This window comes from Sinohyriopsis cumingii, unplaced genomic scaffold (assembly GCF_028554795.1).
Source record: "Sinohyriopsis cumingii isolate HCF-2022 unplaced genomic scaffold, ASM2855479v2 utg002864l, whole genome shotgun sequence".
Taxonomy (NCBI): Eukaryota; Metazoa; Mollusca; class Bivalvia; order Unionida; family Unionidae; genus Sinohyriopsis; species Sinohyriopsis cumingii.
This window is the reverse complement of record NW_028316323.1, coordinates 174093-246181: the sequence shown is the minus strand read 5'-3', so window position 1 is coordinate 246181 and position 72089 is coordinate 174093.

Sequence of the window (72089 nt, the reverse complement as noted above, 5' to 3'; positions counted from 1 at the left end):
TTCTCTCTGTATAAACGCCGACTATTGCGACTTGTTTTAGCAATAGACCGCAAGCGACAGACATTATAAAATTACTCCGTTTCCATTTATGAGAAATTGTGTATCCAGATTCACTATGAACAGTATATATGCCAATTTAATTGATTGTTTATGAGTAGATGGTAAAGCATCTGAAACCCTGTTACTGCAATTTTGTTTCTTGCGAGATATATGAAGTGAAAAGGGATCCGAAAGGATACTAATGTCTGATAATTCTGAAAGTCTTCGTTTATATAATATTATTATATCATATAATTTTGTTCGAAACATTCATGCAAGTCTGGTATGTCCAAAGTATTATTCGATTAGGAAGAAAGTCCTTGAATTTTACATAAGGCAAGCTTCAAAGGTATTAAATGGCATATGGTGTGGTATTAAGACATGAATAGCCTTAACACCATGTTTGATCCCACAAATGGGAGAACTTTCATGCTGATAAGGGCTTATCATCTATCATTCTGCGATTACTGATTTTATAATCAGATTGAATAGCTTTTTTTCTTGAGTGTTTCTGATTTTTTAAGGTTTCTCTATCAGTACACAGTGTGGTGTATTTCCTCGTTGCCTGTGGTCAAGCTATTACATAGTTCTTCAACCGATATTTGTATTTATCTTAAGATATTCGAGTTTCTGTTGCGTATTGTTCAAACATAATATTCGTGATCCTGTACAGCTTTCCGACTTAATGGGGAACCAACATCTAGACTTATTTTATACAAATTTAAAATTTAAAATTAGACATCCTCCATCCTGTTGATGTGAGTATGGTGTTACTCATTCATCAACACAGCATCAGAATTCAACAAGCGTGCTATCTCTGGCCCTTGTGAATAATTGCAAGAACATTGCCTTTCAATTTCATGGAGAATCTTATGGTCTGGATCACCTGATCTAGCGTCCTAACAATGTGGTTAAGGATAGTTTTCAATTTGAGTGTCGATATGGTTCGCAACATTATCTTTCCCATTACTTGATGAATGCTAACATCAACGTTACAGTGCAATAAACAAAAGAAATTATTTGCAAGGCAACAACAATAGACAAAAGGAAAATTATAATGGTTAACTTTGAAACGTTTTACAAGTAAAATCAACAGATAGGTAGTTGATTACAAGTGCGTTTAAGTAAGAAACCGTCAAAATCACTATGCTGATCATGGTTTATATCAATGGCAATGAAATCACAGATAAATATACATAGATTTTTTTAAAGAAAGTATGGAAATATCGGATCGTGGAATTATTCTGCCAAATGCGAAAAGGTACAGAAGAGATGATATCACTGTTTCGTTTGAATGCATCATATAGAGTTATCGAAGAGGCCTAAATATGATTTATGAGTTTTCGATTACAAAGCCCAACCATATTGAGTCAGTTTAGGAATTATCTTGGAATAGGAACGATGTAGGCTTGGCGAATATTATCAGAAATAAATCGGGGAACTCATTCTGCTATATTGTGCAAGAAAAATTAAATGCGCTAACCTAACCTCAAATGCAGGCAATTAAACGAATGATGATAATAATGACATGGACACTGAGATGTCAAGCGAATAAAATAGCAATAGTTAAACAACAATCAAAGGTAAATCAGTGAGATAAATACTTTTTGTGATTAATATAAGGAATCACCAAACTGTTTTAACGTAATTTTTAAAGAAAAGAAGAGTGTAAAATAATGTCGGAAAGACTTTTGTAGAAAGAGATATTCAAATAAAGACACATACACTATGTGGTCAATATACAAGCAGTGTATATCATTTGATATCATTGAATGTCATTGTACAGACCTCGATAATTTACGCGTTGGTGTAATATCGTTTGAGACATTACTGCGCAATCAGTTTGCAATGATTTGGTTACATACCGATTAAAGAAATTTATATCCAGGCACTAACATATTTTATAATAATCCCCAGTTGATGGTGCATTATCAACGAGTTTCGTTAAAACACAATGCCACACATTTGCAGGTAGATATATGACTTGCTATGCCTAACGAGAACCAAGTATGCTAAGAGTTATTGCAATGTCCTTAGAAATTATAGATGTAACAACACTTGTCATTGTGAATATAGCAGATCACATTTGCTGGTGTTACGTGTTGGTTCAGATATTCGATCATGTCTTCAGTGGGTCATCGGAGTCGAGTCATATTATCGTGCATTCCGCCAAAAATAGAACCTATTGTTATAGATATACCTAATGATGTTGACACCGTCCATTAATCAAAATCGACCAACGTCTACAATATCGATGGAATAACAAACCAGGATTGAGGCGACTGAAGTTTCTAATTCTGGGAGAGTAAAATCCGTATCAACGCAATGTTCCACTGGAGAAGCTTTTGCCTTATATTGTAAAATACTGATCGTAATTTAACTAAAATAATATGCGCAACAAAATGGAATATAAGCGAAGAAAGTTGAACAAGATTATGAAAGTCTCTAACAGCTAGGATTACTTGAAGAGTTCAAGAACTGTGTCCATAGTGACATTAACATTTATATTGATGAGCATAAGATCGAAACCTTGGAAAATGCTGCTCGTCCTCCTGATGTGTATTCTTTAACTCATAAAGTGTTTTTGAAAATAAGATTTCTACTCAACAGTCTTCTGGCAGAAAAGTATTTCAGTCTAATACAAGCCGTTCTAAATATCAAACTGGCACAACTTTTGAAAATCAAGCTTCTGATAAGCTTGATCAAAACTCCTTGTCTCTTCTACGCGTACCTATTGCAAGAAGAAATGACACGTTATTTCTGATTCCTGCAAATTGAAAAATAGGCATTAGAATCAAGACAGACCTAATACAAATGCTCGTATTTCTAAGAGGTCAAAGTCAAGGTCGTGTATTGTAAGCAATACATTTGTTGGGTCTAAAAAGCCCCAGTCTGCTTTTATTTTGGAGAATTATGAACCATTCATATCGAAGGATTCTATGTCACTCTTGGGTGATTTTGCGAATCCCATCACAATTAAAATTTTAAGGGACACAGAAGCTTCTCGGAGTCTTTTATTATCCAATATTTTGCCATTTTCTGATAATTATTGTTCTAATGAGAGCGTTCTTATTCAGGGAACAGAGTGTGGCTTTCTTAATGTTTCTCTTCATTGTGTAAATTTAGCGTAAGACTTAGTCTCATGACCCGTGACAGTCGGAATAGTGTAAGTTTTATCCGTTGAGGGCATTCATTTATTACAAGGCAACGACCTTGCTGGAGACAAGGTTGTGCTTAATCCATTTGTAACTTACAAGCCTTGTTTGGATCAGAAAGTCGATCAAATTGAAAAAGAATTCCCTGATTTATACCCAGCTTGTACAGTTATCAGGGCTATGGCAAAGAAAGCTCATGAGACTGATGTTGATAAGGAAAGTTTTCCTTTAGCTGACACATATATTGGTCAGGATTTTGATGGGGTCACTTTTACTCCTTGTTTGGGTGAATCAAAAGGTATTGATCACAGCAATCCTCTTTTAACGGCTCGTTCTCTTTATTCTAGTCAGCGTGACAAACGACAATCACTTGTCATCTAACAGGAAAAAGATCCTGAGATCTCCTATTTGTTTCAATGGGCCATTAATGAAATTGAAGCCACAGAAGTACCTGTTTGTTAGTTCATTACAAATGGGATTCTTGACTCACATTTGTTGGCGAAAAATCAAAAATTACGTTTGTAAATACTGTAGATCTTGTCATACTTGTCAAATGTTAGGAAAACCGAATCAGGAGATACATAAGCCTCATCTGCAAGCTATTCCTCCACTTGACGAACAATTTAGTAGAATTATTGTAGATTGTGTTGGTCGCTTACCTAAGACCAAGTCAGGTAACCAATGCTTGTTGACCATGATGTGTGCGTCGACAAGGTTTCCAGAGGCAATTCTTTTGAGAAAAATTAAAACATTGAGAATTTTTTAAAATTCATTTTGGCCTCCCCAAATCCTTCCAAGGGCCAATTTTAGTACATTCCATTCAATTCTGCTTGAATTTGGCATTCAGCAATTCACGTTAAAAGTGAAATTATGGTTTGACAGAACTACCATGCAGAGAAGGTTTGACTCTAGTAATAGACTTATGTCTCTCTAACTCATTCTTCAAACTTTTCTTCAGTTCCGATATTACGGCCATTACAAGGTTAAGAAGAAAATGAATCATGTTTAACGTTGACATTCAAGGTATTATTATCACGCTGAAGATCGATGATCAGAAAATATAAACATGCATATCTGGTCGTCAATGCAATTTGTGGAATTGCTGTTGCAACAATCTTTGTTCCTATTGTGGCAGGAAACACATAACAATCAACGATCATTGGTACATCAATTTTAATTATCATTAGTGCTATATCAATAATAAATGGTATGGTGCTGGTAAAATTATTTCATTACATTTACGAATGAATATTTATTTTGAACTGTTAGCAGCAGCACAAAGTAGACTCAATACGATCCAAAGAATGTATACGGTGGCTATCGAGGTTAAAATAATTCGCATGACCGAGTACGAGACAAAGTTAACGGAAAACTGAAAATCAACAACAACTCCGGGAGCAAAAATAAGGAAAACCGGTCTAGTTGCTGATTGAAAGAAAATACAAGTCAAATAATTTCCTTAAAACAAAAGCTATGAATGCCATAACAACACAAATATTACAATGAGGACCTTGTTTGTCGGTGATTTTTACACACTAGTGATCAGCTAGGTATCCGCTGATTTTTACTGCATAAAATGCATCCTTGCAAACGAGTATAATTCGACTATTGCTTATTTTTTATGTTGTCTGAAAATTGTTGTTATTGCTTATTACTCTATGGTTCATACACACGCGTGTGACGGAGGCATGAATAATCATCGTGCCATTGGGGATTGAAGGCCATCACACACACACACACACACACACATATATATATATATATATACATGCATACATACATACATACATACATACATACATACATACATACATACTTACATACATACATACATACATACATACATACATAAATACATACATACATACATACATACATGCATGCATGCATGCATACATACATACATACAAAGAGCCCACACTATCTGATCCTACATCTGACAGAAGCAGACGTATACGCATCGTGGGAACCTCGATTACCATGGCTATTGAGCTTATAGTGACCAAATAAAAAATCTCGACTGGCATTTTGAGTCATTTCTTGGTCTAATGCATTGTACCTTGATCCTCTTAATACCTCGAGCTAATAAGTGAACTTGCCAAAGCTGAATCATTAAATTCACAATAAGCCGAACCGGGTACCCAAAGGAGACACGTTTCTTTTCGTGCTTGAATACTTTGGAATGTTTACCACAAATTGGGTCGTGCTTGAACAATCTCCTTTTGGAAAGATTTGGCACACACTGTATTCTGTTGCCTTCAATTTATCCAGGCAATCAAACCTAAACTCTATTACTGGATAATCCTTGAACAAAGTAATTGGCATAAATATATTGTATTATAGAAATGTTTGCGTTTAATCTGGTTCTGTTTTGCTCCCCCCGCCCCCCCCCCCAAAAAAAAGAAACAACAAAAGAATTCCCCAAAACATCCCGGACAACCAGCCTCCTCCGAAATGGTCTGAGTATTTATAATTTGTTGAACGGATCAGGATACCAGAATATTTAATGTAAATTATGAAATTACTATTTTTTTTAAAATTTATGCTACTCCACTTGAGGAAGCATACAGACAAAGTAACATTCAAATATACGTTCCTTTCCCCAAATTAGGAATAGCCAAACGTTGAATATGCATATCAAAAGTCAGTGATTGTAAATGATATTTATTATCTATAAAACCAGAGTATTTATATGAAACCTCTGATTATCAGCACAAAAGTAAACTTTCCTTCAAGCGATAGTTAAAGGACATGACAATAAAAATTCATTCTACCTAAGCCCAAAACATCCATCCCCTTCATACACCATCCAATCCCAACTTACGAAAATCACTTATGTATCTAGTGCTGAGTTTGGTCCCGCTAAAGCATATAAGATACCCAGTAACAGTAATACAATTATGTGTATTGTTTGCCATGAATTATTTCTATCCCTACAAAAAGCTAGTACCTATTGGATATCGGATAATATAGTTAGGGAAAACATTTTCATATATACATGTCCTGAACACATAGTCGTATCGACTTGTTTCTCTGACGAAGACCTGGTTTTAAGGATATTAATCAGTGGATCTATTTATTCGGCTGTATTCCTTCCCTCCCGTTGGATCATAAATATAAAAACAGACAAGTAGGAATATTTAAAAAAATAATGCTTAGATGCATAACACCATCATTTATGCACACACACACACAAAAACATACGTACATACATACATACAGACACACAAATATATGTGTATATATATATATATATATATATATATATATATATATATATATATATATATATATATATATATATATATATATATATATATCCGATTCATTTAATTAGAATAAAAGAGACAAGCATTTTGGTGGAGACGTGTTATCTTGTTGGAGATGTACTTTTGCAGCATTATGAATGGTATCATTCATCTCGTCAGTCCCTATACAACTAGACATGTGACCTACTAGGTATATACTTGCAGAGTAGAAAGTGAATCATTTTATATTTATACATGCATTTTGTTATTAAACTGAAATTATTTGAGTCGCATTCACTGGCACCATATAATATATATATATATATATATATATATATATATATATATAGACACCTGACAGAACGGAATATGCTATCCCTGGGTTCTATAGGAGAATGCTTGATAATTGTAGGCATAATTAATATTTCATACAAATAATAATAGCTTTTCATTTTAAAGAATTTTGAATTCGTACTCTACGGAGATTCGAACACAGGTTCGCTGTTAGACGGCACCCATTACCTTGCCTGCATACACCAGTCCATATTCCATCACGGCTAAGCACACATCACCAAACAATGACGTAACCAACTCAGTTCTGCTAGCAGAAGATTGTTTGCAAAGGTATTATCCTGATTAGAAGTCTCCCCGTTGACACATCATGGTTTAGTTATCGATGCGATTTTTTGTAAATGTTTGATGATTCAGCGTGGATTTAATCCGCGGTATGATGAAAGTTTACCATTTTTAAGATCAAATCGCGATATTAATAATATCATTTTTCACTGAGGATAAAATGATAATACCGACTGATTTAGGATCGTCAGACGATGTTAATATTTTAAAACTATTATCGTCTAATTTGAATGCCGAGTTATCAGATTTTACGATGGAAACATCCAGACGAGCACATGGTTGCAATATTGCCATTCAAGTTATTCGCTGCTGAGTTTCCCAAGTAGAAAGGATTTTTGCACATTAATGTTATCGACCAGTCTGAAACTAAGGTTCGCAATTTGATGCGTTATGTTAGACAGGAGAGGTCAGATGGTATCACCTATAATGATGGCTCAGTAGAGGACTCATCCGGTATTTAGTAATTATGAAAGCGATGAGTATGGTAATGTAAGGTATAAGGATCGAAAAAGATTATTACCACCGTTCATCAGAATTGTAGGTTATTCCTTGATAACGGTGTATGGGAAGGATATCATAAACTAGTACTCGTCACAGGCTTGTATTCAAATCTCACAAATCATATCCGGTAATCGCGATCAACATTGTGGCGGGTGAGCAAGCGGAGTTTTCATCGATAAAATAAGCATCTAAGGACTTAATTATTCATTTGATGACAATTAGGAATATCCTCAATGGAAAGCAGAGAACATCGTTATCAGACGCTGATAACGTCAGGTTTACTTTCAGACATAAATTTTAATCTCGAGATTTCTTTTCGTGAGCCTATTGTTATCTTACCACAGACATTGGTGATAACTCGTTTATCTTGTCGTAGATGATCTTTAACTCATTAAACCGTTGATGCATGACAAAATCAGTGCCCCTGAAGTAATACCGGATTTTACTGAAAATGTTTAAATAAAGTCACGAACGCGTATATTAGCATATAGAATACAATGATCGTACTATCTCAGACATTTCGTTGATTTTCACTAAATTTTCTAGCGTATCAGATTGGTTTGCAAATTGATCTATCCCAAATAATTATAGGCCATAATGGCATTGTCGTAATATGTCTCACTTGTTTCTCACGTGTCGTTAAGGTGAAAAAATGATGCGGAAATTTGTTCAATGAGCAGATGAGTTTTTTCTTATTTATTGAGCCCTTTTCAAACGCGTCTCTTATTTAACTAAAATCAAGCCATGTCTTTTATATTTATATCTACGGTTAGTAAAGTCTTGCTGTAGTATAAATTCTGCTCCCCGAGGTTTAACAAAGTTTCCCATTGGAAAATCATCTAACTTGTCAACATACCTCAACATCATAATTAAATCAAGATCCTGTAGTTTTAACACCTCCTGGTAAGTATACGCCATCTTAACCAAATCAGAATAAAAATTTTCATACTCTATGCACACTATGATTTAAAAAAATGCCTTCATTATTCGATTATTATCAAAATCATCACTGGGTTAGTGTTATTCCTGGGTAGTATCGTGATTTACTTTCTTGTCAGGCAGAGATATGATTTCCGTGATTGAGTCAATGTCTTCATAACAAATCACAGTCTCCTAAAATAACATTGTTTGGGTTCTTTATTTCTCAACCCACGACGATTTTTGTTTCTTTCTTCGCAATTGATTTTTCATGCACTCGTTTTCACATTGTGTTTTTTTATCCTCAACGACTTTCACTCAGCATCGTTGTATTTATTTGTTTACCTCAATTCCTGATCTAGTTCACAAACTATCAGGTTTAGGATGTCTCCTGGTCAACATATTTGATTCCCTATCGCTACCGGACGTTGCAAGAATATTCCATTTATCGATGGCATCTTGTAATTCCCGTAGTCTCATTTCCGCCACCTACACAAACGTTTTGACAACCTCAATGTAATCAGGACTAGTATAATTGTCAGGAATGTTTCTATATCGACACGGGTTTGTATTTAATTTCGCGATGGTATTATACGATGGTTTAACCTTGTTGTTGTTAGACGCATCAGGCGCAAATAAGAATTTAACGCGATGGTGAACGATACAAACGATTCCGGTCATCTTGCTATAAACACTGTGTTGATTAAATCATCAGACGCTTATCAATATTTACATGAGAACATCCACCGTAAAAGCTACTACTGAGTCTTTGATTTGTTGGTTCTGCCGCTATGATGTTTAACATAACAAGGCTATAATTCATAACCTTGCTAGTAAATGACGTTGTCCACGTGGATTCTGATAACTCTGCTGGTGATTCTGCCGATGTTACCAAAACGTCCTTGCAGATGAAATATTCATTTGCTGAATTTCAGTGCTCACACCGATGCACTGAGTTGACGATGCCCATTCACTCGTCCTTAATAGCAGCGTAAACGAGCACAATATAACAAATTATGTGGTTTATTCCGATGATTATATAGCTATAAATCCTTATCGAGTTTCACGTGTTGGACATCATCGATAGTTTTACGCCAACGTTATTTTTAATTTGACGAGCATCTACGTACACTTTATTAGTCACATCAAGACTATAACTGGGCTTCGACCTCATATAAACTTTATTGTAATCCATGTTGAGATTACCTGACATTGATCTGCCAGATTTTGCCAGGGCATAGTCAATAGCTGTTTTAATTAGACACGTAGTCTTCCTGAAGTGCCGATGTGGTGTTTGATCCGGTGGTCGAACGTCCATCCATGTTGAGTTTACCCGTCATCATGTTGCCAGATATTTTAAAAGCATACTCGATCACATGCTTGTAACTCGGGACTTGATCGTCCACAACTCCAAAGTAGCATTGACTCAGGCTACTAAATGAACGTCGATGGTGAAATTACCCTCCATGTCATGCCCGGATTTATTTAACCCGTAATCTTTGACCTGCATGTAATGCTATTGTTCGGTGTACTGAAATAATGCGGTGAACTGTACCCAATCCAAGCACGAAAATGCCATCCGGGTCGAAATGAGAAGTAGAACCTATCTTTCGCACTGAGGGTTCTGCGCTGATATCCCCAATGTTGAGGTTTTTACCCTCGGTTAAATCGCAGCTCGTAGTCGTTTTCACACTCACGGACAGGTGGCATAACTCAGCAGGTTTTCAAGCTTTCTCTCACGGCATAAGATGTAACAGCCCCGTTTGTTAAAGTGTCGGTCGGTAACACGAGTAGGATATTTTTCACCATGTTCAGGTTACCTGTCAGCGTTCAACCTCCATAACTCAACTTAATGTCAACATAGGATTTTACTCGAGACCAGATCGGGACAACGTTACTGTCCATGTTAAGATTACTATCGCAAGGGTTTCAACTGTTTTTTGGTAGCTGATGTTAAGGTTTCAGGTCATCATTCCACCGGACAGCGATATTTTTTCTTAATTTGTTTCAGCGTGGATGAGCATGTTTTTCATCGACGCTGTCTAATGGGAACACGTTAACGGTTCGTTGTACGCTCATGTTAAGTTCACCAGTCATAATATATCTGGTTTTATCGACCTTGTTGCTAGCAACCCGATATATTCGGTAACGGTTTCATCGCTGTAAGAATAAATAAAAATCTACTTTGACTTTCTCACGTCAACGATGTAATGTGTTAATATGACATGAGCATAATCAACTTTGAATCGGAGAACGTGACTAAACCAAGACAAGGGTTTTTAACGCCTGAAAGGCACTAAACATAGGGCCAACCGGTCGTTGTAAGACTGACTTATTCATGAACATGCTGATAAACTGCGTATTAAAATGCGAGACGGTAACGGTTTATAAGAAGAACCCTGGTCAGGATAAGAACAGAACGTTATTGGATTTCGAGGAGACCTTTAAATCCTATTCGGGATCAATACAACCGACTCTATCGAGATCATTCCGTTGGAACTACTCAAGGATGATCATGATCAGGTTGTCTTTTTGTGATATTATTGTTTCGTGCTCTTCTCCTGGCTGGACAATCGAAATATCGATTCTATAGCCATGTCAGGATTTAAACAGGCTTACCGCGAAGGGATTCCAACCAAGCATGATTTTCTCGTGATTCATCGAGACGCGTTGAACATTTCAGAAATGTATCGACATGGTTTTAGATAGTTTTTATCTTCCGAATGCATAACGCACCAGGTGGAGGAAATGGTAAATACGTCATGATGTGTTTGTTGATGATGAATAGTATTTCATGCCGTTCGTCAATTTCACTTCGCCTTAGGAACGGGATGATGTCATGAGGCAGTTTATAGGTGAGGTGGATTATTGGAAGAAAATGACTGGTCAAGATGCATTGAATATGTTGGACACTGACACTTTAATGCGTGAACGCTGCAGCACAGAAAAAAATGCTGGATACGTACTCTAAGAAAGTCAATCCGGAAACACAAAGAATTACTGAAGGTACAAAGAATGATTAGGAGTATTACGCGAGTGCTTACCAACTTCAGTAAAATACCGACCTTGGAGAAAATGGGGACTGCCACAGACGCGTAAATAGGCAGCGGTTGGAACCGGTAGAAGACTTACCAACAAAATGAAGCAGAGACTGTTTTTCATGAGATTGAGAACAGGTATCAAACACAACAAAATTTAATTGGATTTATTACAGCGATTAACATTACTGGCAGCTAACAAACAAGCAGGAAACGCTTTGAGGACAGGGGTTTATGAGCTATGAGCAAATTCAGTATAGTCTTCATGTGAGTGTTTGTCTCACCAGCATAATAGAGCAAGAACATCATATTCGCAGACTGGACTTGCACTGAGCAAATTTCAACGCACCAGCGAGGCTGCGGAAGGTAAGTTAAGATGCCCAATTATAATATTGTTAAGTAAACCGCAGTTAGATTCAAAACGATAACGTCATGGTTACCAAACAGCAACATAATACAATTATGAAACACCTGCGAATAGAATTGGCGCCATATTAAAATGTGCACGATTCAGACAGAGAGCGGAGGTTTTCTTCCGCTTTTGCCGTTGTTGGCTGGAGCGGTTGGCAAGATGCTACAGAGGTTATTCGGAAAACTATTTGGCCGTGGTACCCGAGGAAGGAACAAGAAGCAGGGTCAGGGAAGATGCAGAAGATTTTTCTTCCTGGGACGTTGTTCAGCTAAATAATTTTGATATCGATAAGTTGTTGTCGGATATAAAAGGTTTGATGGAATATTGTTTAAAGGATCAGTTACCAGGTACGACGATGGGATGGAGTTGATTCGTCAACATCGATAATTTGTTTGATGTATTAGGAACTCATTGGGTCTGTGTATATCACGACAAGAATTCACCCGAAACAGATTATTTTTTACTCTTTTTGGTTGCCTCTGGACGATACAATGAGCGAGTTCAAACGCGGTGACTGTGACCTCTCTTTCATGTATATTTCCATTCAAATCAGAACATCGACAGTAATGCATGTAGATTTTATTGTGGTTTTGATATCCGGTCGCACGCCAGTGGTGTTCATCCACTTGTCACATTACTATTGTTTAAGTAGCATCCACCATTGGAAAATATCATTACAGTACAACACGCGTTAGCGTCCCTACGCTGAAAATGAATGTTAAATTAAACAAACCTAATGCTTGATGTAAACAATGACATAGCAAAAATGAGCGAAAGTGAGTTTTAAAATATGATTACAATATTCAGATAAACAACGGACCAAACTAGTAAACGATTGCATTAAAAAGAAGAGACTTGTGTGAATTGTAGTGAAAGAAATCAAAATGTATGCCTAAAGTAAAATATAGATGCCCACTGAATCAAATCGTAGTCGTCGATAATTAAACGGCGTAAGAAAAATAATTAAATCTAATGTATGGGTTAGCTCGGCGGTGTCCACGACGTCTCGGACGAGCAGTGGACGTTCACTCGGTCAAATGAATATTGCCTCCATCACGTGGCGGTTGTACGCTACCCGGACATAAGTACACATGTCCTTATAACCCTCCAGACAGGCAGCTTGAAGCGAATGATCAACCACTGCCAGGACAATAACCTTATATCAAGTTGACGTCACCGTGATGAGAAAAGATATCTGCTACCACAATCATCCTTAGGGCAAATCAGGTTATGAACGCATTATGTTAGACGAACACGAGGCTATTAAGTCAACTGGAATGCGATAGCCTATTGGTAAAACTATTTCCATGCAATTATTGGCGTTAAACATACATTTGGCCTTGGCACACGCCGATTCCTATTTAAATTCTGCAACAAATATTGGTCAGACACAATCTCCAGTGTGAACTTCTATAAAAAAACGGGATTAAACAAGATCAAATGGCTCGGACATGAAATGAGGATGCTTCAAAAACGGATACCCAAGGTAGCCTTCAGATGGACACCAGGTGGTAAGCGTAAATGTGGACGGCCAAAGATAACCAGGCGAAGGACAGTGATGACCGAGCTAAAAGAGATGGAACTTTCCTGGGGCGAGGCACAATCTATTGATCAAGGCCGACCTAGATGGCGGAACATAGTTGCAGCCTTTGTCACAGGCGGGATGAAGAGGACTATCTGTAGGCCGAATCCGGGTTTATAAAAACGTACTCGTGTAATCAAACCAATGAAAGTAAACACACTCCTTTGACGAAAAGGAATACAATCACCATGGTAAAAAATTATAACCAAACATTATCGGATGAAATGCACTCAAGAGCAAGAATACATTTTCCGAGTCTCAAAGTCATCACAAATTGGGTCAATGATATTCACGCTGATGATCTTGTCGACATTAATAAGTTTTCAAATAACAATGATTGATATATATATTTGCTAAACATCGTAGACATGTACAGCAAATACGCGTAGAGTATTCATCTCAAGTATAAAACAGAAACATCGAAACAGTAGAGATTAAACCGAATAAACTCCGAGTGGCTAACGCAGGATAATTTTATAAAGAAGCATACGATAAAACATTGCACGACTGGCTATCCTATCACGGGATACATTGGCACTAGACGCATAACGAGGATAAATCTGTGATTGTCGAGAGATTCAACAGAACTTTGTAAGCTAAAATACGGAAACATTTTGCAGCGAGAGGCAAAACGAGGTACATAGCTATTCTACCTGGGCTCGTATACAAGTACAATAATACAGTATTAAAATGATTTCGACTTAAGCAAGGGACACAAAAATAACGACTAAGTAGCAAACGCATTTATCGCCGAAGAAAATTTCAGTCTAGGATCATGTTAGGAATTTTAAAGTAAAACAAAATGTCAAAAAAGGATTCATCCTGAATTGAACTGAAGAGGTTTTCAAGGTCAGTAAAATGTTAAACACTATCCCTTTAACCTATGCAATCACCGATCAGCGCGAATATTAGGGTCGTATTACGAACAGTAATTATCAAAGACCACCCAAGATGTTTACAGAAAAGGTGTTAAAACAACGTGGTAAACAATCACTGGTCAAATGAGTAGGTATGCTGATGAATTTTAGTCATGTATACCAATCGCTGATATTTAGCGAAAATCTCGTTGTAGATCCGTTCGTATTCTGCCAATATTTACACGTTCCAGCGCAATCATGTAACCCCCATCGCGTCAAATACTTTTTGAAAATCAAAGTCGTAAATGTTTCTCTGCCAGGAATCTATCTTCCAAGGAAAATTATGAACATGTCGTCGAATCTCACTCTGTTGTAGTGGAACAAGTTAAATTTGGTGTGTTTATTTCCTATGTGGTATTGTTGTTTATAGTTGTCGGTGTTTGCAATTCAGGAGTTCACGTTCGACTTGATGCTGGTGCTCTTTATCGGCAGACATAATCCCATCATCATTAAACATCATTTTATATTATTTGTGTAGCCGTAAGTTCTGTTTAAATCTTTTTTGTTTGTTTTGTCATTATAATAAGAGAGAATGAGCGACGACATGGTTTATGTATGTCTCTGCGACGCTGTAAATGTTGACGAGGTTGAAGATGAAGTTGTTTACTCCCATTTGTTTCTTGACTGAAACATCATCGTCTGAGTGAGAATCAGAGACGCTGGAAAAATGACAATATTACTGACTGAACAGCAACGGCGGTACATAGACACAGTAGGTGCGCCTTTTTACGTAGAATATTCCAAAGAAATGTTAATACGACAGAACGCATGAGCTTGCAACGGTTGATCGAATGAGTAACAGTCCATCAAAAAAGAGCTTTAGCAAAGAGTAGCACCCTAGAGAAAATTTCAAACAATAGCAATAAAAAAATTATCAGTTAAACAAAAACTGTTATTATGTGCATATGTATAATGGCAATAATACGTTATGTACCCCAAAAAGAAGGCTCTTATAGGCTATGATCATAGTTACGACGCTGATGTGGACGATATGACTATGCTTCATCAGCTTGCGAGACGATTAGAAAACAGTGTTAGAGGCATTAACGATGCTGCTTTAGGGGCGCATCATGATATCAAGTATACGTTTGCTAATACTTTCGAGCACACAGTGATAGAGGGTAAAGAGTAAACACCGATGCTTGTGACTATGTTGAAAAGGATCACAAAAATGATTATACAACATGCGGGGAATAACTGAATCACTGCAACAGAGAAAGATGATAATACCAGAGTAAGATATGTTTGGGTGCTAAATGGTATCATCAGTGCCGATCGTAACGTTTCTAGGTACAATCCGTTACGGGGAAAATCTTACATGGAGGTACCATCGTGGACAAAGCTGCGCAAACGTAAGGAACAAAGATAATAAATAATCAATTAAAAAACCGAGAACCATAACCTGGTTGGTAATAACAAGCGTTACCAAGACATGTTAAATTTCACCGGGATTGACTTTAGTGCAGTTGGATAAGATATTCGTGTTTGAACAACTCAGTAATATTTTGTTAACATTTTTGGTGTGGATGAAAAATACAAAGCCGTCTATCTCTTACTCATATCAAAATACACACCGTCAGATAACAAGTTTGAGATAGACCTGCTGTACATTGGACAGGATAATGACCAAGGACACTACTGTTTGATCAAAATGTTTTCTGGTTTACTTCGTCATGAAAATCGAACAAAGCATGAAAATGTTAATGCACAGAAAATAAATATCGAGTGGTAATTAATAAAACTTCGACCGTACTCAGGGCATTCTTTGGAAGACGCCTGAGCGGGAAAAAAGTATCACCTCTCATCCGACAGTGATTTGCGCTGATTTTGAGTCGTTGTTGATAATGATATTTGGAAGCCGTGAACAAAGGAATTGAACAGAATAAAGGAACTATCAAACAAAAAAACGATAGGAACACGTAACAGAAAACAAAGGAGAGACTTCTAGCGGAGGAGCAGACTGGTTAGGACAAAAACAAAGATAAGTCATCATTCAATGCTATACGTAATTTAAGTAGAAGAATGCAAACTAGGTCCAAACAAATGGCTCTATTAAATCCAAACACACGAACACATAAACCACCAAACAACCCTATCAATAAATCAGTAAAAATATTGGATGTATCACAACTCCAAACAGCACCAATAAAGCATGTAAAACAAGCAAGATTAACGCAAGTAGTACCAACCACATCAAACTCGAATTCAGCCAGCAACACACTGGGACCCCAAATTCTGTCTCAAACACAGACCAAACAAACCACAAACCAGCAGACATAAACACACCCCCACCCCACCAGCAGAAACTACTAGAAATACAAAACTACACTCCAGGGAACAATATAAATACAATGCCAATACTATCGCCAATCCTCTTCAAGGAAGCGGAAAAACCAGACACAAATGAAAATATAGACACCACTATTCCAAGCCTAACAAATGAATTTGACAGTAACCTACATACCTTAAACTCCTCACAATTAGACCACATAACCATAAACAGCACCCCAAAATTCACCAAAAATGACATAACCAATTCTAGAAACATGCAAACAAACCAACAACAGGAAATCAAGCAAACAACAGTAAATCAAAACATTAGGAAAGACACTAGACACTCAAGCCAAACTCCTGGACCATCTGGGATAATAACAGCAAGGGAACCACCAACCTATGGGAACAAATCCAATGAATTAGACACTACAAAACGATCCAGCAACATCACTAATATGGCAACCCAAAGACCCCAAACAACCCAAAACACATACCTAGGTAATGTCAAGGGCCCGCTAAAACCCAAAACAACCAAAAAAAACTCACAAGTAAGGTTAACTCAAAACAGGAAATAAAACAACAACATAACCCCCAAAACAAAATGTACAATTATCATTCCATCGAACACACCATATACATAAGCAGCAGGTGCAACAGAATTACTAGTCTAAGTACCAATAGTATTATGACAGCACTGGCCAAAATTCACACTGGACAATTCAAACTGAAAAGACCAAGGCGAAACTACCTGATTATCCAATGCAGCACAAGTCAACAGGTGGAAAAATTCTTCCAAATTGAAACTATAGGCCCAATAAAGATCAAAGTAGAGAGACACCATAGCACTCAGAGGGAACCACGAGTCACTTCGAACTCCAAACAGAGTGAAACCACAACTAATCTGGCTGAACCCACTAAAACCACTATCTTTAAAAAAGTAATAGCACTAAACGGATACAACAAGGACATAAGCAATGAACTCCTACTTCATAAACTCACAGCAAATGGAACACAGACCACCAAAGTATATCGTCTTAAAAATCACAAGGGACAAGGAACAAACAAAGCAGTTATAGAGGCTACCGAGCCAATACCCTCAATAATAAAACTAGGACAGTCAGGAGTGTGCCATAAGCTGGAAAACTACATAAATAGGCCAAGATTTTGCACCACATGCCTGCACTGGGGACACTATGCCCTCAGATGTAGATTCAAACCAAGATGTAAGTACTGCGGAGGTCAACACAAAGGAGAATGCCACACAATTAAACAAAAATGTGCTAACTGTAAAAAAACCATTTTCCTAGATCGGCAGAATGCAGATTTGCAATAAAAGAGAAACAAATAGTGGACTTAATGAACGAAAAACACCTCACCTACCATTCTGCCACAAAACTTATTTGTAAAAACAACCCCAACAGACCAAAATCTACCTCTGAAACAATCAATGTGCACCAAAACTATCCACGCAGAATCAGAAGGGAAAACATTGCACCACAAAACATACCCTCGAATCAGTAAACAAAAGAACAAAAAACTACAACCCACATTGTAACAAACCATGACCACCCTGATAACATTGCAGATGCAAACAAAACTGTCGCCCCAAACATCCCCAAACCTAACACACACCCCAACACAGAATTAATACAGGAAGTAATGAACCTAACAACAGGAACCCTAATGCAAGATCTCAGTAGCATAATCAGAACCCTCAAAACCATTTTCACCATACTAGCTGATTGGACCACAAGACTAACAGATAAAGACAACGTCAAAAATGAATAGTACAAAAAATAATAAAATCACCACCTGGCAATGGAACTGCAGAGGAATCTTTAAAAACCTATCAGAACTGCAGAACAAACTGAATAATACGGCCATAAAACCAGACGTAATCTGCCTACAGGAAACCCTCATAACACAAGAACACAAACGCCTGCCCAGACTACAAGGCTATACCCAGGGAATCTTTAAAAACAGACCCATGTGACAGAAAGGGGGTGGACTAGCAATTTTTTTAATAGATACACTAATCTACTATGAAGTAATAGAAGTACCCCCAACCTAAACATCAATAATAGCATAGAAATAATGTCAGTAATGATAAATATAGGAACCACAAACATTCAAATAATAAATGCATACGACCCAGGGGGTACCTTCTGCCCTACCAACCTAATCTCACTAAAGGCAATCACTAATAACAACAACAACAATCTAATGATCTGTGGCGAATTCAACGCACACAGTGAATTATGGAGAGGTAAAAAGAAAGATCAAAGAGGAAAAATGGTTGAAAAATGGATAACTGAGAACAATCAGGTCATCTTAAATGACGGGTCGAACACTAGATTAAACCCTGAGGATGGCACTCTCTCAGCCATAGACCTAACCATCACTACCCCAAAATTGGCTCAAATCACAAATTGGTGGGTGGATCAGGAAGATACGTTAGGAAGTGACCATTTTCCCATCACAATCAATATCCAAACAAAAACTCAACACATTCCTAACGAAATCCCACCTAAATGGAGGTACCAACAGGCAGACTGGGACCAATTCCAATTATTACTAGCTAGAGTTAATCCAGATAACTTAGAAAGCCCAAGTATTGACATATATTATGATAACATAACAGACACAATTATAGAAGCAGCTAACCGATGCATACCAAAGACAAGTAATATCCAAAATAAAAACCCTGTACCATGGTGGACTAAAGAGTGCACTATAGCACATACAGACAAAAAAGGGCCTTAAATAAATATAAACGCACCAAAAATTATATATACTTCCAGCAATATAAAGATAAAGAAAAAGCACAAAAACAAACTATAAAAGCTGCTAAAATTAATCTATGGCAAACCTTTTGCTCTAAAATGAGTCTAAAATCAAACTCAAAACAAATATGGGACAAGATAAAAGCCATAAAAATGGAAAGCAACTACCTCAGCCCCAAAAATTAAAAATGCCATAACAAATAAAGATAAGGCAGACCTCCTAGCGAAGCATTTTTCGAACATGAGTAGCAACAATAATCACACCAGAAACTTTCAAGAACACAAAAAACTAATGGAGGGAACCCAACCTCAAATGTTTCAAGACCAAGGAACAAAAGAATCTCACCTAAATAGCGACATCACAGTACATGAATGGAAGATAGCACTACGATCCAAAAACGAAACATCCCCTAGTAAGGATCAGTTAGGTTACATTATCTACAACAAACTACCTATCAATATAACAATAGCCATAATCAAACTCTTTAATAGGATATGGGATAAAGGCCAACTACCCACCAAATGGAAACAGGCCATAGTAATACCCATCCCCAAGCTATGTAAAGATCCCAACAACATAAATTCGTACCGACCCATCTCCCTTACAAACAATATTTGCAAAATAATGGAGACAATAATCGCAAATAGGTTAAAACAACACCTAGAAACCGATAACCTACTCTCATAAATCAATGTGGCTTTCGGAACAAACGGTCCACCACTGACCAACTTCTCAGATTGGAAACAGACATCAAACTCGCTTTTAACGCACATAGGAAAACCCATCGCAACCTCATAGCGGTTTTTTGGACCTAGAAAAAGCGTTCGACCTAGTATGGACCAATGGACTAATGGCCAAATTAAACCAATTTGGAATAACTGGACGCTTGTTCAACTGGATTGGCGATTTCCTCACAGGCCGGAAAATTACCACAAGAATAGGCAACACCCATTCGGAAGAATTTTCACTTGAAAATGGAACACCGCAAGGCAGTGTAATAAGTCCGTTACTATTTAACCTAATGGTAAACGACCTTGACCTCAATGTAGCCTCCACGAAAATAAACTTGTCACAATTTGCAGATGATAGTGGCATATGGAGGAATTGAAATCCTGCCAATAACACAGTAGTTAAAGAAATCCAGCTGAGCCTAGACAACATAGGGAGATGGGCGGACAAATGGGGTTTCAAAATATCACATGAAAAAACTGTGGCAATCATATTCACCCCCAAACGAAATAACAACCTAGTCTATCCAAACTTCTGTATACAAAATCAATTAATCAAATACGTAACAGTAGTAATATTCCTAGGAATGTTCTTTGACAACCACCTCACATGGAAACAGCACATTGAACAACTCACCCAGAATTGTAAAAAAAATCTCAATTTACTCAGGAATATCACAGGCACTGACTGGGGATCTAACCAGGAAACCCTCCTCACGATATATAAAATCCTAACTAGATTAAAACTGGATTACGGTTGCCAAGCATATAACTCGGCTAAGCAGCCTGTACTACAAAAACTTGACACTATCCAGAGAAAAGCCTTACTATTATGCACAGGAACACTCTCCTCAACATCATTAGGAAAACTACAAACACTAACAGGAGAACTACCCTTAAAATTACGTAGGTAAGAACTGTTCCTCCGACAGTCCATTCGGTTAGATACCCACCCAGACAACCATCCCACCAAAATAGCTATAAATAAGTGTAAAGTTGTCTTCAAACCCAAAATCATACCTATCACACCAAGTGGCAAAGTAATCCTTGAACTAAGAGAAAAGATACCACTACTGAAACAGGTAACAAACAATACAGACCAGAACAAATCACCATGGTTACAAAAACCACCAAGGATTAACATTGAAGCTACCAAATTAGGCAATAAAGAGGGACAAGGAAACTTACTAAAACCTGTACTGGTAAACGAAATCAACCAAAAATACCCGGACTATGTTAAAATATATACCGATGGATCAAAAACAAACAATCCACCAAGAACAGGAGCAGCAATAGTCATCCCTGAATTCAATATATAAACGGGATCCAGATTACCTGACTATTGCTCCATTTACACCACTGAATTCTGGGCTATACTTGAATCACTACAATGGATCAAAGACAACCAAATACCTAAAGCAGTCATTATAAGCGATTCCCTAAGCGTTATCAAATCGATCCAAAATCGCAATACACACTCTAGGGAACAATTCCTCGACAGAGTATGCCACTTAATCGACGATATCACCACAGCACATCAATTAGTCGAGCTCATGTGGATACCGTCGCACATTGGAATCTCTGGCAACGAAACAGCAGACAAAGTTGCAAAAACCAAACTAGGAGATCAAAACCCTATCAAGCTTAACTATAGCTCTACAGAAGCAATAAGCTTCGCACAAACAGATATAGACCAAACATGGCAAGTTTTTTGGAACTCATCCACAAAAGGTGAAAAGCACCATGAAACCCCAAAAAACGTAGATAGGAACATACAGCTACCTAAGGGTACCTATTTAGAACAGAACACCATAAACAGGATAATAACTGGAAAAACTAAACTAGCAAGCAGTTTTCGAAGGTTTATAGGACCCAAACCAGCAACCATTAACTGCTTTAGCTGCCACACCACCGAAGATCTACACCACGTATTCAATATATGCCCAAAATATCAACCCGCTCGGAAAATATTTGTCAAAAACCAAAAAGAGATTGGATCACCACACACATACCCAGAGTTACTTATGGACTCTAATGAAAATAAACAATCAGCATATAAAAATATAAATCAATTCATAGACTCAGCAGGACTTAGGAACAAAATATAATTACTATCCCCACAAAACCAAAAGACTCAGTAACTAGCTAAATAAATTTAGAAGCCACCACATAAAAACCCATAACATATCATTCAATTTTATAAAAGTATTAATAAATAATTCACTTACGAAGTACCTATAAAAAACTAAGGAAACCGCAAAATCGGATGTCCTAAATGTCCTTAACGAACCGAGTAATCAGCTAGGATTCCGGTCCTAGATGTCCTTAACGAACCGTGTAAGCGGCTACGAATCCGGTCTCTTGCTAAATAAAGTATAAATAACATTCAATCTCTAAAAACATCAATCAATAAATAACTTAAAGAGGTAATATCTAAAAACTTATATATAACATAACGTAGGAAACACACCCTAAACACCTCCACTAGCAATACCATAATAACCTTGAAAATCTCTCTTCATACATGATATCTACTAAGAACCTCTATAAACAGCATAGAACATCCCATCTCCTTTTAGAACATTTTGAAGAAGAAAAAAAAAAGATTAAAAAAAGCGGGAAAAAAGAAAAAAAAAAAAAACGCCAAGAAACAGCAGGCAAATGCAACAAGAAACCAGCGATGTAAAGCAAGCAGGACCGTTTCCGAGCTGTCCTTCCCACTAATGACAGCCAAACATTCAACTGTAGGGACTTTTATGGACCCACAGATTGAGGCCAAACTATCAAGATTCCTTGAATCCATAAAAGCCTGGGGGAGGTGGCACCATCCCCTTCCCCAGGAACAACTAGCAGGCTGCGGTGCAGTCAGAAAAAAGTGGCACATGCACAATTGTGTGCACGCCACTATAATTAAACTCATCAACAACAAGAAATGTTGAAAATGATCCTGATAAGCCACTAACGAGAAAATAGCAGAAGCACTTTCCCTGTGTTTCAGGTTACAATGTCGTCCAAGTTAACCCCGTGTATTCTAAACTGCTGGTGTTGTATCGTTAACCTGATTGAGTTACCAAATTTACCGAACGAAATTAAAACCCTTGACACGGTTAGTAATGATATGGTGATGACGGATGTGGACATTGGATTTTGACAACGCGGTTGATTGCCACGTTTGCAGATTCCATTTAGACGGCTAGAAACAAAGACGTGTGCGAGATAACTCTACGGGAAACTGCAGAGGAGTTTCACAAGATTACTGCAATATACACGACCGTATTTTATTCAGGTGGTGTTGCGCAATCGGCGTCATTATGAATCAAATCTGATCATCCAATGCTACCGAAAGTATCATCAATATATTACTTACGTTCCGAATAATATGGAAACGTATATGCCGTTCTGACTGGGTCAGTTGAGGCTCATAGACAGTGTACAATTCACGAGTCTACACGAATAAGTTAAGAAAAATATACGTTGAATCATACGCGAGAATTGTTTCAGGATGATCTCAATTTACTTTCACGCAGGGGAATTTATCCTTATGGCTAATTATCTGATTGGGACAAGTTCGCAGACACGTCAATGCCTGATAAAGGAGTCTTCTATCAGTAATTTGACAGGTGGGATTGCCTGATAAGGAGTTTTTTTTATCAGTACTTTGACACGCTCATACTCATCAGATTTGGAATCATTTCGTGTTAAAAACTTCTTGGCGTGTATCATGACTTGCATTTGACTAAGGATGCATTATAGTAAGCTGATGTATTCGAAAATATCAGCGAAACGTGCGAACACTAATATATACTCAACCCGGCATGATATTATTCTTCTCCTGTACTGTCATGGGATGCCTTGCTGAAGATTAGCAAGATAACTCTAAAGTTATTGACCGATGTGGACAAGTTTAACGTTATCGAAAAAGGGAATTCTCGGCGGTAGGTCAGCTATCAGGCATAAACATTCTCGCGCGAACAACAAATACATGATCGGTTATAATCTCAATGATTAGTCAAAGGACATATTTACCTGAACACAAATAATATTTATCATTTAGTGATGTCACAGAACATGCCGGCAGGAGAATTCACGTAGATGAGTCCGGAACATTTCAAGTCGAGGTGGACTTGGAATATCCGACAAAACGCCACGCGGATCATAACGACTATCGATTAGCACTGAGAATATTACATTACGTGATGACATGCTGAGTCCAAACGAATATACGTTTAAAGGAATAAACAGGTCTCGGGGTGAAATATTGTACGGATTTAGGTATGCAGGAAACTTTGATTCAGCATGTGCTAAATTTTATACAGCGAACATAACTTTAAACTTACATTGATTTTAATACCGCTAGACAAACATAAACCAAATCAGATTTCGAAAAGATTTCTGCAAGCTGATAAACCACAGCTTATTTGGTAAGACTATACAAAAAATACACACGAAAGGTGTCAAAGTTGAGTTGATCAATGTTCTTACCAGGCGATATAAATTATTAGTTTCACCATGCTTTATGAGTATGAACATATTTGATGATAATTAGTGGCAATCCATTGTAAGCGGATCAAACTTGATTAACAGATCCATTCTGGAGCTATCTAAGTTGAATTTCACTACGGGTTTATCCAAAAACAGGAGATCAAAATTATTGTTCACCGACACGGATCGTCCCTGTTATTAGCTCAAGACGGAAAATGTGTACGTGGGTATATATGACGAGCTAGAACTATTTCATTTTTCGGATTATCCTCAGAATCGTGAATACTATGATCTGGATAATAAGAAGGATATTGAAAAGTTTAACGAGGAGACGACATCCATACCCATCGCAGAATTTGTAAGATTAAGGAGCAAAATATATATGGAAAAAATTGCCTATGGAAGCATAAAAAGAGCAAAGATAAAAAAAAATATCGCCAAGAAGCAAGTAACACGTGATGATTACTTAACAGCGTTACAAGGTGGGTTACAAAGATTATCCATGAACATTATAAGTTTAATGAATCACACAGTGTATACGTGTGGGCTAAACAACACTGGGAGGAGTTGCTATTAAGATAAACCTTACATTCTAGGTGACGGTATCATTGTGCCTTAGCTTTCATATCGGTTTTGTTTACTTGAAACATTACGATTCTTGCCATAACATCCGAAGCGGAATCTTTATAATGCTGTGTTCAAATTTAATTTTAATTTAAATTATTCACTGGAATTAGAATGTGCTCAATGATATTATTTTGATCAAAACATTTCTTTGGAATTATAGTTAATTCAGTCACTGACATTTTGGATTGAATTATTGTGATACGTTAGACAATGTTAACACTTTATGACATTCCAGGACATTAGCACGTTCGATACTACAGGAATATCAACACATTTAATATTAAAGTTTCATTTTCAAATCACTCGAATTCAATTGAAACTTTATATATTTAGATTTCAGGTATAACATATGTGCTTATATGGGATTTAATTCACAATAATGTAAGTTCTTTTTAAAGTTTCACTGCGTACTCAAGAAAAATACATTATTTGCTGAATTTTGTAAAACATTTTGGTTTTCTCTCTTTTGTCTTATTTAGTTTAATGCTATCAGAAAACTGGGTGCTCTTGACGGGGATACGAAGTTCTTTAAAATATTTCAGTAAACTTTGTTTTTGAAACTTAAATTCACCTTCTTTTACATTTGTCTAGGTCTCGGGTATTTTTATTTCGCAATGTTTAAGAAATCTTTAGTGAAACAAGCTTTCAGAATGCTATCTAAAGGAGAACGTTATTTCAACTGAAAGTGAAAGAGCCCTTGAAGAGGGATGAATATCTCCAGATTGCCAGTCAATGGCAACCACAGCTTCCGCCTTTAAATACCAACCGTGTTCTTGTTCCATAAGGAGGCTATTCTAACTATAAATTACTAAAAATACCAATAGGCTTACTTTGTATTCTTATGTGACGTGTTACTGTTTACACAAGAAAGAGTGAAAACAACAAGCTTTGAAATATTTAAGAAATAATTTATTTTCCTGAATTTTTTTTTATACAAATGAAGAAAAGAAAAAAGAAATTACGGTTTTAAGAATCAAATCCAAAAAGAATCCAAGAACTATCCACGAATATAATTTTAGAAGTTTTAATAATGTAATGGTCTAATGAATTCAAGTTCGAATCCCGACGAAGAATCCAAGATGGAAGGCAATGACGTACATTCTACCTTGTACAGTACTGTTGTCTACAGTTTTAAGAAATATCTTTGTTCAAGAATTCTGTGTGAGAACTAAAATAGATCCAGAGAAACGAATTAATCTATTAAAATCTAAATAATCAGAAGCAAAATTAACATATACCCCGAAGGCTGGCTACAACAAAAGAACGACTTGACATTCAGTGTTTTAAGCCCTGACTGAACGATCTATCTCTAAGCATCACTAGTACAACTAACTAAATAGAGGCCGGGATTAGAGCCAACTTTCTAGAATCCTCCAGAAGCATTCACTCCTAAAAGCCCATAGTCCCAGTATGACCTTTGCAATAACCAATCATTTTATTCTAAGAATAAGATAAAAATGTTGTTTACTTCTCGTAGTGATTTTCTAAACTGAGGTCGGAAACGAGGTCAACATATGATACAATGTTCGGTGTTTACGATCAAACTCTAAGGTCAAACTAATTTCTGGTAAATGTCAAATTCTTAGTAGACTTAACTAGATTATTTCAACATATAATGAAATTAAAAATAAAAAGATTTAAAAACTGACAAACAATTAAATTAAATAAAATATAAAGTAAGTCAAATATTCATAACAATATATAGAGATGAGACAAGATGATTGGAGTCTAAATGTAATCCAGAATAACACTGAAACGAATATTAAAAGGCCTGAGAAGTGATTAGAGGAAACAATATGACAATTATATCAATTTGTGTGGTCCGTTTACTATAAGCAAAGGCCAGACGTTCACCATGTATGCGTATGAGTCGCTGAAAGGTATTTTGTATATATGTCGCTCAAAAGTTACAATTATGCACTTCCAATGGTCTCATATACTGTGAAAATTCGCTATTATGAACATAAAAGGAACTAAAAGGAAGTGGTCGCATAAGCGTGGTACTCTAAATATCAGTGTGTCACTTTGGAATCATTCAGGTATTATTTATGTATGTAGGTAGGTAGGTATGGTTTGATGTTTACATGAAGATAGGCAGGTATAATTAGATGCATACATATATGTATGCATGAATCAATACATGTATTTGATAACTAATTTCATCAGAGACAAAGGATGCCTACGAAAGTTGATAAAGACGTATTATTCAACGTAATATAATGTATGTTACTAAAGGAAAATGTAATGAGATCTAATAGCGTTGTAATTTAATTTGATAGTGAGTTTGTATCAGGGTCCAGTTTATTCTGATTAGAGTGAATCAACACTTTCAAATGATCACTTTACGCAATCATACGGTTGCATTAGCTTAGTGTAACATAATTCGTGTATGTCTGTATTGATTTATGTATGTATGTAGGCATGTATGTCTGTAGGTAGATAGGTAGGTATATATATATATATATATATATATATATATATATATATATATATATATATATATATATATATATGTATGTATGTATAGTTAATGTGCATTTGAAACGCAGCATCTTCGAACCTATGCTACTCAGAGAAAGATAAGAATAAGCTGTAATAGTTTTGTTAATTTATCTGGTATTTAATTAATCTGATTTTCGGCATGGGCTAGTATATTCTAATCATTACTTTCAAATCATCAATTTACTCAGTCGTATGTTGGTATTAGCAATAGAAATTGTCAATAGTAATTATCACACGAATCCGAAATATCGGAGTGGTCTTAATGGCATCGTGGGGAGTAGGGGTTGTCAAAGACTGGAGTAAACAAGATAAAACCAGTTTCCTTTAGATTTTTGATCGTTATTATATGGGTTGTCTTAGTAATGGGGTGGTCCTAAGGTGTGGTTTTACTGTCGATATTATTCAACATAGATGTTTTGAGATGTTCCAATATTATTTGGTTTTAATATGTATAGATTTATTTTATATACAGAGTCTATGTCTCATATGTCAAGGGAAAAAACACTGAATTATTTCAGCCAGCATATCTGGTAGCCAATATATCTGATGGAGGAAGAACTCAGAAAACCCCCGAGAAGAACCATCGACCCAGAGCAAGCTATTGCCAAACGTTTTCACAGAACCACGTCGGCCGAGCCTAAGAGTCGAACTCATGCAGACAGGGATAATGTTTCATTTAACTGTAACTTAGACCATTTTGTCAACTGGGGTCGTATCTTTAGCTTTTTTAGTTTTATATAATGTTTTTGAGATTTTATAAAATGATTACATTTATACAGTTTCTAAGTTTCACATGTAACCCTCATCTTGTACAGACTGTTACGGTGAGTGCTATGAATTTCTTTACTGGTAGCAGCAATTTCAGGAATCATTCACATATAAATCCTGAGAGGCATTTAAAACATCATATAAATACTTGAAAATTGAAACATTTGTTTGTTGTTCGTTTGGTTGAAACGTTTCCATCTATAGCTTAATGTGAACGTCCAGTTCGCAATGACTATTAAAACTAGATGCGTTTTTAAACTCTCACAGTTAGTGATATGAAAATAACTCAATATACATGTACTGAAATTATTTTTCTTGAAAGATCTATTGAAATATGCTTGTTGAATATCATTTATGCTACATATTGTCCATTATAAAATGTTTCAATATATGAAAGACATTCTATTGTCACTGAATAATTTGCAGGTATAGACGAGAGACTTTATTCCTTTATTGTATTACTTTTATACTAAATACTTAGGTTAAAAACATCTACCAGTTTCTACACATGGAAAAATGTAAGACCAAAAACATATTAAAGACTACGTCTCACAGGCTAATTATTTTAGAAATCAAAGTCACATTCTTCATTTGCAAAAATGTTTCATAGTGTATTATCTTCTTGAAAGGCATCCATCATTATCATGCTGAAGTGCGTGAAGAAATAAGGATGAATATAACTGCTATCCTGCATTTTTTTTAAAGAAAATGTATTTCTATACACGAATCGTCACATGAACTCATTCACTTTCTTTGGATATATATATATATATATATATATATATATATATATATATATATATATATATATATGTGTGTGTGTGTGTGTGTGTGTGTGTGTTTGTGCGTCTGTGTTTGTGTGTCTCTGTGTGTGAATCAAAGTAGGACAGATGTCAGAGGCTTGGGTACAGATCAGTGTACACTTCAAGTACTTTTGATGTAAGGATTATTATTTTCATAAATTATTCTATATATATGTAGTATGTTGCGACTATATATTGTCCATTCTATATCCATCAATATGGTATACATTAAAAGAGGACAATCAAACTGTTTTCTGAAAATTATAGCACGGTCTCCATGATAGAAAATCATTCATAAAGGTTCTTCTTGAGGTTATCATACATGTATTTAAATTTAATTTCTCTTCCCAAATGTTTTGCTTTCTTGTGCCAAAATAAGTTTGTTTTTCAATGTGGCGGCCTGAAAAGTCTACACCCAGGAGACCCGCACAGTTACACAGAACAGTTACATATTCACATATGAACACATTTCTCTTTGTAGCAATTTTAGTCAAATGGATTCTAACAAACTGACATTGATAGTACTGAAATATGATAGCCTTTATGTATTTTAGTTCAGCAACTGGGGCTCTCATAATACGCAAACTGATATCAGTTTCTCTGGTCATTTCTGAAACTTCACCCTTAGATAAATGAGCCTGTAGGGTAAAATGGAGTGGAAAAGTAAGTGAGAGACAAACAATATTTTTGTTTCCAAAGACTTTCCTGTTTTGATGACAGAAAAGATGATATTATATATATATATATATATATATATATATATATATATATATATATATATATATATATATATGAGCAGTCCGAAAACATATAAACGAATGTATTCAGGGATATGATATTTGAAACGAATAATTTAATAGTTTCTTTTAATTTGTTAGTTAGGTTTTCAGCTTTTGTTAACCTTTATATAAAGTAATTTCCAAAAACAAAATTACAATCAAACAGGTTAATATTAAATTAGTAAATTACTTTCATTTAAATGTGGATGACTATTTTGTTTTTGTTTTTCCAGTTCATATTTATGTCACTTGTTTTTAGTATGAATTTAGAGAGTAGCATTGACTAGCTATATCAATTATGTATAAAAAATGCATTGACCTTCAATGAGCTGCAAATTCTGCTTAAAATAAAAAATGGCGTTATTGGCAGCTGTAATAATGCATTCATGGCATTTTATATGTGAAATTGTTGTATTGTGACATTAGTAACACAAGGAGATGCCAAAGCTTACCTAATACCACTCATTTGTCGCACTTTAGTCTAAAAGTCAAAGAATTTTATTCGAATGATATTCTCCATTTGATCATTATGAAATCCACATAGTTACAAGAGTGGTATTTATCAGTCCCATCTTGGTAGAACATTCATTGAACATGCAATATGAAACACTCGTCCTACGATTTTATTTATATGCATTGAAATATAAGCAAGAACCCTCTGTCATATATGATATGGATATTGGATTTTGGCAGAGAGATTACAAAAGTTACAACTTTAGCAGAAATTGTTCTTAAGTAAATGCCTAGAAAACTGTTGGATTGGTGTTACAAGAGTCATAAATACATTTTCCATCTGGTTACCATGTAAGACAGAAACCAATATGTTTCAAAAATTCTCTTTTTATCCCGATGACTATACATACTCTTTAAAGTTACTCAATCTCGACTTACGTTAAGAATGTATGTTTGTGATTGCTATCAATATCTAAGTTGTTCACTTTTGCCTTTTCTAAAAGACAAAATCCCTAGATGTATTTTTAAAATGTGTTTTAAGGGACCATATAATCTATCCTCTATGCTATGAAGTGAATGTTTCTCAGGAGTCACATGCTTAATTATTTAATCTCCACAGTTGGTATGCATTTTGTTTAACATTAATAGTAAGGAATTAATTTTTATTTTCTATTTAATTCCAGGATAGAGAGGGATCAAGAGTTAGCTCTGGTCGAATACAACAATTTTATTTTATCCGGGCACGTTTTTCTTAAGAAATCACTATTACATTTCGCAAAGCACCAATAGGAAAAGTGCAAACTGAGTATACAACATCAGCAAAATGGCAATGAAGCTTTATACTGAAAAACCCAAAAGATAACAAATATACTTTATCTAGTATGTACATTTTCTGGACGTATTTCAAAATGTAAGGTTTCTGTAAAAATATTAACAAGCTAGCATTTAAAACTTTTCAATCTTTAACACCAAAATTTACAAATCATGACATAATCTGTACAGAAATCATTTTATGTTATCAAGACAGTATTTGGACACCTGTCATAAGTTTCTTCCTTACAAAGATATGGCATGGCATTATTCACAGTAAACCTCACTTGAACACCCCTTGTTTTACTAAACAATGTGAGAAAACGTATCCATCATCGTGCTTTAGTGTAGGGATATAAGGATATCCTAGCCTTGGGAATACTAATTGGCATCAAGCAATCAGCACAACCTTGAATGTGATTTAAAGTCTGAACTTCAGATGGAATTGTCCTATTATACACAAAGTCATAAGGTCGGTTCTATTGTTTCACCAATGAGTGAGGAGATTGGCAATCTTGACTCGGGAAGTTAGTCACAGTCGATAGTCAGGATAGTGACATTGCCATCAAGAAGACATTTGCAAGTGGTAGTATTTTACACTAAATACAAAGCTAAAGTCCTTTCAGAAGAACAACACCGAATTTTATGTTAGGTTCTGGAGACAATGTGAGTCATAGTTGTAGTAATCTTACTACATCAGAATTTTTAATGACAAAATGAATGTTAGACTATTACTATGGAAATAGGGCAATGTTACTAAATGTGTTTTGGAATTAACAATTATTAATACATCAGGCTTTGAACATTGCAAAACTCTGTTACACTGTTACCTGGAAATAGGGTAGTGCTATTACATGAGTTTTGTAATAAACAATATTGTATCGTTACTATTTAGGTTTTGTAGATCACAAAATCAATTTTACACTGTCACCTCGAAATAGGGTATTGCTATTGCATGGGGTTGGGGAATAGCTATGTTCTATTGTTCCTACATCTGATTTTGGAGATAACACAATTAAGAGATGCCTGGAAATATAGTAATTTGAATACATGTGTTTGGGGGATACAAATGTAGTAATGTTGCTACATCAGGGTTTGGAGATCACACAAACAGTGCCTGGAAATTAGGTAATGTTTCTGCATCGATTTGGAGGGATAGCTATGTATTATTCTGGCTACTTGAATTACATAATCAGTGCCTGGATATAGGATAATATTACTACATGGTTTTGGGGGCTTAGCGATCTAATGTTGTTACTACATTATGATTTGGAGATCACAAAATTAGTGCTGGAAAATAGAAAAATGTTACTTCATATGTTTGTGAATTAATAATGTAGTATTGTTGCTTGTTAATTGTCTTAACAAAATGACAAACAAGCAATTCATTTTATATTCTGGAAGCTACTTATTTTAATTTAAATTTCATTATTTTGTAAAAATAATAGCTGCTTGTAAAACAACAATCCTACTTATTATCTACATATATATTAAATTAACATACAAGAAACAATTTTAGTCTTTTGTATTGAACTACCTACGTCGGAAACAGTGGCATGACACTAGTATTCACTGGCCAAAGAATGAATTTACGGTGATGAACAACTGTTAAAGAGACTTAAGTATCTCATTTATCGCTCTTCACGAAACAAAAATTTTCATCATTCCGATTCACCTTGATTTATCAAACCTCCAGATTATATGTGAATCGATGTAAACGAATCGATTCCAATGTTAAACTCCAGGAAAAGTTTACCATTTAGTCATTTTTTTATATTGGCAAGCTAATATGAATGATATGATTCCCCTTCTGACTTAGCTATAAATTCAGCATTGTAGACAACCATTGATCACTGATGACAGTACAAAAAAGACGTTATGTTATTATTTAATCGACCATCAGTGACGCTTAATAAATGTTCAACTTAGTTCACCTACCTCAGTACTTTGTATGAAATCAAAGAACCATGTTTCTGAGGGTTTCCATTTTCCGTTTATGATAATCCACTGACGATTCAATCGAATAAGAATGAATGTTGTCGTCTTGAATAAAATTGCAATATCTGGAATATGAATAAGGCGAAACAAAACAAACATTTACCTGTACACCGAACTAACCTAAATGTCGTTCAATAACTGAAGAAGCTCTCATTTAATTCCCCGGTAAAGTCTTTCAAAGAGGTTCATTCCAATATTTTGTGCTGTATTACCCGAATAACATGCCAATAATAACTTTTTCTTGAGAGGACTCACCAAATGTGTAATGAATATGTATTTATGTGTGTGTGTGTGTGTGTGTGTGTGTGTGTGTGTGTGTGCATTTGTGTGTCGTTCAAATGGTATTAAATCTGACTCACTGAATGGCCGTATACAGAGTGAAAATACGCTGATTCGAACATCAGCGGGACTAAAGAAATTGGTTGTTTAAAAGGTGAATTCTATCAGACGTCCCGCTTTCGGAATGTCTTCGGTGTTGGAATGTATGTATATGATTGAAGATCTCCTACCATAGCATAATCGGACCTTAATGGAATCGACCCATATGAACGTCGACTCATTACACATTTGGCCCACAAACAATTTATTAATTAATCTACCCCATATAAATGTCGGGAATACAACACAATCCTTTCCTTTGATCTTGCATGGCTTCGTAACATTTGTTATCACACTTCGAACGGTTTTTTACATTATTTTATAAACATTTTGGTGATCACAAATCGTCAGTTGCCTTGATGTTTTGAGGAGCTGAACGAGATTATTCCAGGTGTGCCCGAGGTGTACCTTTGAAAAGGTTTCTTATAATACTATCGACAACAAAAACACATAAAATATTTCAAATTTATGTTTTCAAATTGAATAAACGTAGCAAATCCGAACGGTATAGCCATGGAAGACCTTATGTTCCGGTGCTCAGAACCACGCAAGTCGGAAACTTACATTCATATCAAAATAACGTCTTTTTATAGATTATATGATTCTTATTTTGTCGTTCTACAATATTATTATCCGTTTTATAATAAATTCATTCATGTTATACGTGCTTGGAAACCTGTAGACACAGAGGTTCCCAATGCCCTCGTAAATGGTTGTACATTTCATTTTAACTAGCAGCTTGGCGCAAAAGCCTGGAGTTGGACCCGAAACAATATATGATTTGCGTGGTTCTGAGTACCGGAACATAAGGTCTGTCATGGTTATACTGTTCCTTCCAGCAGGAGGCCTGCAAACATTCTTTGACTATTTCAAGCCAAGAGCAAATTCTACTTAACTGCAGCGGATAGTACCATACATACTGACTGATCAACCCTGTATATTACAAACTGACTGATCAATTATATAACTGGATTATTTGCCAACGCAGTATTAAAACAAATTAATGTTGTTGGAGGTAGATAATGTCAATAAACAAGTCAAATTGGATCAAATTAAGAAACGTTATGAGGATACAGTTGCTCACCTGATATAAGTATGTACGCGGATAAGAGTAGTGTATCAACCTCACTAATATAATTACACTTGCTACAATTTATATTGTCATATTTTAAAGCTTAATATCATATTTTAATGTCCTGATTAATGGTATACCGTACTTAACAACATTGCCTTCTGCTTCTTTCTTTATGCTGGCATATTTGTGTCAATAAAGAAACATGGAAAGTCAGCCTGACATTGCAAGTGTTTGTGCCAGCCTTATCGACATTAAACAGAGACTGGTTGGTGACAAACATATACTGAGATATCATCATAGCCGGCATAAAGACACGAAGGGTCGATTTCACAGAACTAGGCGGAACATTTCAAAGAAGAAATAAATGGTTCAAAACTAATTAGGCAGTGTGCTCATATATATGATCATACCAATGACTGTTTTGGTGAAGTTTTGTTCTTGATCACTGAAATACAAAAGTGAAAGTATTGCATATTTTAATTTTGTTGGGAGTTAATTAAGGTGTACGTCAACGTGGTTATGCAAGTGCATTTGCTCAGACTTATTAAATATTACTTGTTGCTCTACAATGTAATACTAATATATATATATATATATATATATATATATATATATATATATATATATATATATATATATATATATATATATATTAAGCAAATCAGTTCACCAAGGTTGATGAATGATTGGCACCTTAAATAGCATCACAAATCATTCAGACGAAAATAGTATTATTTATTATATTAACTCAGTTAACATTGTAGACATATACACTTTGACCATAGAATACAGGAACATATTTACTGTAGATACAAAATGTACGATATACGGATGGGATGTGCGACTGTAATCAAATTCACACGTGTCAATACATGTTTACATCCGCATGTAATGGTGTAGACACGTGCTGCCTTGAACTCAGTTAAAAATTACCATTCAGGCAAATTAGTACTAACGCGATAACTTCTTAATAAATACGTGTTTGTGAATGTAATCATATTGATATTATTTGACCATTACTGTACATGTTGCTGGATACTATCTGTATAGCCCCGACAAGCATTTAATATTTGGTGACTATGATGGATGCTGCGGTTGTGATTCCTGACACACTTGATTCTCTTGTTGATTTCATTTAGCAGTTGCTGTTACATTTCAATTATTTGTTTGAATGTGTAACATTTATGGTCCATACTAGTTCTTCCATAATTAATGTAATTTCTTAAGATACGTATTTGAAAAGGCAGCACATTCCAAACCCATCACATCCAAATGTACCTTTTCGTTACTGGCACAGCTGTCATACAATCATACAAATCTCTGCCAGGCAAATACTTAAATTTGCAGCACTTAATACGTTCTTGTGACCTAGCATTACGATGATTTAGAAATATATTGGATGCGCCCATGCCTGGTGTATTAAACTATTGTTCTCTTTTTGTGCAATAACTGTTGCACTGAAAAGAGTTTCCATTTGAATAACAGTCGAGTTCATTCTTTTCTCAGTTGAGTCAATGTTGATTGAACATATGTTGAAAAAACATGAACAGCTCCATCTTGATTAAACCCATATTTGGCCATTTTGATACATTCGTGTACTTGCAGCTCAAATGGCGATTGTTTCTTGCCATTAATTAATCTATCGAAGTCAATCCTGTTGGTGTACTGTGGTTTAATCGCCGTCAATAGTTTTTATTTCTCGTTCAAAATAAACTTGTCTCTGCCCTTATCTGTTTCGATCGCGGCCAGTCTCTCGATCAGAATTAAACACTGTTTCCGCAGTTGTTTAGCTGCTCTCTACTTGCTCAATATTATGTTATAAGTAAACTACTTGTCTTTAATTTAACTTTCACCAATTAGATGTTATCAAAAATATATAATAATATCATTGGAGTTAAGAATACCTGTAGGTGGCCGAAGGTAGGATCAACAACACTATGTGGAAAATTGACGCGGCGATCGTTGTGGCGTACATTTGGCTGGTGTTTGCCGTGACAGTGCTGGACCAAAACCGTGTTTAAATTGCGGAGTTGTGTCAAGAGAAAAACAGGATGATGTGTATCTTGTGGCTGCAGAAGATGCCAAGCGCTTTAATGTTATTTTGAATTTAATAACATCCGATACATGATAGTTATGAAGCAAACCAAGCTGTTATCAGGAATTGTCGTCTAAAACATCCATCGGCAATGTCAGTAACATGGGTTACCTCATGGTCGCTATTGTAATTTCTGGCATTAAAAAGATGAAAAGCTATTATTAACACCAATGTATTTACAACTGCTTCAACGGTGCGATAGATGATGGTATTGTCATGGACTATATCAACTCAAAATAAAGCACACAATAATCGTTTAGAAAACCTGACATCTATTACTCCTGTAGAAAGCATAAAACGAGGAAAAGTCGGGAAACAAAATTCAAAAACCACTACCCGTTAAATCAATTAACCCTCATACCGGGGAAATAAATAAATTTTCTTTAAAATATTCCGCAGGAAAATATTTTCATATTTGCACATGATCAATACATATAGTAGAAGACTGAATATATCACTCGCTAACATCAAAGCGACTCAACCAAAAAAAATACAATTTCAGTATACACAGTAATGCAATGTATTTTTTTCAGCTACAGTTAACTATGGGGAAAAGGCCACGTTCTGCTCGCAATTTAGGAATTCCCATGACGGATTTCTGAGCTAAAAATATCATATATTAGTATACATGTACACGGCTATAGATCTACTGGTGCATTATGCGATGGCAGATGTAGGTTCATGAGTATTTTGTTTTAATTCACTTATAAAATCCATCAATAACAGCACAGATTAAAAGTCTTATCAGCTGGACAGGGCTTTTCCATCCGTAACACGTTCAACAGACAACATGTACAACAACTGCCTGTTTAACGGATGACATGTACACATTCCCACAGGTATGTTTCAAGGGCGCGGATACTGATATATCGCTTGTTTAAAAATCGCGCAATGTACACAGTACACACCTGCCCAGCAATTTTCCATTGTGGTAAAAAACGGACCAGAATGGGCGTAAATCACGCAATGTATACGTGACACTTATTTCCCATTGTTGTCAAATGGACATCAACCAATGCCAGTAATTTTACATTGAGATCAAAATGGATAGCAACCAATGCCATTAATTTTACATTGAGATCAACATTTACACTAACCAGTGTCATTCATGTACCCTTGAGGACCAAAATGGACAAAGGTGGAAGAACATGAAGCAGTATATACGTGACAATAATGTACAATTCAGGTCGAAACCGACAGTAACCTGTACCAGCAATTTTTGATTGAGTTTATAATGGTGTCCATGCATAAATTAACATTGATCGGTACATATCCTTTTTTCGTTTATATTTCGATTACAAAATGGGTCCATCCTGGGGGGTGGGTGGGTGGGTCCCCCTAAGGTCGACGCCACTTTTGAGAGTAAATTACCCCTCTTCTGCTGCTAGAAAAAAGCTGCCGTGTCCCATCAATACTGGTACAAAATATCATGCTACACACATACTAGATAGCCAAGCTGTAATATGTACTCCACCGACGGAGAGATACGGTATAGGTTGGTTTGACGTCACCTTGTTTCTAAAATAAACATCTGAATGGTAAAGACGTATCTATATGAACAGAACAAAATGGTTATAAAAAACCCAGCTGAATGACTCGGCTTATACTATTTGTATTAGAGCCATGCTGTAATAGGAATGTGGGTGCTTGCAATTACGCCGTGCCATGGATGTAAAACAGGATCAGAAAATTTAACGTACCCAAGTTTATAATGTTAACCCAATAAAACTGCTATGCAAGGATGTAAACAGATTTTGTGATTCTGAAGTCTTTCAGGCTGAACAAATCCACATGGAGAGTCTTATATAGTGTTTTATAATCTTTAGCAAATAGGCATATATAACAATGTTACATTTCCAACCCATTAATGATTATAATTTACATATACTGATTATAAGGTTAAATATTGTAAATATGAATTGTTCATAGATGTCTATAATACTACATAATCACAATATCAGTTGATTACTTTCGATTCGTTGCATACATACATACATACATACATACATACAATATGTATTCTGAATTCAGGATCACAATATACAAACCTCCCCTCATATGAGACCATTTTCTTTTAGTCCCTCTTACGGTCGTAATGGTGAATTTTACCTGTATATGATACCATTTAGACAATTTACATGATCTCCCGTTTCAGCTATATCACATACCATCGTTTCGCATATGATTGTTAGGACTATAATTATAGATGCTCAAACTGACCTTTTGATTCTATAAGTTGAGCTAACGTACATGATTAATGAACCAAACTTTATGGTATGCAGTTCAATAATAAAGCAATGCGATCTGATTAGCACACGTAGTAAGCCATACCAATTTTGTGTATTAGGAAATCATACTATTTAAAAGCGTTAGAGAAAACGCTAGCCTTAGCATGAAAACTGTAAAAGGATCTAACATGAAAAAAAAATCAAAGAATTAATAATACCTCCTAGCAATCTCAAATATCATCCTCGAAGCTAACATGCATCAACACACCTGGTATTCGTGCGGTCAACTCTATCATATTTGGCGACAGTTATAAGCTAACATGCATCAACACACCTGGTATTCGTGCGGTCAACTCTATCATATTTGGCGACAGTTTGGAACCCGCACCATGCCAATGATGTAGACATTCTAGTCATGGGGATGCTTCAAGCAGCTAGGTTCGTCAGTCGAAATCATATCGATCAGGGCTGTATAATTGGGATGTTAGAGAACCTGCTCTACAAAGTATACGTTTTTAAGGAGCTCTCCGGTGGCCTAAGCGGTTAGAACGTCCATCTCGGATCCGGGAGGCTGCGGGTTCGAACCCCGGCCTGGTCATGCCGAAGACTTATACAATGGTACTAGCAGCTGCCTCGCTTGGCCCTATTCATTAAGAGGTAAGCGTTAGGAGTGGTCAGCATGGTGTCAAGATAATGTGCCTTGATGGGATATTATGCCACATGTCTGCGGCATGGTGCCACAGTGCTAGACATCACTATAAACTGCCAGACTGCAGACATCGTACCGATATGACTGCAACATTCTTAATCCTACGTTAGAAATCAAGATCACACACACACACACTATACGCCGTAAAATCAGACTTGTGGCTTTCTATAAGGTTGGAATATTGGCACTAGCTATTGAATACCCTCATGTCAAAGCCTTTACGAAGAACGGTATTATGAAGACTATATAATTCCAAGATAATTAAGTAGAAATATTGTAGAAAATACAGAAGCCGATAATAACAGGGTATTATATCAAGATCAATTTTCGGAGCTCTTTCCTCATTTGAACTACAATAGATTGGTAAAAGATAGAAATAAAATGATGCTTGCATAAATAGTGATATGTTTCAGAGAAGAAATTGTTTATCTTTGATGTGTACCTCTCCGACTCCACCCCTGCATTGTGTCAAACGGCAATGCTTCTCCGAAACATATCACATATGCAATGTATAATGAATAATATGTTGGGTCTAACACTGTATAAACATATTTATTCCTGTTTTCGATTGCTTTGGTTAGAACGGGCCTTCTATGCAGGTTACTGTGTATATTGCGTGGAAATATATAAATGGGTAGGAGTTAATATATGAGCTTAATATATACTGGTAAAGCATGCAATGCATCTGGCAGTGTTTTTGTCGTTAGCTGCAAGTTTAGTACTAGCAAAGCTGCATCCACGTATCATGTTCCAAGATTCTAACATAAATGATAACCTTTCAATAGAACTGAAACACAAAGTTTCATCAAACATCGGCTAAAGCATGAAACGTATGTCAGCTCTTTCTACAATAAGTGTGTAGAAATTGACAAATACGTGAAGATATATACCCTCACCAGGTATCATGATTCAAGGTAGGTTAAAATACATAGTGCATGCCCAAAGCACTTGAGGTCATGAGGCAACATACAACACTTCTCTAGTAAATGATTTAATGTAGGTCAGGATGAGCTTCTTTTGCCGTAAAGGCTTATTACCAACAGAGATACTTATGGTCACTAATTGAACGATTCTTGAACGAATAGTACCTGAGAAATCAGCATCAGATCAAACAATTTACCCAAATCAGCGAGTCGTAAAATAGAGACCATAGTTGAGTACTTCAGCACATTTAGAGAAGTGATGATGACGATTCATTCGTTCACAAGTGTCGTAATTCTAGATAAGATACAGTGTACACAGCATGAACGGAACCTATGTAGTCATGAATGAACTCAAACAGTAATATATTAATTCAAAGAATATAAACTTTTATTAATCATAGTCCTTTTAGTAGTTCAGGTTTGGTACTACCAATGATGTATGCAGTCATAATACGAGTTTTAAAAACAGTTACAATACACAATTTAACCAAAGTCAGTGAACCGTGGTAGTTGGGCCACAGCGGCCGACTTTTGTGATAAGACTGAAGTAGTCATTAAGTTTGCATCCCTTTCTTAAGTTTAATAATTCCAGGTTTAAGTGTAAGTTAATATATATAATCTTCATGTAGGCATGAGCTAAACGCAAACAATTAACCTATGCAAGTAAAATGTGAAACGTAGGTGACAGTGACATTCTTTTATTGCAAGAATGTGGTACTTACAGACATGTATACATTCATCAAATGTATTGAATCTAGAATGAAAAATGATTGAGAAATAAGTTAAAACACGAAATTAAACCAGGCATATGGGTTATAGTGATCTAATTTTGTGATAATCGTTTAGTATACACACACACTGATTCCAGGGTGATAGAGACTTTTTATAAGATGTTGTTTTCTCAAGGGTGAACAAAAATTCCCACTGGAGAGGCCTACAATAAACTGTTCGTTCATAATTTAAATTCAGAAAATGGAGTAGTTATGTTATACCGTTTTGCCCGATTTTGACGATTCACAAGCAAATATTCAACATGCATATACATATTGTAGGTTATATAATAAAAGAAGACAGATGTATAACATTCAAAATCCAGAAACTGAACACCGACAAGCATGCGAAAGATAGATCCGAAAAGATTTCGTTCCCTACAGTTTTCTTCTCGACATAGACACTCTTATTGCCGCTATCTCTCCCCCATCTCTCCTCTCTCTCTCTCTCTCTCTCTCTGTTTATCTCTCAAACACACACACAGGCATGAATGCTCATGAGCGACCCATTCGTACTATTCAACGCATCAAGAGACAGTGGAAAGATAAAAAATGATGAGCTAGATAATGACAAATGTAAAAAAGCAACTGAACAAACAGTATTAGAATAAATGTTAAGCTAGATCAAATCTTTGAATAGACAATACTAGAAAAATAAAGAAAGAAATAGGTGAAGAGAAACAGACTTAACTCAATGATAAAAAAAATAAATAACGTAAAACTTATTTGTACGGATATATCGAAAAATAAAAAGTACGACCACTATGCAATTGTTTTCGAGATGAATGACATTGCGCGTCAGAAAGCAGTAAGAAAAAGTGCCTCTATGTCTAGAACTTTCTAGACTATGAATAATTGCATACACGCTCTCACACATTCACACCATTCCATCACTAGGATATGGGATTTAAGTTTTTCTTGATTTGCTATCTTCGTGTAGTATGTCCTTTTTAGAGATGCTGATGGCCTACGAAAAGGCCGTTGCTTGTTTGTTCCTTAAAGCTCATGAACTGGACATGATGAGATTTAAGTGTATTAAGCCCGTACTATAGTCAAGCATTACTTCTTCTTAATGCCATGCCGTGATTTGAGTGATTGATGAATGTACCCTATTCAAAGAGACTGTCCTGAAATATGCAATAAAAGAAAAACAATTTAAACGTTATTTTGATACGTTATTTGTTATATTATTCAAAGCCACTGTCTAACCGATAAATGTAGAATAACAATAATAACAACTGTATTCTCAGACAACATAAAAGCGAAAGTTGTTCCAGGGTAAAAAAATAACTGCTTGAATGCAAAAGGTGATACACTTCATGTTAAACTTCATATCGATCGCAGTAAATATTAGGATGGACACCTTTCTCCATGTGCCATCTCAAAATAAATCAATTCATTAATTACAAACTCTGTGTCAACATATCAACGTATATATGTGTTTGCTTGGAGGTATAGAAAGATGTGGGTGCGAATTGTCGATCTGTTTATTTCACTCCTTTTAAAATGACACGCACCGTCCGTCAACGACGAATGAAAATCACTCAAATTTCACATTTGAACGACATCACAAAAATAATAAACAAGTTCGTGGAAATCATAATTAAGTAGACACTTGACATATTAGATCCACGTACATAACGATAAAAATAGTGTTCATGGAACGTATATGTCTTTTATGCCTCCCTGTTCCCAGACTTCAAAATAGCCTAATGACCAAACCTAAGCAAAGTGTATTACCAATTGATGGACGAACTGACAAGCCGGAACGGATCAAATACACTGACGTAGCTCAAACGGTAGAGATCCCAACTATAATTATGGAAAGGCCGACTTCAAACCCCGATGCAACCGCAAATGTTCAGCTTATTTGCCTTGTATATACGTGCAATTTCTGTAATCCCCTCCTGAACAAAGATTGTGAGCTTATTTTTTGTTCTATAGTAAATATCAATATGAATGCATACACATATGTGTAGTTCATGAAAGAAACGAATACATAGCTTTCGGACGGTTGATTATAACGCTGTACAAAGACTTTTTTGCTATACAATTTGGAAGAAAAACATATCAAACATTGTTTTGAAGAATCGTATCCCAAACTTATATTATAGTACATTGATAGATGTATTCTTGTACACCATAAGTAAAAAAAAGAATGCAGACTCTGTTAAAAAATTTATCAAACAATTAAAATCATTTCTAATCCCTATCTGAAACTTTTCATTGACATTGTTATGAATGCTATTTGTAATTTAACTTTTATGAACTTTTACTTTGTATTATGTATTAAAGGAAGAATTATCATAGACGCAATAGCTTACACCTTTAATCAACGACCCTTCTTACCCTCATTTACGACATCGTCAAAGTATAGCAATTGAGCATAGTAACAAAAACACAATTAAATATAAGACATGAACGAGCAGAAAGATCCAAAAGGCGGCTTACATCTTCACGTCTCTTAATTCTCAGCAGGTTCAATTCAGATGCATTGGTATCTAGTTGTATTTGGCCACTCTGCTTAACATTTTCAAATCCACGTTACACATTACGACTTTAATCTGGATATAATATTTCCTTCTTTGACCGCATTGTTAATTTTATCGACATTACAAGGACATTCTATCGGTATAGTCAGAGACAGCGACGGAGACAGACAGACAGACAGGCCGACATACACACAGAAAGACAAACAAACAAACAGACAGACAGAGAGACAAGGACCACGGTTTTAACCGTTATAAGATATTTCCATCTTTTACAGCTTTTCAGCAATATCTAGAACAAAATCATATTCTTTTGGAACATCATCGAGGAGCTTGAAATGTCAAGACTGTCCAGGTAAGCATCAATTGATGTGCCGCCAATGATGTATATCTTGCTGTTGAAGAATGCCATTATTCCGTTGTTGACAAATCCGTCGCGTCCCCATCAGTGTACCATCTTTCTTCAAGAGAGCGAGTCCCTTTCACTTCGAGGGACATCCCTGTGGGCAACACATATCTGCTAGTATTCTGATGATGCAGTAATATGTTTCCGCATTCCTATTCATACAAGCATCATACCAAATAATCACACTCTACAGCACGGAAACAACGTTGCCAAGTCCGTTCAGTTAATACGTTCGATACATAGGCAAGCGTGAATTTATCACTCTGTCCCTGGTGTCCTCGAACGGGGTAAAAGGGTCGTGTTTATGCAGTTAATTCTGCGTCTTATCGCCATAAATTAAAGTCACACTGATTGTCCCTGATATACAAACTAATATTAAACGTTTTTCTATGTCAATCACGCAGATGTCGATTTGATCTGGCAATGCAGATCTCATCCGAGGAATAATATTTTTGTCACATGATATATACATGGGGATGGATTGGCGACACGATGTACAAAATACATAATTGGCCAGCTCTTCATTCACTTACTAAGCAATGGTAAAATGTTTAGAAAAATGAGCTACCTCTATGACCTTCCAGTGGGATATTTCTTAGGTACGGTTCACACGCCAATTAGATTTGCAGTGCATGTATCTTGTCTGCAGGATTTACATGAAGTGTCTCGTTCACACGCAGCATTAACAATATATACTCGCCATCGAATATATGCTGAATACACATTTAGCTAGAACGAAAATGACTAAGAGGAAAATGGGACATGGGACCTGGTGTTGAATGGATGTGGGTGTGGGTGTGTGAGATTCTACATTTAAAGTTATGTGCCATTCAACGACAAGTTGTATAATATGGAAATTTAAATTATGACAATAGTTTTCATCCATGATCTGAAATCTCTATGTTCGTTTAATGATTAAGTATCAACTCGACATTTATTGCATGGTACAGAAGTAAAGTAATAATTTAACAGGAACGAATATCATATTTTATCCATTTCTTTTATTGTGTCAAGACATCCTGATTATATATCGTATTTCACAATGATTGAAGGTTATTAAATGGAAGGGAACCATAGTTAAACAGTGAAATACTGCAAAGTAAATAGTTTGATACAGTCCTGACTAAATGCCATGCCGGGATTTGAGTGATTTCTGAATGTATTCTATTGCAAGAGACTTTGTTGAAATAAAAAATAGAAGAAAAACAATTTAAACGTTGTTTTGATCCGTTATTTGTGATACTATTCAAAAGCGCTGTCTAATCAATAAATGGAGAATAAAAATAATAATAACTGTATTCTTATACAACATAAGAACGAAAGTTGTTCAAGGATAAAATAGAAATGCTTGAATGCAAAAGGTGATATACTTTATGTTAAACTTCATATCGATAGCGGTAAATATTATGATTAACATACTTCCTCCATGTACCATCTCAAATAAACCCATTCATCAAAAACAAACTCAGCGTCACCATATAAACGTATAAATGTGTTTGCTTGGAAGTATAGAAAGATGTCGGTGCAAATCGTATATCTGCTTATGTCACTCCATTTAAATTGATACGCACCCTCCGTCAACGACGAATGAAAATCATTTAAACTTCACATTTGAACAACATGACAAAAATAATGAATAAAATCGTGGAAGTCATCATTAAGTAGAGACATGTCATATTAGATCCACGTATATATACAAAAAAAGTGTTCATGGAACGTATATGTCTTCGCTTCCTGCACAGTCCAGTTTTTTTAAATAGCCTAATGACCAAACCTAAGCAAAGTGTACTACCGATTGATGGACGAGCGGACAAGCCGGAACGGATCAAGTGTACTGACAGCACAAATGGTAGAGTTCCCAACTATAATTATGGAAAGACCGAGTTCAAACCCCAATCCAAACGCAGTTGTTCGCCTATTTTGCCAGGTTTATTCGTGCAAAGTCTTCTATAATCCCATCCGGAACACAGATTCTGAGTCTGACGCTGTATCAGCTAAGCTACCGCGCTGTTCCCATTAACTTCAAGATGAGAAATGTTGATCATTGTGTGCATTTTCTGCTATTCATTATCTATAGTAAATATCAATATGAAAATATACACATTTGTGTAGTTCATGAAAGAAAAAATGCATTGCTATCGAACGGTTAATTGGAAAGCTATTCAAAGAGACTTTCTTGCTATAACATTTGGAAGAAAAACATATCAAACATAGTTTTGAATAATCGTATCTCAAATACTATTTAAAGTATTTTATTACAAATTGTCTATATTGCAAACTTATATTAAAATACATTGATATATGTATCCTCGCTTAAAAATACGTACAAGACGAGTACAGACTCTATTAACAATTTATCAAAAAAATTAAATCATTTTTAACTCCTCTCGGAAAATTTTCATTTTGGCATGGTTATAAATGATATTTGAAATTTAACTTTTGCAAACGTTTAATTTGAATTATGTATTAAAGGAAGAATTATAATAGACACAATAGCTTAAAACTTTAATCAACGACCCTTCTTACCCTCATTTACGACATCGTCAAAGTAAAGCAATTAAGTATAATAACAAAAACATAACTGAATATCAGACATGAACGAGCAGAAAGATCCAAAATGCCGATTAGATATTGACGTCTGTTAATTTTTAACAGGTTCAGTAGGAATCTAATTTCCAGTCATTGGTATCTAGTTGTTTAACTATTTCAACCCCACGTAACACATTACGCCTTTAATTAGGAGATAAGATTTCCTTCTTTAACCGCATTGCTGATTTTATTGAAATTACAAGGATATTGTATCGGTGTAGTCAGTGAGAACGACGGAGCTAAAACAGACAGACAGACATACAAATAAAACGGCTTTAACCTAGACACAATATTTCCCTCTTTTACAGATTTTCAATAATATCTACAACAAAATCATAGTGTCTGTCTGGTCACCGGAAAACCGCAGAGAGAGAGAGAGAGGGAATGAGAAAGAAAGAGAGGGTGAAGGAAAGACACCTACTCAGTCTGATATATATATATATATATATATATATATATATATATATATATATATATATATATATATTTATTTATTAAATTAGCTGATAAGTGTCTTAGAGTCAGAGTACTCGTTCAGTTTTAAAACAATTAAGATGGAAGAGTGAACAAAGCTTACACGTCTGGGCAGAGGTTTGAGGGGCCTCACAGGAAAATGTATTTCAGAGAAAACGATGCACAGCTCGTCCTCACGAGAGAAAAGTCAGGATAATTTCTATATCGGCCAGTAAAAGATCCATGGACTCACAGCAGAGGAAGGATAGGACAAAAAAGAAACAGAAGCCAAGATATATGTTCTTATTTTCAACACAAATGACATTGAACTTCAGAATGCACTAAGAAAAACGATAATAAACGAACAATAGAATAAAGAGAGGAAAATGAGAGACCTTCCGAAAATGATGAACCAATAATCATCAAAAAGGGCAAGAAATCAAGACCACCAGAGAAAATGAAGAGAAAGAAAGAACCAAGGCATTGGAGAAAGGAGAGAAAGAGAGTGAAAAAGAAAATTGACATTGTGTGACGTGTTGTGAAGTTTACATTGCAATTTTCAAAAGGTGATATACAACAGAAAGAGTTCCTGTTTGTCTTGATTTTTCTACACTATGAATAATCACATATACGCTCTCACACATGCACACCATTCCATCACTGGGACATGGGATTTAAGTTTTTTCTTGATATGTAAATCTTCGTGTCTTTTTTAGAGATGTTGATGGCCTACAAAAAGACCGTTGCTTGTTTGTTCCTTAAAACCTCGTGAACTGATCATGATGAGTTTTAAATGTCTTAAGCGCGTACTACAGCCAAGTTCTTCTTCTCCTCCTGCTACTGTGGATGATTTGGTAGTGGTCACTGTTGTTGTTGCTGCTTCAGTGGTAGTCAGCTTAGAGGTAATGATAGCTGGGTTGGAATATTTAGCCCGTGAAGGTCTCTTTCTCTTTGGCCGATCTAAAGGCGTTTGATTCACTTGTCTAAGATACCTTTACATCCGTGAACTTATGTTATAGCACACACAACGTTTGGTTTTCACTGTCATTCTTCTGTACTGCTCCTTCGCACTTTCTCTTCTCTTCCTGTTTTCGTTTCCTTCTTCCTCTTCGGGCCGCATTTGAATCACAAACCCCTGATATGTTGTTTCTTCTGCTGTTGTAAAAACGTATCAAGTTCTCCCTTCTCTCTCTCACTCTCTCTGTCTCTAAATCTTCTACACAAAGTAGTAAGGGAGAAGGCCGTGAAGTTACTGATGGAAGGTACAAATTCTTTCAAAGACGAAAGAAAATTGTGACCGTGTGAGCGTGACTTTCGTAGAAGTCATACCATCACTCTTCGTATTCACATCAGGAGCGCCCAAACACGTCTTCTTCCTTGTGTCAGCCGTACTCAAACTATATCGCATCGATTCACTGCGCAAGAACGCTGGCGTACCTACATATCTCGTTGAGTCTGTACTTTAAGAAATGATCTATCATCAGAGATATATGTGATGTTCTTTTAGATCATCATCGAGGAGTTTGTAATGTGAAGACTCTCCAGGTAAGCTCCAATTGATGTGCCGCCAATGATCTATATCTTGCTGTTGAAGAATGCCATTCTTCCGTTGTTGACAAATCCGCCGCGTTCCTATCAGTATCAGTGTACCATCTTTCTTCAAGAGAGCGAGTTCCGTTGACTTCGAGGGACATCAATGTGGGCAGAACATATCTGCTAGTATCCTGATGATGCAGTAATATGTTTCCACATTCCTATTTACACAAGCATCATAAGAAGTAATCGCACTCTACAGCACGGAAACAACGTTGCCAAATCCATTCCATTAATACGCAGTCAAGCGTGAATGTATCACTCTGTCTCTGGTGTCTTCGTGTGGGGTTAGAGCGTCGTGTTGATGCAGTTAATTCAGCATCTTATTGCCAGAAATTAAACTCAACCTGTTGTGTCCTTGATATACAAACTAATATTAAGTGTTTTTGCATGTCAATCAAGCAGATGTCGATTTCATCTGGCAATGCAGATCTCATGCGATGAATAACATTGTTGTCACATGATATATATATATATATATATATATATATATATATATATATATATATATATATATATATATATATATATATATATCTATCTATATATATATATATATATATATATATATATATATTTATTTATTTATATATATATATATATGCATGTGTGTGTGTTTTTTGTCTTGACATTTAGTTCATTTTTATCCCAGTTCCTTCAACAAATGTCTGTCTTGAACTTGTTCAACCTTTTAATAAATCCACAGGTTCAGTAGTACCTTTCTGCCATGTGCGATCATTTTGATGTTGATGGGAACTGTGACCATGGAAACTGTGAGTGCTTTGAGGAGATAGTTCGTCTGCAAATGACAGATGATGTAAAATGATTTTTGTCCTTTTTAAGATATTTATAAATGGAAAGGACTTTCAGTTATACTGATATTAGAAGCAGGTCCATTATGAGCAGCACAGATCTTCCTGACGTTATTAAGTCATGCTTGGACTTCTGATTTAGTAATAAAATAGTATTGAATGAAGTGATGTACGTGCAGCAGCTGAGAATACGTGTGTTGTGTAGATACAAACAAGTACTAACTGACCTAAAACAATATATGGTGATTTCACAAGTAGATATGTAAATAATACTGCTCTGCCTAAATGATATTGAAATCACTATATTTTAATAAATAAATACATGGACAGGACTCCATACTTGTATACATTTATTCACAGTTTCAAAAATAATATATTCGGAGGTCATTAAGTCACATGTTCAGGGTTTCAAACCTTGTATCTCTCTACCCTTTGACCCCTCTACTCTAAAACAAGTGCTGTACCATATGAGCTATCATAGATGATGCAACGTACCCGTTTATGAGTCAGATAGAGTGTGCATAGTAAGATCAGATTAGACATTCAGTATTTCCTTCTTTTGGTATGATACATGTTTCTTCCTTTTCACTTCAAGGTTATTGGTATTATTTTGTGCAGCTATCCATTTTAAAAGGATGCATGTATCAGTCAAATGATGTATACAACTACATATTCTTGTGCATTTTGAGCGAATTCACTATTTCAAATAGACTGATTAACACTTTATTTAAGATCATATTTAAACTTGAAAAAAATGTTCTTTTAGCTATATTTGTATAGTAAGATACCTATTATAAAAACACTTATCTTGCCAGAAAGGGAAGTAATATATACAATCAACAAATAGAGCTTTCATCATGTAAACAGAAAATTACATTGATGTGGCGGTTCTTCATAAGAACGTTTTAAAATTTGTTTTTCAAAAATATTTCTATATATGTTTGATTATTTGGTGGCCAAATACCTACTTATTCCATTTTTTATTTCAAGATACATAATACTCAAGAAAACCATTCACAGCAGTCAAATCCATGGGAAACTAATTTGTGTTAGAAGAGCCAATATACTACACACTAGAAGCTCCGTCATCACTGCATATTCCTACACAAAACACACAAATGTCCCATCTGCTGTAACACAAGCAAAGAAAACCCATGATGCAACAATGGAAAGGAACTATGACCATATCAGCCTCTATCAAAACTGATACAATTGTGAGCAAATGAACAGTTGTCAAATGGCAATTCACACAGTCATCAGCAGCCAGGAGAAGCAGCAACCTATGCTGCCACCACCAACACCGATAGTGTCAAAAACATCAAATTCCACACATTAATTACCAAGGAGGTCACCACGAAAGCTCATGACTGCACAGGAATCACCAGCTTTGGGGACTTCATCTTCCGGAGTAAGTAGAATGATATAGATGAGTCAGAGGCAGCAAGAATCTAGTATTTTTTATCCACTTTGCGGTGTGGGCATGGATACACTATGTTTGTACATCTAAAAGAGCATATGTATGTTTTCGGTTGTCTGTCATCCTTGTCCAATTGCTTTAAATAACCATAGGGATAAACATATTTTACTTAGCATTAATGTTTGCAGGAACCCACATGAATTATAAAAGCCTGTGGGATGAAACACTTAAGACCAACTCATTTTGTGTAATAATATTGTTATTCTTAAATAATAGATTATTAGGTACGTGTTGTTGTTGTTTCGGGTTTGTCAGCGCAAGACAGACTATAAAATGGTAGCCAGTCTAACTGGTGGACAAAGAACCGAGGAAAACCCCAGTAATGACCACGGACCCACGGGTTGCTACTGTCAAGCTTTCTCACGTAACCACATTGACTGAGCCCAAGACTCAGACCTATCAAGACAGAGATGCGATGGCAGTGATTGGTAAATGCAAGTGATATAGACCACTCAGCCACCAGGGGCCCTCATTATTACATAAATTGTATGCAAACCACTATCAAATGATCCATTGTAAGCACAAGCATATTGCTCACATGAAGCACACAAATGCTATTTTAATTTGCTGGTGTTAAAACGATGTACAGCATTTTAAGCACAAGAATATTGTTCCCATGAAGCACACAAATTTCCACTATTGAAATATGCTGATGTCACATTGATGTACATATAAAACCCCGACCAAGCCCTTTCATGCACTTTTTAGAATTTCATGGAAAACACTTAAAATGTAGCCAGTAACACTAACTGCCTTAATTTAATTTAAAGAACAGTTATACTATTGAGTGTATCATTAGAAGAAAAATGTATAACTCACCAAACCTTGGTCACTATGACGTCCGACTTCCAACATTTTATATTAAAAAGAATGCTAGAATAGTATAAAAATGTAAATTATCTTGATATTATTTGCCACCTAAGTTAAAATATATCTAACCTATGTATAAATAGTTTGTAAAACAATATAACATACCTTTTAAATTTGATCAGTTGTTTCCAAACGTTTGTTAATAATATTTTCATACAATTCTTTGTCATTTTCAGAAAACAAAACTCCTAAGTTCTTACAATGCCATGGTAGACAATATCAGACTCAGACATGCCTTGAACCATGACAAAAAAGCAAGCCGTCCAGGATATGCCCTCATGAGCAAATTGCTACCAATAGTGTTTACTGACAAGAAAATAGCCCTTTCCTGAGGTCAAGGATTACTGAAATATAAGGAATTAGATTTAAGGTCTCCCTTAGACAAAACAGGCATATCAGCATGTAACGGTGAGATGCATTACTGCTGAGCATCTTTAACCAAAATTTGTAAAAGTTTCTATTTCAAGTTCTATTTATATAATTTGCTTTTGCTTTTATTAGAAATATATCAATTCCGTGAATGATATTTAGCAGCAAATATAATTAATGCATGAAAATCATATTTCAATAATATATGCTTTCTCTGCATATGTTAATAACATTGTAATAATTGATTTAACTGATTATATTCCTTCGTTTTGAACCATGGTGGCTGATTGGTTAAGGTGCTGGACTCGTGACATTAGGGTGGGAGTTTGATTCACATGTATGTGTCCTTGGCACTTTCTTTTCCTTCAGCACAATATTGCATTAAACATGTTCCTGCGCTGTAAAATCACTAAATCCCAACAACTTTTTAAATTATAATTTGTCAGAATTAATATGCTAATATATGACTTAGTTTTGAAAAGCGAGCCAATGTAGCTTGGTGGTTGAGTGTCATCCTTGTAATCCAAAGGTCACATGTTCGGTACTCAACTAGGTCAACTGCCTTGGTGTATCCTTGGGGAAAAGTACTTAGCTCCCATTTCCTTGACATAATGTAAATAATAACATGTGTAATGTGCCACTAAACAACAAAATCGACCATCCGTTTGATAACGTATTCTCTGCAAATTGATATCAAATGCATAAATTAAAAATTAACATATCTACTTTCTTCATTATATTAATTAAATTTATGTTCTTTCCACATATATCTTTATTTCAGAGTTAATGCATGATGTAGTAATTGTGGAATAACAAACCCATCAATGACTGATTTGAATGATGCTGTGGATGACAAAAAAAATGTAGACAAAACTTGATGAGTGCAGAATCACAATAAAACATCTTTGTTCAGCAGACAAATAACACAGCTGTATTGCTATGAATGATTCTGCCAACAACTGCATTTGTGTTATGATGTTATTAAAATCAACTACACTTTTCATTTATTTTGTCTGTGTTCATTGCTTCATGAGTAAATTAGCCGCATGTACATTTTTCAAATAATACGCCTCTTGCATAATACGCTTTGTTTAAAATGACTGTAAAATACGCCATACTCAAGGTCTGGTTTATGCCAATGTTTTACGCCTGTAATTTTGGGTTTGCTTAACGCCTGTAATATACGCCTGTACTTTTGTATGGTTTACGTCTGTAATATTACTTTGATATGTTTTACGCCTTTACTTTAATGTTTAATGACTGTGATTTACGCCTGTAATGCACCTTATTACATTGATGTATTTGAATAAGGCGTACTAATATAAATAATTCGCCTCTGTGTACGCATAAAGTACGCTAGCATTATGCCAGAGATACGCTAGTACTGCGCCTGAGATAGCGTATTTCACTTTTCTCATATTCTCATAAACCAAAGAAAACCCATAGTTTAGGTGCAGAATACGCCTGTAGTACGCCTATGTATGATTTCGTACGGGCAAAGGATCATTACCATCTGAACTCTGTCTGCATGGGTTCGAGTCTCGGGTTCGGCCAATGTGAGTATGTGAGAAAGCTTGCTAGTAGCCTATCTTGTGTTGAAAAATGGTGTTAAACCATACAACATTATATATTTCGAAGTTAGATTCCATTTAAGGATATTTAGTCAGTATATTTATATTGTTTATTTTATTAATTTCTTAATATTTGTTTGATTTTATTTTTCGACAGTTGTCAAGTGGCAGTACATCCACACCTTTACACATTAAGTTCTGGTGACGAGTTTACGTGGCAGGAGGTAGTAGCCTACTGCCAAGCTCTGTAACGTAAAGGTCATGTATGATACACTGAAGTGGGTGGTAGTATAGAAAGGTAGACACATATAGCTCTACAATGATACCAAATAATCTGGAATTTCGCGTTGCACTACAAAATACAGAGGGAAAAGGTTTTTGGACCCAATGTTTTCAACACAAAATTCACCCGTGATCGGAAACCGATTTTGTGTCCGGATGTTAGACTTTTAGGTCTCAGATCTAAGGCAGACCGGTATGAACTGCAAACAGATAGATTAACCTTTGTAAAAAGTAGGATAATTTGGGCATTTGTAATACAGAGTGGTCTCGATACGAAAATAATGGGTACTTTAAGAAAATCAAAATAATCCAATTTTTACATTTCTGCTCATGCGCAAGGCAAATAGCCAATGGAAAATGATGTTTCTAACACAACTAGGCATAATATTATTGGAAGATCACCTGGGAGTTGGTGTTTTCGGATGTATTCATAAAGAGCTTTCAAAATGTGTTTCCTACTCGAATTTCAGATGGAAACGACAAAAACCTCCAGGGGTTAATGTGTTAACTCATTCAAAATATAGCTAAGACTATAATCACTCTGTATTCCTAGTAGTGTTTTGAGACAATCACTTTACCTTTGAAACAATAGTATCCTGTTACCCTTCCATTGTTTCACACTAGTTGACATACTTTCTTACATAATTTATAGAATATCGCAGTATCTTGAACCACATCAATGGTTTATCATGCTAAGTGAACAAATAATATGCTGCTTTGTTGGTCATGCATTAATTGTCAATACTTCCTAATGTTAATATTGTAAAATATCGTTAGACCAGTTTCAACAAGATATGGCTCAATATATTACAGAATATAACATAACAATAGTTTTATTAATACAATTAAATCTCAGGCCATACATAGGTGGGATATGAAAATACTAAAAATATTACTACATTGTATGGTGATGTCAATAACATATGGAAATACAAATCTACATCAACTTGCATGGAAATGGGTTTCCTTAGACCTAAACAGGTTTTTGTTTCCTTCTTTTAGTCTGCATTTTCTAAAATGATATTGTACACCCACCTATTGTTTACAGTTTCTACAGCAATGCTTCGCTCCCATAAGCCATAGCTTGAATATTTGCATTGCATCGTGAAGGAAGGCAGAAATTCTTTTCGGAATCATCATGATTTTGATTCAGCCAGAAATCAGAATCTTAGCTGACTCTGAAAATTGCAGCCCACTCTAAAAGTAAATATTCAGCCAGTGTTAGGTCAGCACATTCGTGACTTTGACTGGTTTAGAACATGAATAACTGTGTGGGGGTACTGAGGGTCAAATCATTATTATATATAAGGCTGTAACGATGTCACTTTTTGCAGATTATGTCGATACCGCGTATAGCCGATTATTAAAATTGCCGATACCGTTTATGAGACTGCTTATTTGATAATTATTTGTTTTATAACAATTACGGGTTCAGAAACATAAACGTATTAGTGCAATGCAAGCATGTATTTTGCTGTGTGAGTTTATAGCAAGGTTGTTTATGCGGCAAGTGAATTAGAACTTCTATACAAAAGCAATTATAAACCGGATAAGAAGTACATTGCTATTTATAGAAAACAACGATCACGCAAACAGAAAACTTGAAAACCTTTAAAAGTGACATTGATAAAACGTATGGTTTGCCAATTCAAGATATAAATGAAATGAAAACTTTTTAAGATAGTTCAATGATGCAGTTCGTCATTGCTAGATTTTAATAAATGCCAACACAATGTTAATAACGATAACCCAATAATAGTTAAAATTAATAATATTCATGCTTTAAGACTTAAGTTAGATGTCACTGTACGCTGGCTGTAACTAATATTGAAAGCCTGTGAGCGTTCCACACAAGACTTCACTTTATTCCATTTTATTCATAGAACGAAACCAACATATTGTATGTAGAATTCCAGCATGTCTGGACATCCAGGACGAGTTTCTTATTGGCAACGCAAAGTTAGGTAAGACTGGGCAGAAAGTATATCACGCACCTTGCTTCGTATCGCCTTACGCATGTCAGGTATCGAAGATGTGGAAAAGTACTTCCGACTTGGAATTTTATAGAGCAGTTCTGCCTTGGCCATCAACGTCGAAATCCAACATTCCAACAGGAATGCTTGGACCCATAAGCCATACCTTGAATATTTGCATATCCGCCTCTCATCCCACTCGTTCATTCAGCAGTTCGAATAATGTTCAAGAGCACGGTGTTCTTCGATTCAGATGGGTTTTCAATAAAGGTCTGCCTGAAACGATGTAAAATGAACATAAATCTCATTCAATTTCGTAAGCTTCAAATTTATTTCAGTTTTTGATTAGTCAACACTGGGTGGCTGGACTGAATAACTGACTGATTTAGATTTTAGGCGTTTATCTGCCATCCATCAATGCTCGTATCTACCTTGAATGCCTGCAAAGTATGCCATAAAGGGATTATGTATTCACTAGGCGCACTACTTAATTACTCGCAGTATTGGCAGCAGGAAAACATTCAATGAATTACTGCATGCAACACATTCTACTTGCAGGACTGGGCATGAGAAAGGTGAAATCCGGCCGGAATCCCAATGCATCATCGGAACCTCTCTGGAATACCTTAGATGTACTATCAATTTCTGCCCATTTATCTAATTTCGGGTTGTTCGTTACAACTAATTGTGTTAGCCACATGTTGTAATAAGGATCATGCTAACCAAGTTATGAATGTTCCTGTTTGGTATTTCACAATTTTTTTTAACATAGTGTACATACAGTTTCCGAAATAGACATACTCAAAATACTAGGCTGAGAGACTGATTATTTTTTGTGTGATCATAACTAGGTACAAACGAGTGCTTTTCTCGAGCGGTGGGAGAGTGGATCATATTAATGTAGTATAAGAGTTTTGTTTTATTGAAATGGGTTTTCAAGCCAAAAAGCAAGCCCCTAGGCAATTCTATGTTTTTTGCTCATACAAGAGCTTATTTAATCCCTCTGTGGGTGGACATTGGAACTGACTTTGTTGGGCGGCTCGAATTACCTTCTTTTTGGGCCTTGGTTGGATTACTGAGTTCAGATATCATATAGTCATTCAACAGAGGCCAGGGCATGATATGTTTGGAACTTTGTGTTACCTCTCTATGAATTAATATCAGCACCGCCAGGTGATTTGCGAAACTACTATTGTTCTTCCCGAGCTTTCTAATGTTTTCTGTTGTTCTTTTGGTGCTGTTTTTCAGGTTTCTAGATATATGGATGTCACAGGCGAGTTTAGCTTTCGCTGTTAATAAAATATCCTCTATGTGCCACTTAGTCTTGTCGCTGTTCCCAACTCCGTCATCAATTCACAGGTGAAATATTTGGTCTAGTATGAACTGGTTTGTTCCATGCTTGCATAGTACTTGTTTACGTACAGTATCGTATGTTGCCACACCCATCCCCGACTGGTTATGACGTTGAGAGAAGTGGGAAGATTTCACACTCTGCCGCTTCTTGTGTTCGGTTTTCTCCTGGAACTTTGACTGCGGGGTCCCTCTTGACGTACTTAATTCTTCTTTATTCCTTCCTTGTTCTATCCACTGTGTCGATGAATTTAGTGGGGAGATTTGGAGGCTGCTTCCCAACTTATACATTCGCAGCTGGATCAGGGTTGTTGGCCGGGGTGATCGTGCAGACTGTGCCCTATCTTCATATTGGGTACCTTCGCACGGCTGCTGGATCTGCGTTAGCTGCTCCATCTGTGCCTGTGAGCTTCCTCTTCTTGGTTCATGTGGACTTCTGACTCGGCAGTATGACAAGAGGGCCACTATCGCTTAACTGGCTTAAAGCAGCTGTTCCCTTTTTCGTGCCGCTTATCATGATATATGTGCATGTTGTCTGTCTTCGTCTACGTTATTGTGGTCATCATGCACTGGCTGTTCAGTTCGTATGTGTTTCCTCATCTCCTTGTTTATTGGAAAGAGAACAATGAAACTTTTTCTCAGCTTTCTTGGTCCACTGCTACCACTTCCTTTGTTGTTGAACAAACCGTTGTTTCAAAGCTGGCAGGCGTAGAACAGGAAGAAGAATTCCAGTTATCTCCCTTATGCCCTTTCTGGCTCAACAATTTAAAAATTCGACCGTTAATTTAGATAAGATAATTCAAATCCCTATTAAATCGTTAAACTTTGTGCCATCTATCCAAGAGATATCTCTGCATGTTGCATTATTCAATGCCTAATTAGAAGGACCACCGGAAAAAAGGAAATAAGTAGTTAATTTTATCAATGATCAGAATATCAACGTCTTTTTCCTGACATAAACATGGAAAAAAACATCAAGCGATGAGACCTAGTGTGCGGATCTGACACCCACCGGTTACACCATCAAGTCATTCCCCCGCCACTCTCGGGAGGTTGAATTCCTGTCATCACAAAGTCCTCAATGATCTAACGTCTTAACCACACCACAACTTTCAATTTCTACCACACAGCATTTCAACTAGTCCAGAAAACTCACTCTAGAACGCAGGTCAGTCCATTTTTCTTGCCTATACCGCCCTCCTTCTAGTAGAAAAAACAAGATGACCGAATCTCCTGGTGTATTTAAATTCGATTGGTGGCAACCTGGTTAATCTTGGAGATTTCAGCTTTCAATTTGACTGTTCCCGGAACCAAAACACATAACAACTCTTAGATTCGATTAATGTTTTCAACCTCAAGCAGTCAGTTAACCAGCTCACCCTTAGACATGGTCACATTTTAGACTGAATTCTTCATAGATCTGATATTAATATTATACCATCTTCTCTGGTATACCACAAATTCGCATCAGATCACATCTGCATTAAATGCCATCTTGACGTATCAGTCCCTAACCCTCCACGTTTATTTGCTACTAAGAGAAACCTCCGTATGATAAATAGAACTAAACTACTGAATGACATCCAAGCAAACCTAGCAACTTGCGTGCCTCCTACAACAGAACAACTCGATAACTGCCTTCGTTCATTGCTCGACAAACATGCCCCAGCCGCTATGTGCAGAATATCAATTCATATTGTTCTCCATGGTATAGCAGTGTAAGGGACCAGCTTCTCACTGCTAAAAGAGACCGCCGTAAATCCAAGAGGCTTTGGCTTTCCACCAGAATCACTATGCATAAGCAAACTTATGAAGTCGCTAAGAAGAACGTCACAAACATAGTCCATGCAGCGAAATCAGACCACTACAGTACTAAAATCATAGAAAGTGCTAGCTTTTCGAGATTACTCACAAGCTAAAGTCAAGGAACAAATGTACATCACTTCCAACTAATTTCTCCCCAGGCAACTTTCTGGACCTGTTTGCAATTTTTTTCCGTGACAAAGTAAAAACCGTTTTAGATACGCTTGAAAACTCAATTTCAACTGACTCGCACTCATCGTCGACATACAGATGGGATACAACATTTCAGCGGCAACTATTAGCAGCATTTGAACCTGTCTCTATGGATGTTTTACGTACAATCGTGATGAAGAATGCACCAAAGTCATGTGAACGTTATCCAATTCCAACATCACTGCTGCTCGAGTGCTTAGATCCAGTATTGACTTCACTAACTCATGTTCTTAATAGCACTATCTCATACGGGGATTTCCCATCATTTTTCAAAACTGCCATTGTGGAGACTCTGCTGAAAAAACCAACACTCGACCATAACGATTTAAAGAACTACCGCCCAATTTCTAATTGCCAATTTATATAAATAATCTTAGGAAAGGCTGTTCTATCCCTGCTTCATCTCATCTGAATTCAAATAGTCTTTTTAGTGATGTACAATATGCCTATTGCCCTTGCCTTGCCACAGTACTGAAACTACACTTCTAAAAGTAGTTAGTGGCATTCTCTCTGCTTTGGATAGCAGAAATATTAAAGTCCTCACCCTCTTTGATTAGTCTGCAGCACTTGACATTTTAGAATAAGATATTTTACTTCACCGTCTCCTGCACGTATTTGGCATTCATGATACAGCCTTATCGTTGTTCAAGTTCTACTTTGTCAACAGTACACAAATTGGGTCTCCAAATGGAATACATTCCAGCCCATTTAATCTATGTTGTGGTGTTTCACAGGGGTCTGTTTTTGGGCAGTCCGCTGCTCAAGTGTCATAGATCATCATCCAGTGCATGAACAATTGTACGCTGACGACACCCAAATATACATATCTAGCCACCCAACTGAAGTTGATGCTATCATCAAAGATGTAGCGAGGTGCATTTTGATGTGAAATCATGGATGAAACAAGCTGCAGATGAATGATGATAAAACTAAGGCCATTCTGATCAGAACACAAATACTTTCTCATTCATATCCTTTACCTCAAACAATAAATATCAGCGTGTTCAACATTTAATTCACACAGTCAGTATGAAACCTAGGTGTTAATCTGGACAGTACTCTCACATGTCGTGAACATATGCAAGGCCACATATCTTGAGCTGAGAGGTATCAGCGCCATTCTCAAACGTCTTTCAGTTGATGCAAGTAAAACATTATGTTCATTAGTACTTTCAACACTGGACTATTGTAACTCAATTCTGGCAGGTTCATCTCAATATATATCCCAGAAACTACAAAACGTTCGAAAATACAGCTTCTCGTTTCATACGTAGACTTCCATGATCATAGAACACTGTCCACTGCTCTGTACACTACACTGGCTATCCATTTGATTCAGAATCAAACACAAACATTGTTCTCTGTGCTACGTTTGACTCGCGGACTCCAGTCCAACATACCTTTCGGACCTCACCCATGTATACACACCAGCAAAATACTTACGCTCCTGTTCTGAAAATCGTATACTCATTATTCCCACTATGAAAACGAAGTCAAATGGACAACGTTCTTTTGCATACCAGGGCCCAGAAACGTGGAATGATTTGCCCACTGAACTTAGAATGGGAAACAGTGATCCCAGACAAGAGTGCTCTTAAAACTCCCTGATTTCGACTGTAAGACCAAACATAAAGACCTAATAATGTTTCCAACCTTAAATATTTTCAGCATGTTTTTTATCCTTCCTAATTTCATTTTGTTTGTTTTTTGTAATCATATCATTATATATTTTTTATTTATGTTAAAGGTGTTGTCGAATGTTGTAAAGCGCTTTGAGCTTCTAAAGATTAGCCGCTATACAAAGTCCTCATTAATATTATTATTGATATTCTTATCCGATATTTGCAGAGGGGTAGGTTCTATTCCTGGATTCTTAAGCTCCATCTTACGTATATTATTATGCCAAAGCCTTTGATTGCACTCTATGATTTTGCTGGAATCATTTGCGTCCGTAACTCTATTACTAATGTTTACTCTGCTAACTTCGCTGCCGTCTGAATGTAGAAAGAAGTCTCCCTCTTTCCTTCTCTCTCTCTTTCTCTCTCTCTCTTTCTCTCTTTGTCTGTCTGTCTCTCTCTGTTTCTCTCTCTCAAGGATTATAGTAATATATGTCCAGTTTTCAACTTATCATTACGCGAGAAAAAGAGCCACCACACGTACTCAGTATTCGAGAACTTTAGCCAAACTGAGGCTTACAGATGAAGGTCTAGAACTTTAAAATATGGCTAAGCTTTCATAATCTAGAACTTAAAACAAAATTTTCATATTACTTGATAGACCAGCTAATGGAAGTAGCTTCTCCAATTCATCTCAATACTATTGTGTATTTATATCACAAACAAATCCACCCCAACCAGCATCAAAAATCAAGCTTGCAGAATAATTCCGATCCGTGCAGTAACCCCCTAAAATCATATTCCGTTAAATAGTATTGCACGTTTTTAATTTAGTTTCTCACTTTTAATCCATGACTGTATGAATGTATGGGGTACTGATGGCATCTAAAATACAATGCATCTGTTCTGTGCACAAAACTCCTGTATTTATCAAGCAGTCCAGATCATGTTTATCTATTGACTGATATATGTGGTAACTAGAAATTTCTGTCAAATTTCAAATTGCAAGATTACATGAAAACATGATCTAAATTTATATTTACTCCATTGCATTAATTCTCAAATAAAGCCTCTGGAAATACTTTTGTAAAATGTGATATTACTTGTTTTTATTTAAAATTTTGATGTCGTTCAACTTTAAACGTAACCTAACAATCTCTGAGGTATTTGAATATGCCTTAAAGTATACAAGTCCATGTGAAGTCAAATTCCAAATGTATTCAGAAATTATAAATATTGCATGGTACTGATTTTCGTAATTTAATAATCCACTAACAATACCAATATGTTATATTAAAAAAATGGTATAACTCAAGATATTATCGGTATTGTAACACAGATAGTTACGCTCTGACCTTACTTGATCTTCGACATTCAGTGTCCACCAGCAGGCTTGAAATGTATCTGCCTTTAAAATGGATGACTTTCACAAAAAAGATCCGTATCTCAACTGTCTGCCACTCATAATTATACATACTTCATTAAAACCAACTAAATAACAATAGAGTCTCTTTGATGTAAATTCATAGTTCATAGTCAGACACAATGGTTAATGGTTTACACAAGTAAATAGATTATCCCCTACTAGGAACCAGAAAACTTCATTCAAAGAGGTGTTAATTACACAACGACCTCTCAGCTCAGGGATCAGGCACACATTGGAATAACAGTAAACAGTTAAAAACATACCATATCCAATTGGTATGTCCAATATGATAACAATAAAATATAAACATATTTTTTAAGGTTTAAAGGCCGAGCTTTTCCCTTTTGCCTCAAAACAGAATAGATCCTTATCCACATCTGCAATTCATAGTCTTGTCTGTCATGCTTGTAAATATAAAATGTATGAGGTTAAATGTGTAACTATAATGCGTGAGAGCAGATTGATGCAAGAACACAATGAAACATTGCATGTTGTTCTGACATATATGCGTACATTAAGCTTCATATAATTCCTTTATAGTGTCAAAATGTGTAGATAGGACTTGTTCTTATTTAATCATTGTATTTGACTAATAATTGTTTTGTTTTATGTACTTCACATGTAAGCACACGCACTCTGCAAAATGTGTGTGTGGTTTGAATTTTTAACATAGCTTTAAAAAAATTTCAGTCATATCGCTACGATTTCTGCAGTGTGACAATTTGTATTCATGTCTAGCACTGGGATATCATGCCGCAGACATGTAGTATGATGTCCCACCCAGTCTTATTATCATGACAATAGGCCGACCAGTCATAACAATAACCTCTTAATGCTGAGCGCCAAGCGTGGGAGTTGTTTGTATCATTTTTTTGTAAGTCTTTTTTTGGTATGACTCGGCCGGAGATCGAACCCACGACCTACCCATCCGAGGCGGACGCTCTGACAATTAGGCCATTGTAGCTGCACTCTGCAAAAAGGTATATATATATATATATATATATATATATATATATATATATATATATATATATATATATATATATATATATATATATATATATATATATATATAAATATATATATATATATATATATATATATATATATATATATATGTGTGTGTATCTATATATATATATATATATATATATATATATATATATATATATATATATATATATATATATTTCTCCGGGTGAGGTTCCATTTCGGATTTATAGTTAGTATATTTATACTGTTTATTTTTTTCTTCATTTCTTAATATTTGTTTGATTACATTTGTGGTAGTTTTCAAGTGGTGGTACATAACACCTTTACTCATTCAAAATATGGCTAAGACTATAATTATCTGTATTCCTATTAGTGTTCTGAGGCAATCGTTTAACCTTCGAAACAAAAGTATCCTGTTTTCCTTCCTTTGTTCTAGATTAAATGATATATTTTCAGACAAAATATTTAGAATATCTCAGATTCTTGAACCATTCCAATGGTTTTTTGGTTGACCTGGGTAGGTGAACAAATAGTATGATGCTTTGTTGGTCATGCGTCAATTGTCAATAATTCCTAATTGTAACGTTTTAAAAGATTATTAGACTAGTTTCAACCAGATATGGCTCTGTACATTGCAGGACATAATGTACAAAACTATTATTAATAAAATTAAATATTTCGCCATAGATAGGTGGGAAATGGAAATACAAAACTGCTATTGTGTTGTAAGGTGATGTCAATAACATATCGGATGGCAAATCGACATTAACTTCTATGGGTTTCCTTGAACACGTTTTTGTGTTCTTTTTATCTGCATTTTCTAAACTGATGTTGTACACTCACATATTGTTTAAAGTTTCTACAGGAATGCTTGGCCCCCATAATCCATTTCTTGAATAGTTGCATATGCGCCTCTCCTTTCACACTCTCATGATTTATTTACCCAAAACCTCTTGAAGTAGTTCTGAGCAATTTTCATGAACATTGTGTTTGTGCGGTTCAGATGGGTTTTGAAGAAAGGTAGGACTGAAACGATATAAAATTAACATAGATTTCACTCAATCTTGCAATTTTCAGTCATTTCAGCTTTTGGGGAGTCAACAATTTATCGCCAGACTAAATACGTTACTGACTTAGATTATAGACGTTTATCTACCATCTTCCCTGTTCCATCCGCTGTGTCGATGAATTTGGTGGTGGATGTGTTGGAGGCTGCTTCCTAACCTCCACATTCGTAGCTGAAGGAAGGGTTGGTGGCCGGTGTGAACGTGCAGATTGTGCCCTATCTTCATATTGGGTACCTTTGCACGGCTGCTGGGTCTGCGTTAGCTGCTACCTCTGTGCCTGTGAGCTTCCTCTTCTTGGTTCATGTGGACTTCTGACTCGGCAGTATGTCGAGAGGGCCACTATCGCTTAACTGGCTGGAAGCAGCTGTTCCGTTTATTTGTGCCGTTTTTCATGATATATGTGCATGTTGTCTGTCTTCGTCTACGTTATTGTGTTCATCATGCATTGGCTGTTCAGTTCGTATGTGTTTCTTTATCTCCTTCTCTTTTGGAAACGAGAACAATTAGACATTTTCTCAGCTCTCTTGGTCCACTGCTAAAACTTCCTTTGTTGTTGAAGAAACCGCCATCACGTAATACTCGATAGTAAATTTTTTGATAATATGATTGACCCGTATTAATTGCCTTAAATTACCATTCCTTGGCTCTGCAAAATACATTGTGCTCTAGACTAAACGAACTGGTACTACATTCATCATTACCTAATTGTAACCAGAAGCGAGAAAAGAAACGTTGTTTCAAAGCTGGCAGGCGTAGAACAGGAAGAAGAATTCCAGTTATCTCCCTTATGCCCTTTCTGGCTCAACAATTTAAAAATTCGACCGTTCATTTTAGATAAGCTAATTCGAATCTCTATTAAATCGTCAAACTTTGTGCCATCTATCCAAGAGATACCTCTGCATGATGCATTTTTCAATGCCCAATTAGAAGGACCACCGAAAAAAGGAAATAAATAGTTAATTTTATCAATGATCAGAATATCAACGTCTTTTTCCTGACATAAACATGGCTAAAAACATCAGGCGATGAGACCAAGTGCACGGATCTGACACCCACCGGTTATATCATCACGTCATTCCCCCGCTACTCTTGGGAGGCGGAATTGCTGTCATCACAAACACCTCAATGATCAATCGTCTTAACCGCACCACAACTTTCAATTTCTACCACACATAACTTCAACTAGTCCAGAAAACTCACTCTAGAACACAGGTCAGTCCATTTTTCTTGCCTATACCGCCCTCCTTCTAGTAGAAAAACAAGATGACCGAATCTCCTGGTGTATTTAAATTCGATTGGTGGCAACCTGGTTAATCTTGGAGATTTCAGCTTTCAATTTGACTGTCCCGGAAACCAAAACACATAAAAACTCCTAGATTCGATTAATGTTTTCAACCTCAAGCAGTCAGTTAACCAGCGCACCCTTAGACATGGTCACATTTTAGACTGAATTCTTCATAGATCTTATATTAATATTCTACGGTCTTCTCTGTTATACCACGAACTTGCATCAGATGACATCTGCATTATATCCCATCTTGACGTATCAGTCCCTAACCGTCCACCTTTATTTGCTACTAAGAGAAACCTCCGTATGATAAATAAAACCAAACTACTGCATGACATCCAAGCAAACCTAACAACTTGCTTGCCTCCTACAACAGAAAACTCGATAACTGCCTTCGTTCATTGCTCGACAAACATGCCCCAGCCGCTATGTGCAGAATATCAATTCATATTGTTCTCCATGGTATAGCAGTGTAAAGGACCAGCTTCTCACTGCTAAAACAGACCGCCGTAAATCCGAGAGGCTTTGGCTTTCCACCAGAATCACTATGCATGAGCAAACTTATGAAGTCGCTAAAAAGGACGTCACAAACATAGTCCATGCAGCGAAATCAGACCACTACAGTACTAAAATCATAGAAAGTGCTAGCTTTTCGAGATTACTAACAAGCTAAAGTCAAGGAACAAATGTACATCACTTCCAACTAACTTCTCCCCAGGCAACTTTCTGGACCTGTTTGCAAATTGTTTCCGTGACAAAGTAAAAAGCGTTTTAGACACGCTTGAAAACTCAATTTCAACTGACTCGGACTCGTCATCACCATACAGATGGGATACAACATTTCAGCGGCAACTATTAGCAGCATTTGAACCTGTCTCTATGGATGTTTTACGTACAATCGTGATGAAGAATGCACCAAAGTCATGTGAACGTTATCCAATTCCAACATCACTGCTGCTCGAGTGCTTAGATCCAGTATTGACTTCACTAACTCATGTTCTTAATAGCACTATCTCATACGGGGATTTCCCATCATTTTTCAAAACTGCCATTGTGGAGACTCTGCTGAAAAAACCAACACTCGACCATAACGATTTAAAGAACTACCGCCCAGTTTCTAATTGCCAATTTATATAAATAATCTTAGGAAAGGCTGTTCTATCCCTGCTTCATCTCATCTGAATTCAAATAGTCTTTTTAGCGATGTACACTATGCCTATTGCCCTTGCCTTGCCACAGTACTGAAACTACACTTCTAAAAGTAGTTAGTGGCATTCTCTCTGCTTTGGATAGCAGAAATATTAAAGTCCTCACCCTCTTTGATTAGTCTGCAGCACTTGACATTTTAGACCATGATATTTTACTTCACCGTCTCCTGCACGTATTTGGCATTCATGATACAGCCTTATCGTTGTTCAAGTTCTACTTTGTCAACAGTACACAAATTGGGTCTCCAAATGGAATACATTCCAGCCCATTTAATCTATGTTGTGGTGTTTCACAGGGGTCTGTTTTTGGGCAGTCCGCTGCTCAAGTGTCATAGATCATCATCCAGTGCATGAACAATTGTACGCTGACGACACCCAAATATACATATCTAGCCACCCAACTGAAGTTGATGCTATCATCAAAGATGTAGCGAGGTGCATTTCTGATGTGAAATCATGGATGACACAAGCTGCAGATGAATGATGATAAAACTAAGGCCATTCTGATCAGAACACAAATACTTTCTCATTCATATCCTTTACCTCAAACAATAAATATCAGCGTGTTCAACATTTAATTTACACAGTCAGTATGAAACCTAGGTGTTAATCTGGACAGTACTCTCACATGTCGTGAACATATGCAAGGCCACATATCTTGAGCTGAGACGTATCAGCGTCATTCGCAAACGTCTTTCAGTTGATGCAAGTAAAACATTGTGTTCATTAGTACATTCAACACTGGACTATTGTAACTCAATTCTGGCAGGTTCATCTCAATATATATCCCAGAAACTACAAAACGTTCGAAAATACAGCTTCTCGTTTCATACGTAGACTTCCATGATCATAGAACACTGTCCACTGCTCTGTACCCTACACTGGCTATCCATTTGATTCAGAATCAAACACAAACATTGTTCTCTGTGCTACGTTTGACTGGCGGACTCCAGTCCAACATACCTTTCGGACCTCACCCATGTATACACACCAGCAAAATACTTACGCTCTTCTTCTGACAATCGTATACTAATTATTCCCACTATGAAAACGAAGTCAAATGGACAACGTTCTTTTGCATACCAGGGCCCAGAAACGTGGAATGATTTGCCCACTGAACTTAGAATGGGAAACAGTGATCCCAAACAAGAGAGCTCTTAAAACTCCTTGATTTCGACTGTAAGACCAAACATAAAGACCTAATAATGTTTCCAACCTTAAATATTTTCAGCATGTTTTTTATGCTTCCTAATTTTATTTTGTTTGTTTTTTGTAATCATATCATTATATATTTTTTATTTATGTTAAAGGTGTTGTCGAATGTTGTAAAGCGCTTTGAGCTTCTAAAGATTAGCCGCTATACAAAGTCCTCATTATTATTATTATTGATATTCTTATCCGATATTTGCAGAGGGGTAGGTTCTATTCCTGGATTCTTAAGCTCCATCTTACGTATATTATTATGCCAAAGCCTTTGATTGCACTTTATGATTTTGCTGGAATCATTTGCGTCCGTAACTCTATTACTAATGTTTACTCTGCTAACTTCGCTGCCGTCTGAATGTAGAAAGAAGTCTCCCTCTTTCCTTCTCTCTCTCTTTCTCTCTCTCTCTTTCTCTCTTTGTCTGTCTGTCTCTCTCTGTTTCTTTCTCTCAAGGATTATAGTAATATATGTCCAGTTTTCAACTTATCATTACGCGAGAATAAGAGCCACCACACGTACTCAGTATTCGAGAACTTTAGCCAAACTGAGGCTTACAGATGAAGGTCTAGAACTTTAAAATATGGCTAAGCTTTCATAATCTAGAACTTAAAACAAAATTTTCATATTACTCGATAGACCAGCTAATGAAAGTAGCTTCTCCAATTCATCTCAATACTATTGTGTATTTATATCACAAACAAATCCACCCCAACCAGCATCAAAAATCAAGCTTGCAGAATAATTCCGATCCGTGCAGTAACCCCCTAAAATCATATTCCGTTAAATAGTATTGCACGTTTTTAATTTAGTTTCTCACTTTTAATCCATGACTGTATGAATGTATGGGGTACTGATGGCATCTAAAATACAATGCATCTGTTCTGTGCACAAAACTCCTGTATTTATCAAGCAGTCCAGATCATGTTTATCTATTGACTGATATATGTGGTAACTAGAAATTTCTGTCAAATTTCAAATTGCAAGATTACATGAAAACATGATCTAAATTTATATTTACTCCATTGCATTAATTCTCAAATAAAGCCTCTGGAAATACTTTTGTAAAATGTGATATTACTTGTTTTTATTTAAAATTTTGATGTCGTTCAACTTTAAACGTAACCTAACAATCTCTGAGGTATTTGAATATGCCTTAAAGTATACAAGTCCATGTGAAGTCAAATTCCAAATGTATTCAGAAATTATAAATATTGCATGGTACTGATTTTCGTAATTTAATAATCCACTAACAATACCAATATGTTATATTAAAAAAATGGTATAACTCAAGATATTATCGGTATTGTAACACAGATAGTTACGCTCTGACCTTACTTGATCTTCGACATTCAGTGCCCACCAGCAGACTTGAAATGTATCTGCCTTTAAAATGGATGACTTTCACAAAAAAGATCCATATCTCAACTGTCTGCCACTCATAATTATACATACTTCATTAAAACCAACTAAATAACAATAGAGTCTCTTTGATGTAAATTCATAGTTCATAGTCAGACACAATGGTTAATGGTTTACACAAGTAAATAGATTATCCCCTACTAGGAACCAGAAAACTTCATTCAAAGAGGTGTTAATTACACAACGACCTCTCAGCTCAGGGATCAGGCACACATTGGAATAACAGTAAACAGTTAAAAACATACCATATCCAATTGGTATGTCCAATATGATAACAATAAAATATAAACATGTTTTTTAAGGTTTAAAGGCCGAGCTTTTCCCTTTTGCCTCAAAACAGAATAGATCCTTATCCACATCTGCAATTCATAGTCTTGTCTGTCATGCTTGTAAATATAAAATGTATGAGGTTAAATGTGTAACTATAATGCGTGAGAGCAGGTTGATGCAAGAACACAATGAAACATTGCATGTTGTTCTGACATATATGCGTACATTAAGCTTCATATAATTCCTTTATAGTGTCAAAATGTGTAGATAGGACTTGTTCTTATTTAATCATTGTATTTGACTAATAATTGTTTTGTTTTATGTACTTCACATGTAAGCACACGCACTCTGCAAAATGTGTGTGTGAGCAGCAGGGAAGTTCAACAGACCTTTAGTCGAAATGGTCAAAAAAAACTAATTTTTTAACCAAAAGCGTCGACACAAATTTGATAAAGCGTCGACACAATTGTAGCAAAAGGAAGTTTAACAGACCATTTTTTCCAAGCAAAATAAACGTTCCTACGCGAACTTTCTCCGTAAAAGCCTCAGAATTCACTTTTACGGCTTTCTACGAAGATTAATTTTCGTGCATTCCAAACCCGATGCATCAGGTAGGTATACCAGGTGTGTCAATAAACATAGCATCCGAGACAGGAAAATAAATTGTCGGGAATAATTTTTTGTGTTATATTTTTTGTTGCATGGCGAGGCTGCATTTTCATGAATAAATTTGATCAAGACCGATACGATACCGACTTCGTGGATCATGAAGATTTATCGTGATGAAACCATGCGGCGTTGACTGAGCGCGGCTGAACAAATTTTTAAATTTATTTATATCCATGTCGCCGTTGCACCAGGTCTGATGGATATTTCTCAACGTGTGCGTGTCCACGCCGTTGAATACCGATAAAATATTACAATTATCTCTGATCACCTTTGGAATCTGCGTATATCTCTGTGTTACGTAAATAACATCGGTATTCTTGTGTCTGCCACGCGAGAATATCCTGGCCGGATTAGTTTGCTTTTCCAGCATAACGTCATCGAATACAACAAGATTATTAATATCGCCGTCCAAATCATCCACGGATGGAGCTTCGTTGATGTCTGTGATGAATTCGATTGTGCCCTCATCAGTATTGTCGCTAAATTCCTTTAACACTTGATAACAACGTTGATCGTCAACGGATGGTGCAACCAAATACAACTTGTCCCATTTCAGCCATCTCATTATCAAATTCAATAACAATTGTGTCTTACCAGATCCAGATGGGCCAATGATTATCATTCTAATCGAATTTGGTAATGCCGCATGATGTTTTACCTGCTCGCGTCGTTTCGTGGCTGAAAAATCAATTACATTCATGTTACTAGAATACATGGATCTATATTGTGCTAAGTGCCGCAAACACACAGCTACGATAAATCCAACCGAAATCGTCACACGCAACAACAGGAACGCAATTGCAGGAGAATGCGAAGTTTGTAAGACGCGCAAGTTCAGATTCGTAAAAAAAAACTAGAACCGGAGGAGATATCGCAGCCTCCATGAAAAATCTACCTGGATTACCCTGGTCAAAATATCCCGGAGAGAAGCATCTGCCAGGATATAATTATTGTGGACCCGGAACGAGACTCGATATCAGACTCGACGATAATAATCAACCAAAGCAAGGTGAAGATCCGGTAAACGCCATCGATAAAGCTTGTTAC